This window comes from Malus domestica, chromosome 13 (genome assembly GCF_042453785.1).
Source record: "Malus domestica chromosome 13, GDT2T_hap1".
In the NCBI taxonomy this organism is placed as follows: Eukaryota; Viridiplantae; Streptophyta; class Magnoliopsida; order Rosales; family Rosaceae; genus Malus; species Malus domestica.
Genome location: NC_091673.1, coordinates 12,760,338 through 12,832,426, shown reverse-complemented (window position 1 = coordinate 12,832,426; position 72,089 = coordinate 12,760,338). Strand labels below are relative to the sequence as shown.

The following is a 72,089-nucleotide window of genomic DNA, read 5'->3' as shown; positions in this document are numbered from 1 at the left end:
TCCGTGGACGTAGCCAATCTGGGTGAACCACGTACATCTTGTGTTTGCTTCCCTATCTCTATCCATTTACATACTTATCCATACTAGTGACCGGAGCAATCTAGCGAAGGTCACAAACTTAACACTTTCTGTTGTACCAAAGTCCTCACTGATTTTGTGCATCAACATTTGGCGCCGTCTGTGGGAACGACACTTATTCTCACTCTCTTAAGCTTTGTTAAGCTGGTTTCCACCATTCGTACACTCTCTTTTGACCAGGCATCCCTCTCCAACATGGGGAGCGAAGGAAGCCACAGCACACAGAATGACACCCCTCTTGCACCTAGTGCGAAGCAATGAAAGAAGGAAGGAAAGAGGGTTGCTCTTCAAGCTAAAGTCGATGAGCTAGAATCTCAAAACAACCAGATATCAATGAAGAATGAGGTCCTCCAGGAGCAGTATGAGAAACTCTTTGAGATGTTCCACGAAACTAGGCGTACTCAAACACACGAACTCATTACCCTTGTGGACGTCAACCATCATCTGGATGCCTCCCAATAAGAAGGGTCACCTTCATTCGACATGGGTATCCCTGATGAGGAGCGAGCTAATCATCAAAACATTGATCAACATGAGACTTCTCTCAACCCAGCTGCTTCGACCCGAAGCAGGAGAAGTGGAGGAAGACACCTTATTGTAAAAAGGTTGGAAGGATCGAAAGCCGTTTATCGTGACTGCCGAGACTTCCTAAAGTAACGTCAAGAGAATCCCTTCCACATAAGCTCGAAGATTAATGACCCAAGGGTTTATGAAAAACTCGGTCCCCTCCCACATCCCAGGTTGGCTACCAATTTGGGGAAGGGGCAACAAGTCCTAGAGAAACACAAAGGTATAGGGGACTCAGAGATGTTTCGACAAACATGCTCTTGATCAAACCTTCCTACTTCCAAGAAGAGATGGAGATTTACGAAAGAAAGCTCCATTGGTACATGACTCCACTCAGGACCCTCTTGTCCTACAGCTTCTTAAGGAAGTAAACAAGTTGAAGGTCGAACGACAAGCTGAGATACCTGATTGGAACCAACGTAGGCCTGGCCCTCTTACAAGGAGGATCCTCGACACCCCCCTCCAAGCAAAGACAAAACAGAAGCTTGGCTTGCAACTCTATACTGGAAAAGAGGACCCGATTGAACACTTTAACCTCTTTGAGTCCACCATAGCATACCGGATACACACGGCGAAAAGCGATGTCTTCTCTTCCCCTCCACCCTCTCTGGCGGAGCTCTAAACTAGTATTGCCGTCTTCCACCTGAGACGGTAGACTCATTTGAGGAATTGAGGAAACTGTTTGTTTTTCAACACATTTTCCAGACCGATCGCTTGCATTCTGCAGATGACTTGTACACTATTCGCCAGAAGCCGGATGAGTCACTACGAGAGTATGCCGGTCGCTTCAGCCATGAGTATTCTCGCTGCGCTGAGGTAGATGACAAGATCGCCCTCAAGGCCTTCATGGTAGGCCTACGTGATTGTTTCTTCAAGTACATGATCAATGCCAACACTTGGAAAACTTACTCTGAGGTGATGGCACAGGCTTACAACCATGCCTCCGCCGAGGCAAAGATATATCAAGGGAAACCCCCCACAGCCACCCCTTATCAGCAAGTAGGGAGTGGAACCCAGATCCAACCAAATGAGAAGACCTCGACCTTCCAAACGGCAGTGGTGCCTCCCCCTTCCTTACTTAATACTTTGCCAAGTCAACAAACATATCAATCTCAGGGCAAAAGGAAAGATTTCTATCCTCTCCAGTCTCATTTTAGTAAAAGGAGTAAGGAACACTACCGCGATAACCAAGGGTATCACCACGATAATCCCTGACCCCAGGCAGTCAACACAGTGGGTCAAGCACGTGTCAGGACAGCCCCTACCCCGAGGTATAAGGCATACACACCTTTGAACACCACATGCGTAGCCATTTACCCCAGCATAGCACACTTGATACCAAAGCCAAAACCGAGGCACCCGAATTACAAGCCCATGAAGAACAAGGGCATATTTTGCTGCTACCACGAGCATAACGGCCATGACGGCGAGAAGTGTATCACCCTTCGTGATCATATTAAAGCTTTGGCACGTGAAGGAAAAATTGATCAATTCCTCCTTGACTCTCCAAGGGGTAACCGTAACCAATACCAGGTGAATGTGATATATTCCATAAGTGGTGGCACACCCATATCTAAATCTTCCAACAGGACTATGAAAAATAGTGAATGAGCTTTAAGGTCGGGCCACCAAGTGTTTCATATGGAAGACATCAGGGGAGGTAAGTATCAAAAGCCTAATTGGGATCCAATATGTTTCTACCCTGAGGAAGAAAGATGTATCATCTACCCTCACAACGACCTACTGATCGTGGAAGCTCATATAGCCAACTTTGAAGTACGACGAATCCTGGTAGACATAGGGGCTTCGATCAATATCATGTTTGCTGAAGCTTTCAGGGCACTTAATGTAGCTGAACACTTGCTCGATCACTTAATTTCCCCTTTGATAAGCTTCTCCGGTGATATCGTGCAACCTCTGGGGAGCATACATTTACCTTTCACCATTGGTACATGCCCTTACACAGCTACCATTACCACTGACTTCCTGGTGGTTGATTGCTCAACGGCATACAATGTCATCTTCGGACGCACAGGCATCAATGATCTTAAGGCCATGGTATCACACATATGTTGTTGATGAAATTTCCAACCCCCTATAGCAATGGTTACATCAGAGAAGATCAACTTAGTGCACGATCATGTTACAACACTTCGGTCAAGCAACAACACCTGCCTGTGCCCAAGGAAACCTTTTCTATACATGACTAAGTCATAAAGACCAGCCCAGACAAAGCTAACTTGGATCTTCACGGTGGCAACAGTCAACCCGACGATCCTCGAGATGATTCTTTCACCCAGCAAGCACAACCTGCCGAAAAGTTAAAGAATGTCTCTATCTCAAAAGATTATCCAGATTGCATGGTGAAGATTGGTACCACTTTGTCACCACCCATTCGGTTGGCATTGATATCTTTTTTGCAAGAGAACACTGAGGTCTTCGCCTGGTCATACGAGGACATGCCAGGCATTTCTCCCGATATAATCTGTCATCGCTTAAGTATTGACCCCAAGACCAAGCTAGTGAGACAGAAGAAAAGATTTTATGACGCTGAACGGTACGAGGTAATGAAGGCAGAAGTTGAAAAACTCAAAGGCATATGCTTCGTTCGCGAAGTCAATTATCCAACGTGGTTAGCAAATGTTGTCCTTGTTAAGAAGAATCCGACCAAGGAAAGTCTCCTGCTCCAAAAAGGTCTTGTGGAGAATGTGTGTCGATTACACCGACCTAAACAAAGGATGCCCGAAGGATAGCTTTCCTCTTCCTTTCATAGACAAACTTATAGACTCTACGGCAGGGTGTGAACTCCTGAGCTTTATAAATGCTTACTCAGGATTCAACCAAATCCTCATGAACCCTCCAGACCAAGAACACATAGCCTTCACTACTGACAAGGGACTATATTGCTATAAAGTTATACCCTTCGGCCTAAAGAATGCAGGAGCGACTTATCAGAGATTGGTCAATTTAATGTTCGCCGAACAGATTGGGAAAAGCATGGAAGTTTACGTTGATGATATGCTAGTTAAGAGTAAACATGCTGACCAACACATCATCAACCTATTTGAAACTTTCGCCATTCTGAAAAGGTATCGAATGAGGTTGAACCCCAACAAATGTGCCTTCGGCGTAGGCTCAGGCAAATTCTTAGGCTTCATGATAAGCCAATGAGGCATTGAGGTTAATCCCGAGAAGATCAAAGCAATCCTCGACATGAAGGAACCGATAACTTCAAAAGGCATCTAGAGCCTTGCTGGCAAGGTGGCAGCCTTAACTAGGTTCATCTCTAAGGCCACAGACATATGTGCTATTTTCATGGACTGATGAATGTGCTGAGGCATTCAAGAACTTCAAAGATTACATGAGTAAAGCCCATTTGCTCTCCAAACCTGAGGTTGGTGACACTTTCATTATCTATCTGTGGGTATCGACTTCAGCAGTAAGTTCTGTTCTCATTTGAAAAGATGGTAATGTCGAACAGCTTGTCTACTACGCTAGCAAGGCCTTACAAAATGCGGAGACACGATACTCCAACATTAAGAAATTGGCTCTAGCATTGGTCATGTTTGTTCGAAAACTTCGCCCTTACTTCCAAGCACACTTCATCATCGTGCTTACCAATCATTCTCTTAGACAGATACTCCAAAGTCCTGACATTTCTAGGTGAATGATCAAATGGGCGATAGCATTGGGTGAGTTTGACATCTCCTACCAACCAAAGCCAGCTTAGAAGGGCCAAGCAGTGGCAGACTTCATCACCAACTTAACATATCATGTTGACATTGTTTCTACGCCTAAAGAAGTGGTTTTATTATCCTTGGAAGCACAGAAAATAGAACCAACAGCCCCAGCACATAGTATATATGTTGATAGATCGTCCAACCAACAGGGTTATGAAGCAGGACTAGTCCTTACGACGCTTGACAAAATGGCGATGGAGTATGCCCTTCGTTTCAAATTCAAGGCGTCGAACAATGAGGCCAAATATGAAGCCCTCATAGCAAGCTTACGTTTGGCCAAACACCTTGGGGTTAAACGAATTGACATCTTCAGTGACTCCTAATTGGTGGTTAACCAGGTCACCAATAACTTTGACGCTAAGGATAGCTCCATGGCAGCATATCTGGCACAAACACAATTGTTGCTCAAGCACTTCCACTACTAGATCACCCAAATTCCTCGAACGGCAAACAGTCATGCAGATGCTTTGGCTCGCTTCGCCTCAGCGGTGGAAGACAAGATTGGGAGAAAAATTCAGGTCGAATTGTTGGCAGCACCAAGCACCATGGCTGCGGAAGTGTGCAACTTACAACAGGGGGATAGTTGGATTACCCTGATTTATAGATTCCTTCCTCATGGCACCCTTCCAAATGACAAAGTCTAAGCTAAGCAGATTCGATACAAGGTTACCCGTTACTTGATCATTAATGACCAACTCTACAAGCGGGGTTTTAACCTACCATACCTAAGATGCCTTACGCTCGTAGAGGCGGAAACTGTCATTCGGGAAATACATGAAGGAGTCTGCGGAGATCATGCTGGATCTCGATCCCTAGCACATAAGGCTTTTCACCAAGGATATTACTAGCCAACACTCTACCAAAATGCCATCAGAATATCCCGCTCATGTGATAAGTGTCAACGCTACACAACTATTCCTCACTCCCCTTCTGAGCCGCTCACTCCTATGATCAGCCCTTGGCCCTTTACCCAATAGGGACTTGATTTGATCGGTCCAATGCCTGCAGGGAAGGGCAAGGTTCGCTATGCAATCGTTGTAGTTGACTACTTCACAAAGTGGGCCGAAGTAGAACCCTTCGCAACCATTACTGAGGCAAAAATAGAAGATTTCGTATGGAAGAACATCCTTTGTAGATTCGGCATTCCCAATGCGATAGTCACTGACAATGGGTGACAGTTTAACAACAATAAGTTCAAGATGTTTTGCTTTAAGTTCAACATCAACTTATGTTTTGCCTCCCCATCTCATCCCCAGTCTAATGGACAAGTTGAAGCCATCAACAAAATAATCAAGCGAACTTTGAAAACCAGCTTGGACAAGGCTAAAGGTTGTTAGCCAGAATTTGTACCCCAAGTTCTTTGGTCATACCACACTTCGTATCGGACATCAACAGGAGAAACCCCATTCTCACTTGCTTTTGGTACAGAGGCAGTTGTCCTAGTTGAGCTTGAGCAAACAACGTTTCGAGTCCAGAACTACGTGCAAAGCGAAAATGACAAACAACTTACCCTCAACTTAGATCTAGTCGAGGAACATAGAAACCAGGCTCACTTGAGGAATGTCGCCTACAAGCAACGCATCTCCAACTACTATGACTCAAGGGTCAAACCTCGTTCTTTCAAAGTAGGGAACTGGGTATTGAAGAAAAGATTACTCTGCGACAGAGTCCTGAGTGAAGGAACACTTAGTCCAAACTGGGATGGACCATTTGAAGTTGTTGGCATCAGTCGCTTTGGCTCCTACAAGCTTAGAAGCTCTGATGGCATGACCTTTGGCCATCCATGGAACGCTGATCACTTGAAGTACTATTACAAGTAAACTAACATTGTACAAGTGTTAAGCTTCAGCCGTTCGGCATCTTATGTAACGAAGACTATTTGGCATGAATTCAATAAAGATGTGATTTAGACAACTCGGTCCTAATCCTCTTACATTCATAGCAATGAAACACTCTGGTTCAAAGCTTCAACATGAATGCTTCCAACATGAAACAAAGTCTAAGTATATGTCAACAAGACTATACAACTAAATGATCAGCTTCACAGTACATTCGTTCAATCATACACTCCAACACATTTATACATAAGCCAACTGTGCTTTGAAAGGGTTCAACATACTTTGTGTCATTTGACACTTGCTACAATGTGCCTAGACACCTTGCCTTTATTCTCACTAACCAGGGGATGAAAGGTGAAGAAGGAACTCATCTTTGTGCCACCAACCAGGTGATGAAATATACAACCCGTACTCTCCTTCATGCCACCAACCAGGTGATGAAATGTACAACCCATACTCTAATATCATTTGGCAACTTGCCACTCATGCCACCAACCAGGTGAAGAAGGAACTCATCTTCATACCACCAACCAGGTGATGAAATGTACAACCCGTACTCTCCTTCACACCACCAACCAGGTGATAAAATGTACAACTCGTACTCTCATTCATGCCACCAACCAGGTGATGAAACGTACAACCCTTACACTAATATCATTTGGCAACTTGCCACTCATGCCACCAACCAGGTGAAGAAGGAACTCATCTTTATGCCACCAACCAGGTGATGAAATGTACAACCCATACTCTAATATCATTTGGCAACTTGTCATTCATGCCACCAACCAGGTGATGAAATGTACAACCCGTACTCTTCTTCATGTCACCAACCAGGTGATGAAATGTATAACCCATACTCTAATATCATTTGGCAACTTGCCACTCATGCCACCAACCAGGTGAAGAATGAACTTATCTTCATACCACCAACCAGGTGATGAAATGTACAACCCGTACTCTAATATCATTTGGCAACTTGCCATTCATGCAACCAACCAGAGGAAGAAGGAACTTATCCTCGTGCCACCAACCAGGTGATGAAATGTGATGAAAGGTGATAAAGGAACTCACCTTCCTACCACCAACCAAGTGATGAAAGCAATTCACCATTCATTCCACCTACCAGAAGACGAGTGGTACAACTTGTACATGCGAACTCCTAGCATTCACAAATAATCAAAAACCCTCAAGCTTGACAACTCAACTAGGGGATCATTTATGCCCAACAAGAGTTATAGTCACCAACAAAGTTTTATTGCAAGCCAACAACAACTTTAGTGCATGGCATACGAAGATCAAGCTATTCAGCCATCTTGCATATGCTTCAAAAATTTACCGTCTGTAACAATGCAAACACTACAACTCGTAGAAAGCTTCACACACTCCTGATCAAGACAAGTGTGAAGTAGAACCAATTTATGGTGCCAACAATAGCTTCATCAAAGGAGTTCAACCACAATTCTCAAAAGCTTCACACACTTTTGATCAAGACAGTGTGAAGCAAAACCAATTTATGGTGCCAACAAATGCTTCATCAATAGAGGGCAACCACAATTCTCAAAAGCTTCACAAACTCTTGATCAAGACAATGTGAAGCAAAACCAATTTATGGTGCCAACAAGAGCATCATCAATGGAGGGCAACCACAATTCTCAAAAGCTTCACACACTCTTGAGCAAGACAATGTGAAGCAAAACCAATTTATGGTGCCAACAAGAGCTTCATCAATAGAGGGCAACCACAATTCTTAAAAGCTTCACACACTCTTGATCAAGACAGTGTGAAGCAAAACCAATTTATGGTGCCAACAAAAGCTTCATCAATGGAGGGCAACCATAATTCTTAAAAGCTTCACACACTATTGATCAACACAGTGTGAAGCAACACCAATTTATGGTGCCAACAAGAGCTTCATCAAAGGAGTTTAACCATAATTCTCAAAAGCATCACACACTCTTAATCAAGACAGTGTGAAGCAAAACCAATTTATGGTGCCAACAAGAGCTTCATCAATAGAGGGCAACCACAATTCTCAAAAGCTTCACACTCTTGATCAAAACAGTGTGAAGCAAAACCAATTTATGGTGCCAACAAAAGCTTCATCAAATGAGTTCAACCACAATTCTCAAAAGCTTCACACACTCTTGATCAAGACAATATGAAGCAAAACCAATTTATGGTGCCAACAAAAGCTTCATCAATGGAGGGCAACTACAATTCTTAAACATTCGAAGCAAATTCAAGACTGTTCGAAGCAAATTCAATTTATATGGTTCATCCAAACCTTCGACTACTACAAGGTGTGGCTTGCATCACAATCTCTTGCTCAACAGTATGGAAGCAAAATTTGTATATGTTGTCTCTCCCACATTTTCAAATTTCTAGTTTCCCAAAAAAAGAAAAAAAAGAAAAAAAAAGGGAAATTCAACAAAGCTTCATCAATGGAGGACAACTACAAATTCTCAAAAGCTTCACACTATCTTGATCAAGATAGTGTGAAGCAAAATCAATTCGTGGTACCCAACAAAGCTTCACCACAAAAGCTTCACCAACAAAAGCTTCAACACAAAAGCTTGACCCACAAAAGCTTGACCTAAAAAAGCTTTACCCATAAAAGCTTGACCCACAAAAGCTTGACCCACAAAAGCTTGACCTACAAAAACTTGACCCACAAAAACTTCACCTACAAAAGCTTAACCCACAAAAGCTTAACCCACAAAAGCTTCACCTACAAAGCTTCAACACAAAAGCTTCACCTACAAAAGCTTCACACTATCTTGTTCAAGATAGTGTGAAGCAAAATCAATTCTTGGTGCCCAACAAAGCTTCAACTTCAAAGCTCAAAGCTTCACCTACAAAGCTTCAACACCAAAGCTTCACCTACAAAGCTTAATATATATATATTTTCGGAAATTCAAAAATTCAAAAATTCGAAAATTTGAAAATTCGAAAAGAAAAAAAAAATTGCCTAGGCCTCCTCTTCTTTAGGCCAAACAACTTTCATAACAAATATATATGAAGGAGGAGTTTTGGGCTACCACTTAGAAAGGAAATGCCTCATTCGTCAACTCCCTCTACCGGAGACTTGGGGGACACCTACCATATGCTACTGCACCTTGATACTCAGAAGTCTCACGACCACTCATGGACTTGGATTTTTCAAGTCTCCAACCGAGAAGTTTTCCTCACTCGGGAAATTAAGAAAGCACTACCTCAACATACATGCTTCACTCTCAAAGGTTCAACATACAAGCTTCAATAAAAGAAAAAATTCAAAGAACTTAGTGAAGAAGGTCTTGGTGTATTTAACACAATACGTTGAAATGAAGCAAAGCTTGTTTATTGATATCTCCGATAAGTTACAAATATGTACATATACATGAATCAAAATAAACAAACAAGAGAGAGCCTTCATAAAGGTTGCTCATGAGAAGTCTCAGCAGTCGGCAGATCCCTAGAAAGAGTAGGCACCGAAGGGTGATCATTCGGAGCCTCAGTACTAGGCAGAACCCTAGAAGGAGGAGGCAACGAAGGTTGATCATTTGGAGCTTCATTACGCAGTACAACCCTAGAAGACGAAGGCAATAAATGCCTTTGGAACAAACCCACAAACCTCTGATGATCAAGTAAAATCTGACCATCAGATTCCTGCAGCTGGTCAAGCTTCCTCTTCATGTTTGTAGCATAGTCATGTGCGAGCCTGTGCAACTGCTTATTCTCATGCTTGAGCCCTCTGATCTCCTGTTTGAGACTTATCACTTCAGCCGCCATTGATTCAACTTGGCGGGTTCGAGCAAATAGGCGTTGGGCCATATTAGACACAGAACCTGCACACTGAACACTGAGAGCAAGAGAATCCTTAACAGCCAACTCATCAGACTGTTTGGAAAATAGTCTATTATCTTTGGGAGTGAGAAGGTTCTTGGACACCACCGCAGCGGTCATATCATTCTTCATCACAGAGTCCCCAACGGTAAGAGGACCAGTAGGGGATAAGAAGGATGGGCGTCATATGTTGGCTTGAGAAGGCATGGCTACCTCTTCACCAAAGTTCAAGTTAAAACGACGATCAGATGGGCCAGACATTCTCAGAAATGATGAAGGAGAAATGAGGTGCAATAAATCTCTGAAGTAAGGGGAGAATTCCTACAAGCAATAACTCTCTAAATGTACTTCTTGCACACAATTGGTGCCCTTATAAAAGAAAAGGCAACAGGGCCGTTGGTTCAAAAATCGAAGAGGCACCACTCTCCAGATTCCGAAGAGGCACCACTTTCCACATGTAACATCAACTTCTCGGGTACCACAGATAACTTTGCCAAAGATCTCTGACAAAGTTTAGACACATAAATTTTGAAGGTCCAGCTACCCTACTATTACCCACAAGGGTAAAGGAACAGCACCATTGCTTGATAACTAGAAAGTCCTAATGTGTGTCAACCTCCGTGCTCCGTGGCAAGGCAGACTAGCAAAAATGCCCAACCTTTACTCATATTTGAGAAAACACTCCCAACAAGATTGCTTGCTCAAAAATCGAAGAGGCACCACTCTCCGAATCTCAAGTGCCAGACTCCCAACATGATTATTTTCTCAAAAATCGAAGAGACACTGCTCTCTGAATCTCGAGAGCCAAACTCCCAACAGGATTACGTGCTCAAAAATCGAAGAGGCACCGCCTTCCGAATCTCGAGAGCCAGACTCCCAACAGGATTACTTTCTTAAAAATCGAAGAGACACTGCTCTGCGAATCTCAAGAGTCAGACTCCCAACAGGATTGCTTTCTTAAAAATGAAAGAGGCATCGTTCTCTGAATCCCGAGAGCCAAATCCCCGATAAGATTGCTTGTTCGAAAACCGAAGAGGCATCGCTATCCAAACTTCGAGAGCCAGATTTCCTTGGATAAAGCTTATCTCCCATCTTCACACGCAACATCAGCTTTCCAGATACCACAGACCAATTTTTCAAAGTGCTCTGACAAAGTTAAAACACGTGAAGCTTGCAGCTCCCACTACATTGCTATGACCAAGAAGGGTAAATGAATAGCACTACTACTTGTTGTTAGGGAGACTCCTATATATGTCGACCTTCATCCTCCACAGCCAAGTAGACCTGCAAATAAAAAAAATGCTCAACTTTTCTTCACATCCGAGAGGGCACTCTCAGCAGAGTCTCTCAAAATACTTAGCTTCTTTTCCTCCTGATAATACCTCTGCAAACAAGCTACACCAGAGCAAGAGTATCTCATATCATCAAGGTTAAAAGCAAGAGTATCCCATATCATGCTTTTCACCTGTCTTTTCCTTTGGCCTTGTTCTTACCTGTAAGATAAGAAGAAAGAGAGTAATCAGTCAGCACTTGGAATCAAGCTTCCAGTTAGGAACTGACTGCCTGGAACCCCTTGCCTGATTACTTATCTGACATTGCTCTTGAGTACTCATCTTCAACATCTTATGCTTCCAGAGAAGATACCACGTCTGCCTGAAGAACAGATAGGGTAAGTGAGAAGGATACAAGGAAACATGTGGAGACAAGCGTAATAGAACACGTGCCGATACATCCACTACTTTGTCAACAGCAAAAGTATCACATATCATCAAGGTCAAACATACTCTAGATTTGATGGACTTGTTTTGACCCTCAAATTCTTGAGTCGGCCTTATACTCTGGAGGAAACTAGAAAACCTTCCAACCCAGTTCAAGAATAAGCCTGTGGAAAGTTACTTCTTCAAAAGCAAAAGTATCTCATATCATCTCTTCTCCATTTGCTTCTCCTTATCCTTGTTGTTGTTTACGACACAAGGAGAATGAGAACAATTAACCGGAAACCGAAGTCCAACCTCCGATCCAGGTTGCTTGCTTGGAAGTCTGATTGCTTACCTTGTCTGTTACCTCATTCGGTAAATCTCCTAGCTCGGTGACTTGGGGGACTCCTACTATAGGGTTTGTATCGCACTTGACTAAGCCCGAAACTACAAGTAAGCTTCAAGTGAAATTGATACATTACCTTGTGCATCTTCATCGATTAAAGATACCACCCCTGGATGGAGGAAAAGTACTTCCAGAGAAGATGCCACATCTACATATGAGACAGATAAGGTAAGTGAAAATGATACCACACTTCGGTACTTAGAAGTTTCGTGATTACTCAATGGCTTGGATCTTGCAAGTCCCCAACCGAGAAGCTTCCCTCACTCGGGACCTTAGGGGAGCACTGTTTGTACCATACTTGACCAATCCTGAAACTACTGAGCACGGTCAATGTTATACCATCAAGGACCCAGAAGAGTTTCCCTCCAACCAGGAAGCCAATCATAGCGCGACACGTGTCAACATCAGAAGCCAATCACAACACGACACGTGTCAATATCAGAAAGAAACTAGAAACTCTCTTCTATAAATAGAGATCATTCTCTCACAATATTTGTACTCACTAAATGAGAGCTTGGACCTATGTACTTGTGTAAACCCTTCACAATTAATGAGAACTCCTCTACTCCGTGGATGTAGCCAATCAGGGTGAACCACATACATCTTGTGTTTGCTTCCCTATCTCTATCCATTTACATACTTATCCATACTAGTGACCGGAGCAATCTAGCGAAGGTCACAAACTTAACACTTTTTGTTGTACCAAAGTCCTCACTGATTTTATGCATCAACAAGGTAAATCTGAGGCTATTTAATGTAGATGTTTGCGCAACAAAGAGTTCGTCGCGCAAAGATCCTAACTTTGCTACAAATAGGCGCTTCTACTGTCATTTTCTTCACAATTCTGTTCGTGCTGAGATGGCGGATAAAAACAACAAGAGTGTGCGCAAGGCCGACGCGCATGATATGAGAGAACATTTTGTGTTTGCTCGTGCAATTGCTGTAGCTATGAGGAATAATTGCCCCATTGCTGAGTGGCGTTCTTGGAAAGATGTGTTAGGAAATGTGAAAAAGCTTGTGATGGATGAACTATCAGTATATTGCGCGACGATAATTCGTCACTCAAATACACCTTGCGCGATGAATACATGTGTTTGTCGCGCAGTGCGCTGTCTGAATGCGTTCAAACCTTCCAATTTATTGCTCATTAATGACGCATTTTGCGTGACGGGTTATAGTTTTACGCGACGACTATTTCGTCGCGCAAAGTTGTCCGAGTGCTATATAAACACAGTTTCAGAGTCGAAGTTTTCAAAATTTTTTTGTTTAAAAAAGAATGGCCGATTCCGGGGAAGGTTCTGGGAAAAAGAAAGTTGTAGTGCGAGTAGAGAGGTACCGACGGAAGCAAGTGCCGTACTTTGAAGGCAAAAATTTGGCTGAGGTGTATGCCGAATTCATTTATGACATTGGGAATTTGGTGCAGATGGATTGTTCTGCCGAGTTTGAGTCTTGGAAAAAGATCCCTGAGGAGCTGAAGAAGTCCATGCTGGGAGAGTTATCGGTAAATTTATGGTAAATATTGAAAAATTATTTTTGATAAAACGTAATATTTTTTAAATTACTAATTTATTGTTATTGACATTAATGTAGGTTCATTGGGATATTGATGAAACCGATGAGACACAATGGATTTATGTCATTGGGCTTTTCAAGCAGAGATTTCGGAAGTGGAAGTTTGATGTGTTGTAGGCCAGGGAGGATTGAAGTTGATGAGGGTTTTTATTTTTTATTTTTATTTTTTAAAAATAAGATTTTGTGGACTTTATGTTGAATTTAATGAATAAATATATGTTATGTGGATGAGTATTAATATTTGTACTAATTATAATTTTTATTTGGGATCATAAATTAGTTTTGTTAATTAATTTAAAGTTTAATTAGGTTTGAGTTTTTGATTTATAATAAAATAAAAATTTACAGTACATAGAAATAAAGAAGGAAAACATAAAAAATAAAAAATATATATTTCTAGCACGACGAACGTCTTCTTTCGTCGCACAAATAACATTTGAGCGACGAATACAAACGTTTGTCGTGCAAGAAATATTTGCGCGACGAAAAAGTTTTCTTTGTCGCTCAAAGGTTCTTTGCTCGACTAACATATTATTCGTCACGCAAAATCGTTCATCTTTAAATCAGCCTTGTGCAGAGGCAAACTCCAAAAAATTTGCAGATTGTGCCTCTACACTCATCCCTGCGATTTTGCTGAATCTGGTATCCTTCATTTTGATTTTCTCTCAATTTCATCATCTAAACTACTCCGTCCATCTTCTCTAGGTTGATCGAGCTATCTCGGTGTGTCTGGTAAGCGTTTTTTGTCGTTACGGTAAAAGTATTAATGTAAATTCATACTAACGCCATTAATTTCATTCTCTATAGGGATATTGTGTGTGATTAGCGATTGGTGGATAACGATTGAGAAGGTAATTTCTTTGTTTTATTTTTTAAACATACACCATTAATTAAATTATGTTGAACTTAGTTTGTTATGTTTATATTGTGCTCTGAAATTATATTTATATTATGTTGTTAAATTTGTACTTGACGTACAAATATGTGTTGTGATCTACGGAGTTAATTGAAATTAACTTCGTACTTGTTTTTTATTTTTAGTAAAACTTAGTTTCCCGTTTAAGGATTAGTTGGATTTCGCGCATGGATGCGAAAGCATGACTGCGGTCCAATTAATTCTTGAATTGTCCCATTATTTGGACATTTTGGGAATGCACAGTTATGATGCGTAGTTTATGGTTGAAGGATTAGGTTTCGGTTGTGGAGATTTCAGTATCATCTCTGTACATTCTTCGGGTCGTACACCTGAAAAACTGTATCGAGATGCTGCCGAAATTCATCCACGTCGAAATCTAATCTGATGTAGCCGTAAATTACGTGACATAACTATGCATTCTCGAATGAGATAGGGCCCCTGCCGGAGGCATAAGGTGACATTATCAGTTTGTATGAAGTTGTTGTGATTATTGTATTGTGATTGTTGTATTGTTATTGTGGTTCCAGGAATTATGGACAGGACGTGGATACAGAACCCGAATAGATGCACGGACGAATACTTGGATAGAATCGAGGATTTTATTGACTTTGCAAGTACACACAACTCGGGTGCAACTAAAATCCGGTGTCCTTGTAGGAGGTGTAACAACACGTTAAGGGAGACAATAGAAAATGTTCGATTTCATTTAGTAAGGAATGGAATGATTGAGACATATAATACTTGGAACCATCATGGGGAACAATTAGACAATGCTTCGTCTTCGTATGCCACAAGAGTGGATAATGTTGAACCTATTGTCGATCCTAATGAACAAGTCATGGATATTATAAATGATGTTTTTCCATTTGCATCGACAAACACCAATCACGAAGGGGAAGATGACATGCCTACACTAATGGACAGTGCAGAGTTCGAACAATATAAAAAAACTATTAAAAAATGCCAACCAAGAGTTATACTCGGGGTGCGAAAGCTTTTTCGTTCTCACGGCCATTGTGGAACTAATGCATGGAAAAATAAAGCATCGTATGTCGAACCAGTGTTTCGATTACTTTTTAGGGGTTTTCAAGAGAATGCTTCCGAAGGACAATTGTTTGCCGAAAGACCATAGAGACGCGCAAAAGGTGTTGAAAGGTCTTGGATTAGGTTATGAAAAAAATTCATGCTTGCAAAAACAATTGTATTTTATTCTACGAAGAGTATAAAACATTGGATAAATGCCCTATATGCAATGAGTCAAGGTTCAAAATGACATCTCATAATAGAACCACTAAGATCCCACAAAAAGTCATGCGTTATCTGCCCCTGAAACCTAGGTTGCAGTGATTGTATATGTTGTTGCATGCTGCCACAGACATGAGATGACATAAGAAAAAACGGGTAGACGACGATGTGATACGACATCCTGCAGATGGGGAGGCATGGAAAGAGTTAGATTGAATGTTCCTCGAGTTTGCTGCTGATTCTCGTAACGTTAAATTGAGACTTGCCACTGATGGATTTAATCCGTTTAGGGTTTTAAACCAACACCACAGTACTTGGCCAATTTTCATATTTCCGTATAATTTGCCACCATGGAAATGTATGAAAAAAGAATACATGATGATGACTCTATTGATAACTGAGGATCCTGGTAGGTCAATCGATGTATACTTACGGTCGTTTGTGGATGAGCTAAAAGATTTATGGACACACAGTGTGTGCACATAAGATAAATGTACTGGCAAGATGTTCACTTTACGGGCTGTAGTGATGTGGACTGTGAACAATTTCCCCGCATATGCAATGGTTTCCGGATAGAGCACTAGGGGTTATATGGCATGCTCTGTATGCAAGGAAGACGTAACATCTAGTTGGCACGCTAGAAAAGTTTGTTACCTTGGTCATCGAAGATGGTTGCCTTGGGACCATGAGTGGCGAGAGAAGGATAAAGAGTTTGACGGGGAGAAAGAGCATCACCTTAGACTCAGAGAATGGTTTGGTTCTCATATTTTGGAACAGCTTAACAGTTTGGATTTTGCTCATTTTAGGACCAATGTCACTAGGACAAGACCTGCTACACATATGAACTGGACACACAAGTCTATGTTTTTTGAGCTCTCATATTGGTCTAAACTAAAATTGAGACACAACCTCGATGTTATGCATGTTGAGAAAAATGTATTTGATACATTGGTCGGCACAATTATAGATATTGAAGGCAAGACAAAGGACACAATCAAAGCTCGTCTTGATTTGGAACGAATGGAAATACGACGGGGTTTATGGATGAATAGGGACAATGATAAAGCCAGAAGGGATCTTGCATTTTTTTCAATGAAATCGAATGACAAGAAAGAATTTTTAAAGTTTTTATCGTCTGTAAAGTTTCTCGATGGGTATGCTTTAAATATCGTGCGTTGCGTGAACGTTGACGGGGGTAAATTAGCTGGCTTAAAGAGTCATGACTACCATGTGGTTCTGCAACGCCTACTTCCTATGGGTATTCGACATCTCTTGCCACCTGATGTAGTGAAACCAATCATGTTGTCTAGTTTTTTTTCGCAATTGACGTCAAGAACGTTACGAAGAACGGACATTAATCAGTTGCGCCATGACATTGTGCAAGTTCTATGCAAGTTTGAGATGATATTTCCTCCAGCCTTCTTCACAAGTATGATACACGTGATGGTTCACTTACCAGATGAGGCATTGCTTGCTGGACCAGTCAACTTTCGATGGATGTATCAAATAGAAAGGTATATATTCCTCGTCTTTTTTATTAATCGATATTAAATATATTACGATTAGTAATATGTGTATCGTATCATTTCCTTTTGGCATGCTTCTCGAAGACTTGAAGAAAAGTGTACGAAACAAAGCGAAGCCCGAATGATTCATTATACAAGCTTGGGTGTCATATGAGGCACTTACATTTTCTGGAATGTATTTAAAAGATGTTGAGACAACTTTCAATCATCATCCTCACAATAATGACGGGGGTGTGAGAAAGGAGAAACTTTCAATTTTTGCCTAGGTCGCTCGACCATTCGGAGATCCGATTTGTGGTGAGTCGTTTTCCAAGAAGAACATGGATGTAGCACATTGGTTCGTACTCAACAATTGTGATGAGACACTGTCACACCTAGACGAGCATGAAAATATGATGAAGCAGGCACATCCTTCACATTTGTATGCCAAGAAACACCGTGAATTATTTCCGCAGTGGTTTCTCGAATATGTAAGTTTGAAGTGTTTTGTATTGGACATATATATTGTACCAATTAAGTTGCTTGAACTAACAAATTTAAATGTTTGTTTAATATTAGGTGAATCAACTGACAACATCGAATTCCCCTGCGTACAGTGAAGAGTTATATAACTTAGCGTTCGGACCAATTCGCGTTGAATTGTACTCGGGCTGCCATGTCAATGGCGTCAAGTTCTTAGCGGGTGCACGAAATGACAAGTTGTGTACACAAAACAGCGGTGTTCATGTCCCCGGAGGAGGCGAAAGTACAGACATTGAATTCTATGGCAAATTAATAAGTGTCGTGTAATTACTTTATAAAGACCGGTGCCAGGTGATCTTATTTAAGTGTCGATGGTTTGATACACACCCGAATAGGCATGGAAGTGTGAAAACAAATCATGGATTACTATCAATGAACACTACCAAAACTTGGTACAATGACGACTCTTACATATTAGCAACCATGGCAAAACAAATTGTGTATCTAGATGACCCTAAATCCAGGGTTGGAAAGTTGTTCAGAAGATGGATCATAGGAATGTGTATGCTATACCAGAACAAGACCGTACTGACGACGACATCAACAATGTTGCTGACCAACGTCTTGAATCTTTCATGGAAAGTGATGCGGAAACACTCCGAGATACTAATTTTATCCAAGAACCATTTCAGATAGATGGAGTATCTTCAATCGAAATACTGATTCAGTTCATCACGATTGACCTTGGTAATATTCCACGATACGATGGTCCAGTGCGCACGAACAACGATGGTGACGTACCTATCGATGATAAGGAATGTGACACTCAAAATGATGATAGCGACGAAAGTGAAAGTTATTATAGTTCGGATTAAGATTAAGGCAATTTATTTGTAATTTTTTTGTAAAACACATGAAATGTTTAATGCATTATATAGAGTGATGAAAAAAATGGTATGAATGATTCCCATTTTATATGTGAATTACTTTGTATTTAAAGTTGTTTTGTTTGTATTTTATAATAAATTGTAAACAAAATAATAAAAAAAAAACCAATTTAAAACACAATTGCGTGACGCGTAAAATTTTTTTGGTCGCACAAATATACTTTGCGCGATGAAATATATGTATTCGTCACCCACGTGTCTAAAAATTCAATTAAAGTGCTTTTTCGCGGAAATTTTAAAAACTTGCACTACGAAATATATTGATTCGTCGCACAATTGTCTGAAAATTCAAATAAAGCGTTTTTTTTGCGGAAATTTTAAAAAACTTGCGCGACGATTGTTTAGCCTTGCGAGACGAACACTCCGTCACGTAATATTCTATATTATTAACCCCCGTGCGTCTCGTTCCTCCCTTACTTCCCTCTTCTTCCTTTTTTCCCCGCGCGATACCCTATCTTTCCTTCCTATCTATCTTCGTTTGTCTCTCCTTCACTCACCTCGTCTCTCCATCCCTCTCTCGGTCCATCGCCTCTTTTTCTCCAATAGGTAATTTCCTTTTCAGTTTTTAGTTTCAATTTTGTTTATTGACTGGGGGTTAGAATTAGGGTTTTTATTTTTTTCAAATTAGGGGCGGTGGGGTTAGATTTAGGGTTCGTAAATTGGAGGTTACATTTAGGTTCTTAAATTAGAGTTTTTAGGGTTCTTAATTGGGGTTGGATTTAGGTCTTATCTTAGGGGAACGATTTTGGGCAATGAGGTTAGATTAGGTTTTCTTAAATTGGGGGTTAGATTTAGGGTGCTTCACTGGGGGTTAGATTAAGGTTCTTAAATTAGGGGTTTTTTAATTTCAAATACAGGGTTCGAATTAGGGGTTTTCTAATTTAAGTACAGGGTTCTTAAATTAAGGATTTGCATTGTTGATTGCCACGATTTGTTGATATATAATGGGGTATTACCCTTTGTTGTTGCCTTATTAATATGATAGACTCGATTGTGTTGCTTGTTGAATTCGGCATCCCAATTTTGAAGTTACATTTACATTTTGATATTAATCTTTCTTTTTTGCACAATAATTTGAATTCCTCCATTATAGTTTAGATTATATATATATATATATATATATATATATATATATTAGATTTTCATGAGAGGTATTAACAAACTTCTTTTGCTACGATATATATATATATATATATATATTAGATTTTCATGAGAGGTATTAGCAAACTTCTTTTGCTGCAAATCGCAGAGCACATGAACTTTGTTATGATGGGAATGTTTCAATTATTTTCATATTTCTACATCTCCAAAGTCATTGAATCTGCCCATATGCATTCAGAAAATGCTTTTGACCAGCCAATGGACTGGAATTCCCATATGTTTATTTAAGTTAACAAGTTAATTTGAAATCAAATCAACAATTAGCAATCCTTTTGTAGCCATTGAAGTTGTAAGCATGTGAAAACATAATCAAAATCTTTGTGTACTAAACAAATTGATTGCCAATTTTGTAGATGTCTCACCTCATTAGAACTCGGAGGCCGATGACTTCTACACCTAGTCTGACGACTATACCTACTACTGCTGCCACTGCTCCGACAGAGATGGACCATAGGCCGGTCAATCCGGTTCACTCAGATGGTCCTCCAGTTCCACAGGCATAGACATCGTCAACTTCTTCGGTGGCGTTACCTATTAACGCCAGACGAACTCATCGACGCCCCCGCACTGTGGAACAGATGTCGCCATCGGGATCCCTAACCGATGCCTTCGGTACATGGTCAGGTATACAATCCTAATTCACTCCCTCATTCCCTTGTTTACTAAGTTTTTTTATTTTAGGTTCAATTTGTTATGTCATGTAAGGATTAAAATTTTTTCATCATTCCGAACCTTTTATTAAACTGTTGTGATTATTATGTTGGATATGTATATTGTTTATGTTATTTTCAAGGTTTTGGGAAATGTTTTAATTATAGGGGAGGTTATGCCGAAATTTAAGTAGGATTTGTTATTAGTTATGGGTTAATGATTTTTTTTTTCATCTATTTGCAGCGAAGAAACACACCCGGGGACCTTGTCAGCAATTGAAGACGGGGAAGGTCACCCGGGTGACCAACGGTCGTATCCTAATCGGATACGTTAAGCGACATCGGGCAGCACTAACGGCGAACTAACATAGTGCATTGGCCCATGACATTGGGCATGTTGTGCGGACCTTTTGCCCTATGCTGTGGAAGTCTTGGAAGGCGATGATGGAGGAGACGAAGATTATGGTGCGCAATCAATTGTCCGTAAGTAGCATCGCCTTTTTAATGCTTTTCATGTAAAATTTATATATTTATATGTATTAATGTCTTTTATTACTAATGCTTTCAAAATATTTGTTATATTGCAGACAAACTACAATTTGGAGCACATGGACGAGGACAAGTTCGCATATGTCAATCGGCTCTTCTCCGAACGCTACAAGCAGTGGAAGAGTGACTTGCACCAATGGTTTTAGGAGTTTGATGATCCGTAGGTCGCTCTTGAGGAGGGATGTCCGAAGAAGTTGGAGGACCGACAAGATAGTTGGGTTTGGCTTTGCGGTTATTTTAAGGACCCGACATATGTGGTGCGTTTTTAATGATGACTTCTTTCATTTTACTTTTTTTATTTTTTAACAATGTTTATTATTAATTTTTTTAAATTTTCTTTAACTATTACAACTAATACGTTTATTTTTTGTATAACAGAAGAAGGCGAAGGCGAACAGGATCAATCGAGAGAAAAAGACTCTTCTCCATCATTCGGGTTCGAGGCCTTTCTCCTATAGGATGGAGGTGTGACGGAAGATATATATTACAACTTTCATTTCCAATTTTAAAATGTCGCTAATAATTTTTTTTTTCGTACTAACATTTTCCTTATCTTTTTCGATTTTAGGAGGGTTCAAAATTTCCGAAGATTGATGTCTTTGCTGACGTTTATGTTCGGCCTAGGAATGAGTTAACCCAGTCTCTTCATATAAGTAATTTCTTATGCATTAAACATTTATACTAATTCTTTCAAATTGTTTTCTATTAATAATCCATGTGTTTTTTTCACAGGCAACTATGGTGGAGAAGCGACAAGTGGTGCTTCAGGAGTTTGCCTCCCACCTTCCCTCGGACACGTCGATCGAGTCTATGGATCCCCCTGAGAATGCAGGGTTTCACATCGTCACAGAGACGTTGGACCAAACTTTCGGTCAAAGGCCAGGGACATATTGTCGGGGGATGAGAAATGCCAGGCGTCGGGAAACTGGAGCCTCATCATCCTCGTAGTTAAAGACCAAGGTTACGACTTTGACGCAGGAAGTCGCTGGGCTAAGGAGTGAGCTAGCATCGTTCAAGTCTCAAATGTCAATGCTTGTACAAGCCCTCAGTTCCTCTGGAATACATCTCCCCGGTTTTTCTACACCATCGCCCTCACAGCCCTTCCACACCGAGCAAGCACAACAATCAGGCCCGTTGACCTCCGACCCTGTCCCCAACCAGCAGCAAGATTACCAAGCACCTCTGAATGACATGCCTATAGATTTTGCCTCTTTATTTTTGTAGTTTTGTTCCGTTTTTTTTACTTTATATTTGTACGTACATTTTTATTTATATTATAAATAATAAAAAAATTATTCATTAATTTGCTTTTTTTTTTCTTTCTCATGTCATTAGTATGAAATCTGTTTTTTTTTTCCTTTTATTCTATTTTTTTATTAAAAATTACACGTGTGCGACGACGAAATGTCGTCGCGCAAAATTACGCGCGTCTTACTCTTCATTGTGCATTACCACGCGCCTACTATAGATTTCGTCGCGCAAAAAGTTTTGAGACAAATTACCCACAAACGCACTTGTACTCGTTTAAATCGTACGACGAAAACCTTTGTCCGTATAACTTTCGCGCGACGACTAGTAATGCGCCGCGCAATTGTTAAGACACGCGACAAATTTGAAGATGTTCGTCGCGCAATGTCTTTTTTCATGAGCTTTGCGCGACAAAATATGCGCGATGATTTTCTGGTCGCCATAGTTTATGTGCGACCAAATAATTTTTTGCGCGACAAAATGTCCATAGTCGCGCAAACTGTTTAATTTAGTAGTGATGATATCTCATACTTCATTTTGATCAAGTCAATAACTTATCATATACTCACTTCATACAAAAGTTAAGCTTCATCCCCTTGTATGATGAATTAATAAATAAAATTTTGGTCAGACTCATGTTTATTAATTTTTAAATTCATTCGATTTGAATAAAAATAACAAAAGATAAGTAAGAAACGAGAAAAAAAAAACGCGCATAAATCATAAAAAGTGCATTTGCTAAAGAGATAATGGAGAGTTTTGTATTTGTGCAATAGATTATTAGCGCATATGGAAAAACATTATCTACATGGAAAACCCTTTTGATTCTTGAACATGGAGTGGTGATCACAAATAACAACTCACTATCATGTGATGGTACCACTAATCACCACAACGTGGCGTGGCCACATGCATGGGGTGGGACGTCATTGGTCTAATCAACTTCAACTTTGGAACCAATTGACCTTCAACTTTCGATGTGTGACAATGTGAGCTCATTTTCAGGGATGGTTTGATTGAAGAAGCCTCGATGATCCTAGTTCAAGACCCAATTCAAATCCTTTTCTGGTCCAACTAGTATCTATAGCTCGTATCCAAAATGCACCAGGATGTAACACCAAGTGATCCAACAGGATAATGCAATTCATCATATTTCATTGATTTTGGATATGACATACCATACTGGAAAATTCTTCCATACTGCATGGTATAAAATACTACGAGCACTGGATAAGATGAATTGATTTGGATGATGTGGTTCTTTGCATCCAAATCATTTAATACTCGTAGTAGTCCATGTAAAACATATAATATATATGAATATGAATTCTGAATATTATAACACAGTACCAAATTAACCACTCACCTGAAGATGATGACATGCTTGTTGGGATTAGAGTTCTTGTGCAGCTCTCCTCTTCAGTATGCAAGGCCTCAAGAATGGGGTTCCATTTTTTGTAAGCTTGCGTGATTAAAAAGAGTGCAGGGACCCTAACCATACACAGTGGTAATCAACTAAGATGCTTTCCATTGAGTATTATTGATTGATCTTAACCTCTTATTCATGTAAGCTAGAAAGACTTTTAGTACTATAATGAGTGTTCAAGCTAATGAATCCTAATAAACATGTTCCTTATTAGCACACAAACATTATCAATGTTAATCTCTAATATTCCCATGTGTATAATAACAAGTGCTAACCAAGTGTATACCTATCTTCAGAACTTACAGTCCATACTACGTAGTATGGGAGTTGGACCCTACAATACAAAGTGTTTCTGATTTTGTAAGATAAGAAGGTTTAAAGAAATAATAAAGTTAGCAACCTTTGTACTAACATTTTCATTTGCACATGTTCACTTTATCAAACGCCACGTGTCATTTTTTAACGCAAAATACAAGACATTTAATGCCTTAAAATTATATTTTATGCTTTTCATCTTTAATCCCTAGCTAAAGTCATTAAAATGTTTTTATTTATTTATTTTTTTTGTGTGTGTACAAAATGACACATGACATTTTGATAAAATGAAAAGGTCCAAATGCAAATATTAGTGCAACGGTTGCTAGCACTCCCTTACTAATAAAGTAAAATGACATCAATGTTTTTACGACATTCTTTTTTAATATATTATTGTCATGGCACAAGAAGTTGGGAAAAAAAAACTTTTAGGTTATGTTTGGATGAGAAATTTGTAAGTATTAAGAGATAGCTAGGATAAAAACTTAATTAATTAGAAATCAACTACAAAAATATTACGTAAAATTTGAAAAGGGCTACATAACCATTACAAAAACATAAACAAGTGATTTATAAACAACTCATCTAATATTTGTAGTGCATTTTCAACTAATTTAACATAAATCTCTTGCTACAACATCTTGAAAATAAAGTCTTCCTCCATCTAAGGAGATACAACAAACTCCCACTTTCAAATAAAGAGTTGATACAACTTCGTCAAACTCACAAAAGTCGAACAAAAAACCTAAACCCTAGCCATGAGGCCAAGAACCAAATTACTCCCATGAAGAGCCGTCATTGTTGTCAACAATGAGGTAAAAATAACCATCAAAGTAGAGAAACACTGCCATAGCCAAGCACAATGCATCACAAAATCGCATTGACTGCTATTTAAATGAGAAATCGAACCAAACTAGACTGTACCTACAACTAGACCAACATATAGCTCGTTTGGTTGTGCTTCTAAAAGAGCCAAAACCACTTCCTAATGAGTAAAAACGTTTCAGTTTAAAAAACTTGTTGTTTGGCAAATATTTTAAAAGTGTTTTTAGTTAGAAGTAGAAGTAGAAGTAATAAGAAGCATTTTCTAAAGAAGCACCTAGGAGGTGCTTCCTCTTAAAAGTGATGCGCAGAGAAAACAAGGGAAGCACTTTGCTCTCTTTAATGAAATTTTTTCAATTTCAAAATTATCCCTATTTTTTAATTTGAAAGTCTAAAATGCCATTACACTTCAAAAAAAAAAATATCAAAATTACCATCATCTATTTTTTCTAGGGTTGCACGTCGATAACCCATAAGGTTTTTATTTTCATATTATTTTGGAGGCTGAGCATTCTACTTGGTCTCCATCTCTTCATCTTCATCTTCCCCAAACCTCTCTACATGCATCTCCATCGCCTGAACATTTTGTGGAGGTATGTATGCTATTTCTTATCTTAAATTTGTATGTAGCCACACGCAAATAATTTTGTTTGGTGATCGTTCATTAACCTTCCAAAGGTATATCACGACCTTAAGCCTGGAAATATTTAACAAATTTTGATTTATCATTTATGACATTAAACCCCTGGTACAGAATCACAATCCTCTTATAAAATCATGTTGCTTCTCTCTTTACAGACTTACTCTTCTTATTTGTTAATAAATATAAATTTTTGTTTGGTGATCGTTCATTAACTCTCCAAAGGTATTTCTGAATTATTTGTTTCCTGTATGATTGTTGTTTTTAACTATTGTTATTAGAATTATTTTTAATGTTTTCTATCAATACGATTTATAGCGCTTTTGCTTTTGGTATTCAGAATACTTTTTAGATTAGTAAACTTTGCATAGCAAATTCGATAAAATAAAAAAAATAAAAAAAAACTTTGAAGATCAATAACCTTGCTGCCGTTTGTTCATGATACCGTTTCTCTATGAGATGTTTAATGATGAAACAACTACCAAAAATTATTACCATTGGAAACTTTCTTATAATCACAAAATAATGAAATAATTGCTTCCCAAGTTACGTAACAATTGAACAACCTATTATCACTGCAATAATTGCTTTTCATACTACTGATAGTAAACCAGATGCTTCCATACAATTGAAATATTTAAATTATTCGTGTTGTTAGTTAGGACATAAGCAGTGGTGTATGCTCTTATTTTGTGCTATAGTTTGTTTTTCTTTCTCTTTATAAATATGTCTAAAAATATAGTTAGAGATGCACAAGATGCACGTGAGGAAAGTAATAAAAAAAAGGGTAAGGCAATGTGGGATGATGCAAATGTTGAGACATTTATAAGCATTTGTGTAATTGAGACATTAGCCGGAAATCAAACAGGTGGTCATCGTAATAGGATTGGATGGAAAAATGTTATTAAGAAATTTAATGACCTTACTCAAAGGTTGTATGATCGTAAACAAATCAAGAACAAATGGACTGCACTTAAGAAAGAATGGCAATTGTGGACATCATTAGTTGGTAAAGAGACTGGCTTAGAATGGGATCCTGTGAAGCAAACTATCATTGCAAGTGATGAGTAGTGGGAGAAAAAAGTGAAGGTGAGAAATTATTAACACATTAGGTCATGGGAACACTATTAGGATGGTCCAAGAGAGGTTTCAACGCTCTGGTGAGATTGTCTTTAGGTGGTTTGGGAAACTATTAGATGTTGTTTCTCGCATGGCTATCGATATTATATGCCCACATGATCGGCAATTCAAGAGAGTTTCAAATAAAATTAAGGATGACAATCGATATTGGCCATATTTTAAAGGTTGCATAGGGGCAATTGATGGAACATGTCCCAGTTGTGGTGCCTAGAGAAATGCAAGTACCATATATTGGTAGAAAAGAAAACACAACTCAAAATGTTATGACTGTATGTGATTTCAATATGTGTTTTACATTTGTCTGGGGCTGGATGGGAGGGTGCTACTCATGATTCACGTATATGTTAGATAAATATCAACAATCAATGATAAATTTATATGCTAATAAATAATAAATGCAAATTTATAATTTAACAGAATATGAACAAAACGAAATAATATTCAAACAGATAAACTGAAGATTGAGGCTTCCGTACCGCACTGTCCTTGAAACAGAAATTTCGTCCATACTCAGTGCTTGTATTTCTACGGACGTCTGCCTCACCAGGATTCAATAATCTAAGTCAGGATTTCAGCACTGGAAAACTAGACTTCTTGTGCATTTCTTTGTGGTTCTCTCAGTAAAAAGGTTTGGGATTGTAGAAGAAGAATTTGATTTTTTTTTTTTGTTCTAAATGCCATGCAGATGGATGTATATATAATAGATTTATGTTTGTTTGCAACATGTAAGAGAATGTGATGCATCTGTTGGGAGATATCTTCTTAGAAGGGTGCTTTGCTCTCTAGTGGCGTTCTTTCATTGCTTCAGACATCATTTGAAAAGATGAGTCTTTTGATAAAAAAATTAATTAATTAAAAATAATAATTAATCAAAGAATTTAACTATTAGAGCCCGAGCCCTAAGGTCCAAGGCCCATCTTTTGATAAATATATATTAATTATCCATTAATTAGCACACCTCAAAGCCCAATTATGTATTAATTATATACTAATTATCAATTAATTAGCACACCCTAAAGCCCAAACCCAAGGTTGAGCCTAATTTTATTCTCTATGGTTCATCACTCCAATCACTTTCTAAAAGGGACGAAGCCTTATAAGGTGATGGAACCTTTTGCGGTGACCAACGTGGGACAATGAAATATCTACTCAAAATTTCCAACAATATATTCATGGAGGCCTTGAGAAGACCAGAATTGAAATTTCCTTATCCCTTTCTAGTTAGTAGTCAACTTTAGTCCTATATGAATGTGTTTATTCATTTATGATCTTATAATCTAAAAAATAAATATATTTTTCTTTTCAATTATGGTATAGGTAAATATTATCTAGTTAATGTTGGATATCCACATATGAATGAATATGTTGGACCTTACAGGGGTGAACGATATCATCTTCCTGAGTTTCAATGTGGAAGTTAGCCAAGAGGGAAAAAAGAGATATTTAATCAGAGGCATTCATTCCTAAGATGCACCATAGAAAGACTTTTGTTGTTTGAAAAAATAGGTGGACAATGATTCGTCTCATGCGTAACTTCCCTTTTGAAAAACAAGTACAAATTCTTGTTGCTTCAATGGCTTTACACAATTTTATTACGAATCGTTCCATGATAGATCAAGAATTCCAACCTTGCAAGGATGATGAGGAGCTACTTCTGTTGGACATGAGGAAGATCATAGAGATGAAAAGATTGTTGATGAAAATTTTACTCATAGGTGAGAGTTAGATGTTGAACGAGAAAGAATTGCTAATCTTCTTATATCTAGTTAATAGTTATATCACATTTGATTGCCATGCAACTATAACGTGTTTTTTTTTTTAAGAAAAAAACATATATTTTCAATAAGTATGTATCATTTTGTTAATGATCATTACTATTTTTAATTGAATTTTCATCAGCAATTTTAATCAAGTCGTACGCTAATTATATACAAAAAATATTTATGCAAAAGTTATTGAGAATTATTAATGAAAGCGCTTTTTCATTTGACAACCAAACACTCTATTTAATATCAAAACCGCTTCTATACAATACAAAAGTTACATGCCAAACAACAAACTACTTCCTTATAAAAGCGCTATTGAAAAGTGCTACAATAAAAAAGTGTTAGTGAGTAAAAGCGCTTTATAGCGTAACACATCCAAATGAGCACATAGTATTTTGACATTTATAACAAGCCCATTCACATTGTTGGTGTAGTGTTGGATTGGGCTTCTCTCTCTAGCTCTCTTTTGGGCTTTGTGGTTTCGCCCTGGGTTGATTACGATGAGACGTATTCCCCCGTAACGAACATTATAATGTTTCGCTACCTTATCAGTTTGGTAGTTTTTTAAAAACTGAATATGCAGCTTATGAATGTGATAACTAAAATTTTACTTGGAATCTCTACAAATCAATTAAACTCCATAAAAATTCATGGATTTATAAATCCATTAAAAACTGAATAATCCTCCGTTTATTTTGTTCAGTATGCAAACATCAAAAAAGAAAAACCAAAATATGGAAAACGAATGGGGTGTTTGACAACCACTTTATTTTTAATTGTGATTTTTTTTAAAATTGAAAACTAAAAATTAATGACACACCCGAACCCAAGATGTCCACTTGGACTTCGAATCGAGCTGTGCTGATCGACACTAAGAGGGTGACGAAACCATAAAGTGTAGTGATGTGGAAAATGTGAATAAATTTAAAACCTAAAAATGCCTAAATATAAGAGTGCACTTGTGAGCGGGAATGAACCTATTTCACACGTGATGCCAAAGCATAAGTAAAGTACAACAAAGTAGGATGTGAATTATACCATCAAAGGTAGTCATCTATATCAAAGTTTACCAAGAATTCTCTCGACATGGAAGCTCAGCCACTAAACTTGGAGGGGCGAAAAATAAGGGTGAGTGGGCCTAAAAATAAAGTTTTATAAAAACCTTTTTGAAAACATTATAACCCCTTGTTGTAAAACAAGTATAGTTTCTAGAAAATCATACTATGTATACGTATGAAATCAAAAGTATTTCAATAATAATTCAAGGAACATTTAAATCATAATATCTCAACTACGGCATAAGAAAATCAAGTTCTCATCAGTAAAATCAAGTACTCATCAATCTATGCTAACACATGAGTTCATTCAGAGATATTCTGACGTGAACATGATTGGGTGAAATCACAATATATATGCTCTAGTACTACAATCACGTGAAGATTGATGCTATGCGCATCACATACGAGTCCTAGTTGCCTATTGCAACCTAGGACAAGATTGACACCTACAATGGATCCAAAGTGAGCGAGCGGTGCGATGTGAACATACACGTAAACCCTGGCCCTGGCCTGGGGCGAATACTAACACCGGTGCAACAAGTAATGAAAATATAGTCATGCCACAATGATTTCAACATAATATTTTTCATAGCTATAAATTTAATTAAGGCAGACATATAGAAAATTCATTATTAGATGTATATATGGAAACTAAACAAATATATATATATATATATCAAAGAAAAAACCCATTCACAAATCATGTCGTCTAGTCGAACCCGCCTCACGGGCATAAAAGATCCTTGTCAAGTATTTCACCTAGAAATGAGACCATTTATGTAAATATATAACGTACTAACGTATAAACGCATTTTCGTACAAAGTACAGCTAATAAAAGAAACTATTTTAAAACGGTCGAATTTTGGAAAACGAACGGCGGATTAGGATTTAGCACGTTAAGAAACCTAAGAAGGGACCTCGGGTTCCTCCACACGTTGCCACAGGGTGGCTGCATTAGCAACCACGCGCCGCACGTGCCACTCGCATTGGTTGCCCACGCACCCTCACGCGCCTTCTTCACGAAATCTGCAGTTTTTGCAGATTGTAGGGCTGAATTCCAGAGCTCATTTCGAGCTCAATACTGAACCAAAATCAATGATTCAAAAGTCAATTTGAAGCTAGAAATGTAGGGAACAAAACCATACCAAAGTAGGGCCAATCTAACGTCGGTTTTGGCCGGAAAAATGTTCTAAAGGTGGTCAGATGGTCACAGACACTTGTTGGAAAAACCGTAGAATTATCTTCTTCAAAGTTATTTCAACGTCAACCTTTCACCAAAATGCCTGAACTGAGTCACACATCCATAATTTCTATGAGAGAAGTTAAATCTAGTGTTCTCGAACCTTACCTTAGTCGGAATCGATGAGAACTCGTTGGGGAAGATGATGAATAGTGGCAATGGCCACTGTGCAGTGTAAGCTCCACGTCTGGGTTTGATGTTCACGGTATAAGGTTAACATCGATGGGGAATAACAAGGTGTGGTGGGGTGGTGTGATCTGGCTCGCCAGAATGGCCATCGTTGTAAGTGGCTAGCGACGATTATTGCATACAATTTATTCTCTGCACTTGTAGAGAGAGGTAGACGGGAGGGAGCTTGAAATTAGTAAGTGGGAGTAAGGGGGCAACAAGTCCGTGAGTTTTTAAAAAATGAGAGTTTGAAAGAGAAAGGGACACGGCAATAAGGGAAGAAAGTGGGGAGAAAAGAGACACATGACAGCGATGGAGAGGAAAGCTTGTGATGTGGGGCCCAACGGGCCAAACTAAATTAATAAAATATTGAAAGTATTCCATAAAAAATTAATAAAATTGTAAAATTAGGGATAGGTTGTCATAATTAAAACTAGCATTTGCCTACACACCTTGTGTGTATGAACACATTTTTTTTAGAAAATGAGAAGGAGAGAGGGAGAGAGAGAGAGACAACGTGGGGGGAGTGAGAGGTTTTTTATTTTTTAATATTGAAAGTATTTTAACATCACCTGTAGGTGAGACTTCAATAAAAAACAGTAAAGTTTAGACCTATGAGATTATATTATTGCCCATCATTTTTTTGTGTGATAGAATACTAATTTGTCTTTTCACCCTATTTTAGTTGACAAAGAACATTTCATTAATTAGTAGAGATATAATTTTAATCAAAAATAAAAAATAAAAATTGAAAAATGAAAGTACTGTAATTACTAAATAAGATTTCAATTTTAATTTCTAAATTTAGTAAAAGTAAAAATAAAATTTATAAAACTAAATGAATAATAATGTAGCTATCAAATAAGATTTCAATTTGCAAGTGGCCATTTACCACAGTGGTAAGAAGATGTTAAGCCTTTGCATGACGGCGTTGGTTCAAACTCCTCTAGTGGCTAATCTAACGTCTAATTGATAAATTCTATAGTTTGACAAAAAAAATTCAATTTTAGAAAAAGTGAAAATTCAATCTATACTAAAACTGAAAACACACTCAATCACTGTTCATAAGCACAGTGTTGTTCTGGTTTTACCCCCTGTTTTTTCCCTTTTTTTCAACTTTGCCATTTTGCCTTGCTGTCAAGTGCAGCAGCATTCTTGAACACGTGGGATCCCGTTCCATTGACACTTCCTGCCTATTCCCCCCTCTCACTCTTGCTCACCGCTCCATGCCGCTTTATCTCCTTTGTCGCTCAAAATCATCGCAAAAAACCTAAACCTCAAACCATCAAATCCATTTTCACAATTTCTCTCAGAATCGGCGCTTCTCTCTCGCTCACCGCTTCATCGTCAACAAATCTCAACCGTAGCCGCACTACAAGCCCATCTGGATGGAAAACCCATGAAGAAATCTTGGTCGTCGGTTGACAATCGAACTGCAACATCGTCTTGACTCACCTCAGTATCAGCAGATTCTAGCTTCAAACCCTCTCCGACCCTTCTACCCAAAAGCTTTCTCACCGATTTGTCATCAAGTAAGCTATTGGAGTTTTTATTTGGCATTTGATTCAAGTTTTCTGTTCATAAAATAAGAAAACAAACTCAAACCCCCAAACTAACATATAAAATTCTACAAATTCTCTCACTCTTAATCGAATCGATCTCAAGTGTTAAGGTTTTAGGGTTTCGGTCTTCAAATTCCGGAGAATTATTTCCGTCTGAACACCGATGACAAAATTGTTGTTTGGTTGTCGAGAAAATATGTAAAAAAATGATATTCTTCTCAACATATTTAGATAAATTCGTCCATGCACCTTAAATTTTATGTTTGCTTAGTATATGTTTTCATAATTAGATCATATCAAGCTCCATTCATGTCCACTTCTATTCATAAAAGCCCGCCTTTTGTCAATGGCGACAACGGAGGCTAGGCTTGGAGCTAAACCAGAACCAAAAGAAATTGAAGAGAGTTCTGAACCTCTTCTCAAATACAAGGTAATTAAAACTAAAATATCCTTTTTATGAACACCAATCAGCTTCTTTGCCTGCTAGGTCCATTGTTCTTCATTTTGCATGTCTTTCGAAGGATATTTGAGGATAGAGATTTAATACTTCTCAATTTGGGATTTCTGTGTTGTAGATTTTGCAACAGCAATTGCATGTGAGGCAAGGAAGCCGTTGGTGATAGAGAGGGTGAAGGTTGTTCCACCTAATGCCATGGAAATGAGGGTAAAGGTCAAAATATACCTCAGTTTATCACATTGAACTCTACTTCTGCCGAAGGTCAGCAATAATAGCTATCACATACATATAATATACATAATATATACATATGTGTCTATATATATATGTGATTTTATATGATTAACCTTTGAGAATTGCAGATTTGTAAACTATGAGTAGACTTTTCTAGGCACATTTACTTCGAGTGAATACATTGGTGTTCATTGTGGCCGTCTTTCCAAAATTAAGCCCCTTGCTCAGTTGGACAAAGTTTGCATCCTCAGTTGTGCCATACCGACAAGTTTGATGTCCTACTTCAATGCTTTAGAGCCTTGAATTATGCATCCTAAACTGATACTACATATTGATTCGTTTGCATTATACTGGATATTTTGTTTTTTAGTATCAAGTTTGGGTACCCCTCTGAATGTAGCTAAACGAAAAATTATCCTCAGTTGCTGTTTATTGGCCTTGCTGTAAGTTTGGAGAAACTTTGTTGATCCCAAATTCTTTGTTCTAATAAATTGCGTTTATTTTCTTTTCCGTATTTATACTGATAGATGCATGATCTAGGTCATAACTAAAAAATTTGGAGTAAATGATTTTGTGAATTTGAGTGACAATGACAAACCAGTGCACGAGATGATAAATGATTTGCTATTGTTATTATGTGTTGGACATGAGTCAACATAGGTAGTTAAGTTATAACTTCAACTTATATTTTTATTTTCTTCTGCTTCTCATCTACCCAAGTCTACAATGTACATGCAGCTAAGGAGAAGACCGAGACATCAACCAGTGCATAAGCTTCTGATAAGACTAATTGCAGATAGCACTACAAATGAGCACCACAAATTTAAGCTTGATGTTGGTATGTGATTTCCACTCCATCTCATCTTTTTTTTTAATGTCAGTTTAATTTTCAAACCTTTTGTACGTATCAAGTAATTCTCCACATAATTGAATAATGGCCTTTTTTTTTGTTTCTCTTTTTCGCCCTCCATCAATTCATTGGTTAACTCCATCAATTCATTGGTTAAATAGATGCTTTGTATATATATGAAAACTTGGTTTTGATAGGCACCAAAAGTTTGGCCATAATAATTTGTCGTTACAGTAAGATTAATGATTTAATGGGGTTGTGTTTAATTTTTTTAGAGTTTAAATTAAAGGGTTGAGCTTGATGGCTTTACTCTTTTCTTTTTTGTCTTTCCTTTGCTGCATTATGTGTAAAATTCAAATACATTCTTCAATATTTTTTTTTAGTTTTTTGGAGTTTTCTTGGGTAAAGTTTGGTTTTTTATGGTTGAGTTCTCAACTGGGTTTTGCTTATTTTTCTGTCTCCAAATATAAGTTATTAGATGCTTTTCTTTGTTTCCTCTTAATTTTTAAATTTATTTTTTTGTTATTTAGTGTGAGAAAATGGCTTCAAGATTGGAATTTCCATCATCTGGGAAAAGGAAAACAGGAAGAGAACACCAATTGTGGTGACGATGGAGAATCCCTTCTTTACGGTGGAAATCAACGATCTATGTGCAACATTTAGCCCAGTTTATAAGAGGAAGAACTAATTACATGGGTTTATCAAGTTTTGTACTGAGGTAAAACTCCCCCCATTTAACATAGTTTTAAATGCTGATTAGTATGTGTGTGTTTAGGCCCGATTTTACACTATCGGTTCGTGCGATCAAAACCGTTGATGAACATGGCTCTCAACCGTTGGATGACAGGATAGTTGAGATAATTATTATTGAAAGATACATTGTGGTTTTAATCATGATATTATCTTTTAATGGTGAATTATGTTTTAATTATGCATGCACGACAGTAGAGATTGATGACTTGTGGTGTTGGTGTTGTCAGATTGAGTATAGGATCATAAAAATTGATGATGGGGTTAGTGTCCATGCCCTGTGAAAGACTACCAACTATATATAAAGCGGACTGATGGAGGGCCTGATATCTGATGGCCTAGACCACATACATATTTTATATATATATATATAATGGATGGTTGTTTAGATGAATATTATTTATTCAAAGCCTAGCATGTAGGTTGTCTTGGGAATCTTAATGGGATAAAACATGGCTACGGATAGGTTTATGACAAAGAGATGAGAAGCCTAGGTGGACTAGAAATGTGATGTGATAAGCCTAGATGGACTGTTAATTTTGAAAAGTCTTGGAACAAATCTCACGGCTCAGTTTGAAGGATAGCCCTGGTTTCTGGGTTTTGATACGGATCAATTTCAGGAATTAGAATTGCAATTAAACTCTGCAACATCATCTGACCGTGCAGAGCAAGTACTTCAGTGCTATAAATACAGATGCAGTGGCAACGGAAAGAAGGCCTCCAATTCAACACACAACTGCCCTCCGCAAACTCTCTCAACAACTTTGAGATTTTTTATTTTCTCTTTTCGCTGACACATCTTCCGTTGGCATCAACAGCACTGTGAAAGCAACCGGTGATATCTTAAGTCGGCATAGATAGCTCTGTCACCATAGAATCAGTCGGTCTCGCAGCATCTTCCGTTGGCATCAACAGCACTACGGCGAGGACGGTTGATTACCTATCCAAGTCTCGGTCGAGAAGGATTTCTGAATCCTTATTGGTCGAGGTCATCTCATCAACCTTCTTGGCAAAGTGAGGTGTTACAGTTATTACATTCGGCACATTGAAAGCCAAATTTGATTCGTGAACTTCGTAAGAATAGTAGCCTTGTCTTCAGGCTCGAGAATCCAAGAGGCCAAGACGTGTTCCTTTCTCGGCCGCAATCGCAAGACGCAAAAGTCAGTAGCGCGACCCAACGCAACATCAACAAATTTTACTCCTCGACCGAGTTCGGCCGACGAGTTGGCACGCCCCGCACACAACCGAAGGACGTAGTTAGCTCATAGATTACTCAGCCTGCGCGCCACATAGGCTTGGTAGTTTCTAGGGTCAACAGTGTGTAAATAGGATTGTGAGTATGGTTGTATATATGTAGTAGTAGAATTAGAAACATTGTTATAATTATGTGTAACTAAAGTTGTAAACCCGCGACATCGTGCGGGTTTTTTTGCTTGTAAAATCTAAAAAACGAACGGGTGTGCTATCAATACATCCTTTTTTACTTCTTCCATACCCCTTGTTAATTTAGATCATTTACTATTCTTCAATTCATCCGATTCGACGGCAGCCGGTGGCTTTCTCCGTACACCTCTTCAGCTCCGTCGCCGGCGGCGGTGCATTCTTTCCACAACTCTCCGTTTCGAGTCTCCACTTTCGAGCTCGTTTCATTCTCTACTGCCGCTTCCACCTGGTTCCGCTTCGCCGATCAGATATCCAATGTAAGTCTCTCGCTATTTAATCTTGGTTCTGATTAAATGGTTGGTCAGTAATAAAAGTTGAGAGAATTGTGCAAATTTACATGCACAATTGGTTCTTTTCGATTTTTGTGGTAAATTTGTTAAATTTATTCGTAATCTGTAAGGTTTATTCATTAATTTAGCAATTTGCGAATTTTGTAGTGTGGAATGCGTATAATGTGAATGGGAGGTGGTTTTCAAGTGAGGCAATGGCTGATGTTGCAGCAGGGGGTAATGGTATAGTTGGTGTACCATTGGCTCAAACCGGTGAAGGCATTGCCGAATGAGAGCTCCTCAAATGGTTCGTGCGGGAGGTCTGTAATTCCTCCTATACGTTTTGCATTATCATATCCTATACAATATATATGCACATACATTTGTATCTGTTTATATTGTTGATCCACGTACTTGCGCAAGGTGTGTTAGATTTGTGTGGGAAGTTTTGGCAGGCCTGCACATTGGGCGGTCTCGTTGAAAGAAACTGACTTACTCGTTTTTTTACTCAATTGGAGCGTCAATTAGTACGAGTATCTGAGGTTGTTTTGAAGAGAATATGGAATTAGAGGTTTAATTTGTGATTTTGGCAGGGGGATCAAGTTGACGAATTTCAGCCACTTTGTGAAGTGCAAAGTGACAAAGCAACCATCGAAATAACAAGCCGTTATCTGGGGAAAGTTTCTCAGCTTCTCTATGTTCCAGGTGACATCGTCAAGGTCAGAATATTTTTACACCTTACATCCTAGAGTTTTAGGAATAGTGGAGAGAGGTCTGCAGCGTTATAGTGAAAACAATTGTTCTTTTAGAAATTGAACTTGTTCCAGAAAGTTAGCGACAAAGCATTTCTTTTTGGTGGATTAGCTCATGTTTCTTTGAATCCTAATTTGAAACTCTTATTTATGCCTTAGAGTTTAAATGAAATCTTAGGTTGGAGAAATTCTTTTAAAGATGGCCGTCGAGGAATCTCAGGTTCCAAAGCAGATTTGTGAGAGTTTGGAAAACACTAAGTTGCTAGATTCTGAGCTGAACACACATAACATAGGCGGAGTTTTATCGACACCTCCTGTTCGGAACCTTGCAAAGCAATTTCATATAGACATAAATGAAGTCTGTGGAACTGGTAAAGATGGGAGAGTGTTAAAAGAAGATGTCATTAAATATGCTGCCCAGAAGGGAATCATTGAAGTTCCTTCTGTCTCCTTGAGTGCTAGTCCCGAGAAAGCTTTGGGAGGAGAAGATAGTTACGCACATACTTCAGCTGAATCGCGATGGAATTATGACGATAAGACAGTTACCCTGAGGTAATATAGCATGCAAACATGAACTTGGAACGCCTCCTTTGTTCATTAGTGAATCATTTGTATGATCCACGGCTGAACTTATGTCAGATAATATTGGTTAATGAGTTGTATCTGTTAATGTTTGTGCAGTAGCAGAATATCATAGATAATATTTGTTTTTAGTGGTTTTATTCAAGACAGAGTGAAGTATGCAGCGAGTTAACTGTAGTCTGTTCTTTCAGGGGATTTCAGCGAAGAATGGTTTAATCAATGAGCATGGCTGCAAAAGTTCCACATTTTCATTATGTTGAGGGTATAAAGTGTGATGCACTTGTGGAGCTGAAAAATTCTTTCCAAAGTAATAATACCGATTCAAATGTCAAGCACACTTTCCTTCCATTATTGATGAAGACTCTCTCAATGGCCATGAACAAATATCCCCTGATGAATAGTAGCTTCAATGAAGAGTCACTCGAGGTCACCCTCAAAGGTTTGTACTTTGTACAATCCATAGCAATTATCATCTGTTGGCTGCAGCAATGTTTCTACTTTAGCTTAGCCTTTTATGCGCGTGATGGAAAACTTGCTAGTATTAATTTTATCGTACTTGAAGTGGGTTTTTTACTTTAACTAAATGGAAATTGTTACAGGTTCCCACAATATCGGAATTGCCATGGCTACTCCATATGGTCTAGTTGTACCAATCATAAAGAATGTTCAGTCTCTTTCTATTTTGGAGGTTAGTTCTATGTGACCCCTCAACTGTAGCTTACACTGCGTATCTGGATGTGTATACACTGTTTCGTTTGTTTGCGTTGGAAAACAAGCTCAATGTGTGCTGATAACAACTTCAACTGTAGCTTACACTGCGTATCTGAATGCGCGTCATGGAAAACTTTGCTAGTATTAATTCTATGTTCCATGTGTGCAGATAACAATGGAACTTTCACGGTTACTACAACTTGCATTGGAAAACAAGCTCAAGCGTGAAGATATATCTGACGGAACAATAACTTTAAGTACTATTGGAGCAATTGGTGGGAAATATGGTTCGCCTCTTCTCAACTTACCTGAGGTTGCCATTATTGCAATTGGACGAATGCAGAAGGTTCCACGATTTGCAGATGACGGAACTTTACATCCTGTCTCAGTTATGACGGTGAGTGTTTCTTTTGTTTCTCCATTGCAATCAATTGAAAGGGTAAATCTGCATGACTTCCATACAAATGGTTGGCCGGTCTAAATATAACATTTTTGTTTCTCAGGTCAATATAGGCGCAGATCATAGAGTGCTGGATGGAGCAACTGTTGCCAGGTTCTGCAACGAATGGAAACAATTTATAGAGAATCCAGAGCTGCTGATGTTGCGTATGAGATAGATCACTGTTTGTCGGTCGATGCCTGCTGCCTGAGAATATGCGCTTCTCTACGGACTGAATTCACTGTTGACTTTGTATAGTTCGATTTCAAGGCTGTTTACAAGCAAAACAGCCGGCTCAAGAGTAGGTTTTATTTTAATAAATAATTTAAATGTACACTGTTGACTTTGTCTATTATTTGTTATAAATATATTTATATCACTATTTTTAAGAAGAAAAAAAAGGAAATAAAATTGGGGGTGGAACTTGGAAGAATGGGAGGGGGTTTTGTGAAGTGGGAGACGTGGGGTAAAAAAACAACCTTCTCAATTTGAAGGTAGTTAGACCTCAATTCAAGCTTAGAAAAATAAACTGCACATAATAATTCATCCAGCAAGTCATCAATTAAAGGAATAGGGTATTTGTCCTTGATACTGAGGGAGTTTAATTTCCAGTAATCCATGCATCAACTCTATGTGCCCTCTTTCTTTTTGACAAGAAGCAAGAAAGGACTGTGACTGGGTCTAATGAACCTTGAATCCAAAAGTTCTTTGACTGCCTTCTCAATTTCAGTCTTTTGGAGTGGACCATAATGGTAAGGTCTGATGTTTAGGGGTTTTGCACCAGGCAATAAGGGTATGTGGTGATCATGTGCTCTAGGAGGCGGTGACTTGGTAGGTAAAATGATAAGCTCTTCAAATAACCCTAAGAGAGATTGCAGTTCTTGCAGTTGTGTAGGAGTGAGTTCAGAAGCTTCTAATTTCTGGTTCTCCATAGAATATATACAAGAATAAACCCAAATTTGAGTTGAGGATTTCTTTATCAAGCTGCTGCAGAGAAATCTCTTGAATACAAGGGATGTGAGGATAACCACTAAACTCCCAAAACAACATCACAACCCGCTAATGGAAGAGAGAAGAAATCTACTTGACAGTCATAGCCCCCAACAGACAATGGAGTGGCTTTACAGCACATAGAACTACTAACTTTGTCCTCATCAGCTATCATTATCTCAAAGTGTTTAGTGTGCTGAGATGGCCAACCAAGCTTCTTCAACAATCTGGAGATCACAAAATTATGGGTACTTCTAGAATCAAGCAAGATTTAACCTTGTGGTCATTAATGAAACCATCTACTTTCATGGTTTGCAATGTCTGATTAGCAGTGGTGCCATAAAAGGCACACTCACTGAGTTGCATATGCAATAGCTCAGGTTGAGGCTCCTCAGATACGGGCTCATTAAGATCATCAGAGTATGCACCATATCCAACATGAGTAAGTGTTTATTAGCACACTTATGACGCCTTTCCCATTTTTCCTCAAAAAACCAACACTCTCGCTTCTCTTTTTAACGTTGAATTTCTTTAGGTGAAAGTTTCTTAACATACAAGGAACCATGTCTAGGTACATGGGTAAAACTTGGAGCACTGCTTTGGTTCTGAGGTCTAGAAGGTACTGAAGGTTTAGGATGTGTATTCCTCAGTTCGTAGTGCTTAGTGTCAATTTGTAAAGCCAAATCTATAGCCTCATGGACAGTATTAGGACGCAGCAGTTTAACATCAAATTTCAACTCCTTTTTAAGACACCCAAGGAAGCAACTCTTTCGCAAAATAGGACCAACATTAGTAGTACGAGTTACTAATATATGAAACTCAGTAGTATAGTCTTTGAGGGTACCTGATTGGCGTAATTTAAATAATGCTTCAGTACAATCTTCAAACTCTGAGGGCCCTAACTCCTTACAAAACGCCTTGGTGAATTCCTCCCAACGTGGTGTAGATTGTAAACTATCTAACCAACGGAACCACTGTAATGCCTCCCCCCTCAAGATTAAAAGGTCACTGTCAACACCTTAAGATGATTAGTTGTGTTGTAATAAGTAAAAAATTGCTGGGCCTTTTAGATCCAAGCCAGGGGATATCACTAGGAAGAAATCGGGGAAAATCAATCCGGAGCTGCCAAGGTTACCTAGAGCATGGCCGCCGCCGCCGTCATAGAGCTCGCGACGAGGAGGGCGAATAGGGTCCATTTCCGGTTGCTCAGCCAAGAGAAGAGGAGGTACTGGATTTGTGTTCGAGGAGGACCCAGCGCTGGGTTACAAGCTAGCTCACGACAGAACTGCTCAAAATACAATGGTAATTTGGCATCCAGTGTATTGGACAAGGAAGAGTTTAAGTTAGCCACAAAGGTCTCCAACGCAGCGACACGCACATCCATAGCTGAGAAACGAGTGGTGGTAGTGTGGCGGGGCATACAACAAGGGAACCGGAACCGATATGGGTGATACCCATGATAGAATCTGTTAGAGTAAATGTAGGACTATAGAAAATAATTCGAACGATGACTTTGATGTTCGATTTAAATTGTTTCCTTAAATTGTTATTTGTTCTCATTCGAATGAGTTTGCTAAAGGGTTCTTGGTAAATCACTTTCAAGATACAATAAAGTATGAAATATTCGATTAGCAAAACCGAATTATATTCTCTTAGAAATAACTAGAAAGAAATTGTATGAATGTGATGAAGAAAGAAGAGAGTAAGGAATGTAGAAATAAATTTCTGAAATTGTGTGTGAAACATTATGCCACAATAGGTATTTATAGGCATTAAAGCATCCGTTTATCGAGCCATTTCATTTTAATTGAAGATACAGAACTATTCTTAATAATATTAATCCAAATGACATGTTTTCTATTTAAAATTTTCAAAAAATAAATATTAATTAATTACATCTTTTAATTCGACTTGTAAAATTTGAATAAAAATCATGTTTTTTAATAAAAAAATTATAACTATTCAACAAGATATACAACCGTGAAAAGGTTGAATGAAGCCCAACCTTTCATAACGGTTGCTGCCCGTACAGTTTGTGCGCATCACAGCACCGTTAATAGATTACACACACACATGCTGCAGCACAATGCAGCCAAGTCATATATATATATATATATATATTTTTTTTTTTTTATAATAATAATAATTTATATATTTATTATTGAAATATCTAACAATCCTTTCCAATTTCAACAATATGATAAATAATATAATAACATTTCCCTCTTTATAATTAACCACAAACATACTGATATAATCATGCATATAATAAAGGTGTCTTTCGAATTAAACCTTTAATTAGTGTAAGTAATTCAAAGTTATAATGAATGCGATAGTGACCTAAGTTTAAACCAACTATTCTTATGTTAAAACCATAATCACTACACACATGATTATGTCTTATTTCCTTAAAGAAAATTTTGAACTAATTCAGCATTATTATAGCCTTGTGCTTCATCCTAGTTTCATAAACATTTACAAAAGAAAACCCAACTCTTGGTAGAAGCGGCACCGCTTCTTATGTTCATATAGGTGAGGTTCATTCCCATGTCCCTACTACCATAGACCTAACTACAAATAACCTCATTAAGAAATAAAACTCATCCTCCTAAACGTAACAGTCTTGCACTGATTATCATGCAATGAGCTATATATTAATTTTCAGTGTTTTCACAACCACTTATCAATAACTTGTTATTACCCATTAAACTTTTAAACTAGTGATGTTCTAGACAAAGTCGAGTTACCATTATTGGTGGCTAATTTTCAGTAAAGGGTTTTAGCCCCATTCCACTAAATGTACTAACTACCAAAACTCTTGAAAGCGTTTTCGTTAACGGATACGTCAAGTTATTACTTGATTTAACATAAATAATATTAATAACTCCATCAGTTATTAATTGTTTGACATATTCATGTCTCAAGCTAATATGTCTAGACTTTCCATTATATACCTTATTGTATGCTCTAGACAAAGTAGCCTCACTATCACAGTATAAAGAAATGGATGGCATTGGTTGTGGCCACAACTCTATTTCCGATAACAAATTTCTAATCCATTCCGCTTCTTTACCTGCAGCCGCTAATGCTATAAATTCAGATTCTTTTGATGCACAAAATCAGTGAGGACTTTGGTACAACAGAAAGTGTCAAGTTTGTGACCTTCGCTAGATTGCTCCGGTCACCAGTGTGGATAAGTATGTAAATGGATAGAGACAGGGAAGCAAACACAAGATGTACGTGGTTCACCCAGATTGGCTACGTCTACGGAGTAAAGGAGTTCTCATTAATTGTGAAGGGTTTACACAAGTACATAGGTTCAAGCTATCCTTTAGTGAGTATTAGTGAATTATCTCTTTTTATATAAGGGAGTTTCTAGTTTTGTTCTGACATTGACATGTGTCGTATTGTGATTGGCTTCTGGTGTTGACACGTGTCGTGCTATGATTGACTTCTGATGTCGACACGTGTCGCGCTGTGATTGGCCTCCTGGTTGGAGGGAAACTCTTCTGGGTCCTTGACGGTATAACGTTGACCGGTACTCGGTAGTTTCGGGATTGGTCAAGTATGGTACAAACAGATTCCATGGGTGAATGTACTATACATGTTTGCTTCTTCGAAGCCCAAGATATTGTTCCTTCAGCAATTGTAAGACTTATTATCATTAGCACTTGTTATCCAACTTGCATCTGAATATCCTTCAAGTATTGCTGGAAACTTAGAGTAAGTTAAACTCAGGTTAATAGTTCTTTTAAGATAACCAAAAATTCTATTTATTGTTTTCCAATGAGCAGTACATGGATGACTAGTGTATCTAGAAAGTTTGCTTATTGCAAATGCAATATCTGGCTTGGTACAATGCATGACATACATTAAACTTTCGATTACACTAGCATACTCAAGTTGTGCAACGGACCTACCTGAATTATTAAGCAAAGTTTCACTAGGGTCATAAGGGGTATTTGCTTCTTTTATTTGTAGATGCTTAAACTTAAGAAGCAATTTTTCTATATAATGTGACTGACACAAAGCGTAACCTCTACTATGCTTCTTTACTTTAATTCCCAAGATAGTATCTACTTCATTCAAATCCTTCATCTTAAATTTTGAATTTAGATACTTATTAGTTTTAGATACACCTTTCATGTTTGAACCAAATATTGAAGGCAATGACAGAATCAAAATAGGCAATGGTCAAGGTTTGCCATCAAGTATGTTGGATTTACAATGCTTAATACACCATCTCATTCTCTTAAACTTACCCAAGTGCTTCACGTGCCCAATCTTGCTGAGGATTTATTGTTTGTTAAACAACTCTGCATAGACAATTAATGTTGGTTCATTTATGATGACAATTTATTCTTTGTGTAGGTCAAGGTAAACAAGGAGATTCTTTACCAAGGCAGGTGTAGGCAAAATAAGCTGTTTTAGATTCCTGTTTTCAAGACTATACACTCTTCAGCATATCTTGGGCAATTAATCAAGTCTTCCTTATGACATCAAGGACTAGGGCATCCAAAAAATGAGGTCTTATCTGTTATGTTGAAAAAGTCACAAATAAAAAATGTAGTAGATGATCACAGTACAATGTGTCGCTCATGTATTCAGGGGAAGATGTCAAGATTACTTTTTCCTCAAGAGTCTTCTAGATGTTTAGTACCCTTTGAAATGATCCATTCTGATATTTGGTGTCATTCTCCAGTCAAATCCATTGAAGGATATAGGTATTATGTAACCTTTGTGGATGATTGTACACGTTTTGTACGGATCTTTCCTTTATGCAATAAATCAGATGTATATTTTTTTTTCCATCTTTATGACATTTTATACCTTCATCTCAGTACATTTCAATGCTTTTGTTAAGTATTTGCAATCTGATGGATGGGGTGAATATACTAGTAAATAGTTTGAAGGTTTTTTGAGTTCTAAAAGAATATTAGGATCTCATGCCCTTATACTCCTCAACATAATGGATTTGTTGAGAAGAGAAATAGACATATCATTGAAACTGCTATTACTTTGCTCTGTGTTGTTGGTCTATTTCAGGACTTCTGGTTTCATGCATGTGTTCATGTTGTCTACTTGATTAACAGAATGCCCTATAAATCTTTACATATGGATTCTCCATTTCTTGCATTGTATCATAAGCCTCCAATTTTTCATCATCTTAGGGTTTTTGGTACAACTGTTTCCCTATATCAAGCCATATAATTCCAATAAACTATAGCCTAGATCAATATTATGTGTGTTTTTGGGATACTCAGTTGGTTATAAAGGTACTATCTGCTACAATCTTTAGTCAAAGAAAATGATTTTATCAAGACATGTTGTCCATGATGAAAGTGTATTTCCTGCTAAAATTCATGCTGCTCCATCTCAGTGTGGTCCTATTGCTCAAGACAATAGATTGGTTACTTCATTAGTGGCTACTTTACTTGTGATCAATACTCAGAATGGTCTTGGTGGTGTGTATGGTAGTTCATCTAGTACATCAATTTCTACATCAGAGAGATCTTCATCATGGTCAATGGTTGCTCCTTATGCACATGAATCTAAAACATCAACATCAATAGCTCATACAAATGCCACTCCTCCACACTCTTTGGTACTTGTCCTAGACCCTGCACAGTTGCAGGTGTTACTTCTTGTTGACTCTCCTGATATAGCTTCTCGTATAGCATCTGAGATCACTAATCCATCTCATACATTCAATCATGTTTCTCCAATTCAAACTAGATTGAAAACAAGTGCAATATCTAGACAAGATTATTTAGCTTATTTGGCAACCTCTTTAGAGTCATCTTCATTACAAATTGCTCCAAATGAGTATAGCTTTTCTGGTTATACCTATTTAGCTGATATGATTGATGTAGAGGAACCTAAACACTTTAGGTATGCTTCTTCAAATCCTTTATGGCAACAAGCAATGAAGGAGGAGTTTGATGCTCTAAAATCTCAAGGGACTTGGGTATTGGTTCATATTCCTTCTCAAAGATCAGTAGTAGGATGTAAATGGGTCTATAAGGTTAAAAGAAACTCTTATGGTAGTATCTCTAGATATAAAGCTTGCTTAGTGGCTCAAGGGTTCACTCAAGAATATGAAGTTGACTATTCTGAGACTTTTAATCTAGTGGTGAGACATTCCACTGTTAGACTTATTTAGCTACTTCATGTTAGTGGACTTTAAAACAAATTGACATTAAAAATGCTTTCTTGCATGGTCATTTGCAAGAAAAGGTTTATATGCTCCAACCTCAAGGCTTTGTTGATTCTCAGCATCCAAATTATGTATGTAGATTGGTTAAGCCCTTATATGGATTGAAACAAAGCTCATCGAGTCTGGCATTCAAAATTCATTGGAGTTTTACCTAGTCTTGGTTTTAATGTCTCTTAATCTGATGCTAGTTTTTTTTTTTATCAAATCTAATGGCACACATGTAGTGATTCTCTTATTATATTTTGATGATATAATCATCACTGGATGATCAGATGCCTCTCAGGTTCAAGTTGTTGTTACTACTCTTGGTGACTTGTTTAAGTTAAAAGATATGGGCAAATTGACCTATTTTTTAGGCTTGCACATTAAATATCAAGAGAATGGAGATCGGTTTGTTAACCAAACCAAGTATGCTACTGAGTTGTTAAAGAAGGTAGGCAGAGATACATGTAAACCTGCACCAACTCCAGCTAAACCTCACTCTTATTTGCATATTGCAGAAGGCACACCTCTTCTTGATGCCACTTTATACTGGAGCTTAGTTGGTGCACTACAATACCTCACTTTTATAAGACCCGATATTGCTCATTTAGTTGGTGTAATGTGTCAATACATGAGTCAACCAACTGATGCTCAATTCTTCCTTGTCAAAATGATACTCAGATACATCAAGGGGACTTTACATTGTGGTTTGACTTATAAATCTGGGTTTTTTTCTCTGTTATCAGCCTATTCAAACTCCGGTTGGGCTGCTGATATCAACACATGGAGATCCATTACAGGTTATGTGGTGTTCTTTGGTGATAATCCAGTTTCATGGCAATCCAAAAAGCAATCTTCAGTATCTCGAAGTTCTACTGAGGTAGAATACAAATTCCTTACTCATTGTGTTGTAGATGTGTGTTGGCTTCGATCAATCTTGCGAGACTTACATGTTTATCTTCCCTCACCACCAGTTTTACACCGATAATCTCTTTACTCTTGCACTTAGTACAAATCCTATATTTCATTCTCGCATCAAACATCTTGACACCAATTTCCATTTTGTTCGTGAGAAGGTTCAAAAAGGAGATCTTATGGTCAGGCCCTTGGTTTGTTACCAAGAGGTCTGGGGTTCGACACCTCTCAAGGTACCCACCTAGCAATTGCTAGAGTTTCTTGCCTACCAAATGTTGTGGGGTCAGGCGGGTGGCCTAGTGAGTAGTCGGGTCAAAGACCCGGAGACACTAGATTCAAAAAAAAAAAAAAAAATGGTTCAATACATTCCAACCAAGGAGCAAGTTGCTAACATTTTTACTAAGGGTCTTCATAGTCCTGTGTAGCAATCTTAACCTTGGTACCCTGGTTAAGATTGGGAGGGGGGGGGGTTAATAACAAACTTGGACATGTGTCAACAGTTTATTAGTCCACATGTATTGACTGTACTGGTTATATGGTAGCTTACTTGATACGCTACGTATTAGTAAGCTCTATATAAGCTTGAGTGTAATAACTGTGGTGGTTAATGAGAACTCTGAAACTTCATATTTCTTGCTTCTCTCTCTAAAGCTTTCTTGCACTTTTCTCTTCTTTGCTTAATCATTTGTAAGAATCCAAGATTGTTAATAGCTTCAAGCTTCGGATGAAAGAAAAAAATGGCTTAAAATCCTGAATCCGTTCCTGATCCCAATATAGTGCTCACAGTTCCAGTGTTCAATACAACAGCTTAAAATCGATAATTAAATTAGCACCATCATGCAGTTGCTTCCTTGCGGACAAACCGCATCAACGATGTTGGTGGCTCCACAAATTCAGTCGTTTTCTGCTTCTTTCTAGCTACTTGTTCTTCCTCTTTCATTTGTTGCGCTAAGAAAGGACTCTTTGCTTTTGCAATTAAGTCTTTTTTCTTTATCGTCCTCTTACTCGGCTTACTCCTCCCCTTTGTTTTCTTCTTCAGTTTAATGCCCTTCACAACTTCAACAGCAACTTCAATCTCGGCCATTTTCTCTTGTTTTGTTGGTTTCTCTTTCTTCCTCTCGGGCTTCAATGTGCCGATCTTTGCAGGATCAAGCATAATCGTCTCAGCCGGGAGCTTATCAAGTAAAGAGTGCACTTCACTCTCTCTTCTTTGTTTAGACGTTTCAAATGGATTTGCCACCAAGGTATCAAAATTGGGTTCCCCTGAACCAGGAATCAGGATACTGGACCATCCCATAGAGTGCCCTATGCCTAAAACATCTTCATAAGGTCGAAACAACAGCTTTTCTATTTGGTAACCTTTAACCATTCCATGATTCATGTATGTCTTGTACATCTGATTCCCATCCAAATCTCTCAAGATTTGTACAGATGATCCATTTCCCAGCTGACAAGCTAAAAGACCCTTCTGACTAAAATCCAACGTCTTTGCATTGCCCGGTAAAGTTTGGAGCGGTTCATCCCCAAGTTTCCTCAAGTCCCAAAGCTTAATTTTCCTCTCTTTCCCAGCTGTCGCCATGAGATGGCCATTAGGGTGGAATGCGATTGCCGAGACGGGTCCCTTGTGACACAGAAGTCTAAGTAGAGACGCAGAGCTTGTAGGCTTCCACATGGAAACTGTACCAAGTGATTGACCCAAAGCAACAACCCCATTATAGGGGTTCACCTGCATCGCATCAGTACGGCCTATGCCTGTCCTGTAACTACCTACCATCTCACCCATTGTCACATCCTGATAATGAAGCTGCCCAAAATTGTTTATTGATGCCAAAAGGAAGTGGTTTTTCAAGAATTGAAGCCTTAAAACTGCACCATGTTCCTACATGATAAGAAATGCAGATAACTTTAGTTCCATGTTTATGCATCTCGATTTAGTCAGCACAAGGAACTCTTTCACGTGTGAAGATTTAGAGCAAACAAAAGGAATGAGCTGAACGTATACGAGAAACGACCAACAAGGATTCACAGAGATTGAAATCCTAGAGGATGCGCACACATTAAGTCCAGATAAATGTCATAAAATTCTGCCCAAATTATGGATGTGCCATTTGGTACTGCTTAAGCATGTTTGACCTGCTTAAGGGCTTGTTTGGAAGTGCGTTTAAAATCATTCAACGCACTTTTAGAGAAAATATTTTTGGGTTCCAAAAGCACTTGAAGTGCTTCCTAGAAGAAGCACAAATACTTCGAGTGCTTTTCTAGGAAGCATTTTCACCAAAACTTGTTTCAGTCATTTTAAAAACATTTCTAAACGAGCCCCAAGTGTTTATGGTTTACCTGGATAGCAGTATTTAATGTTCACGCTTCTCATTAACAGGAAGCAATTGACACATAAGCAGATTACAATCTGCTAGTTGTGTGTGGTAACTGGTCTGCCTATACACTTAACCCAAAAGATGATACCCACAACAGCGTAAGTAAAACACGATCTATTTAATGCAAAATGCTAACCTTTAAGCAATGAAGTTCAGTGCCATCCCGGTTATAAATATAGGGATACCTGCCAGTCATGAGAATGTTAGCCATGCTGAATATAATAAAACAAAACAAGAAGTCGTAACACAGTATCATCAAACACAGGGATTTAAGTTAAACAGAAGATAGATTTTATTTAAGTGGCATAGAATCCAAAACGAGATTATTGCTTATAAGCTACCCATTTTCTTTAAGAATATAGATTTTATTAAGAGAGAGAACAACCGCACAAACTACAGACAATGAGCCCATTTGCAGTTTACAAGTGTCATTAAATGAACTCTCTAGACATTTTACATTACACAATAATTACTAAAGAAACAAGACAACAAATTTGAAACCATGAAACATCAACTGCTGCTTTGCAAATAGCAGTCCAGTAATAATGCAGATAAAGAAGACAGCCTGAACTCTATAGTAACTGATGACAAATACGAACCAAAAACTAACTTGATGCAACATCATTTCCATATCCACCCCTAAATAACAACAACAACAACAACAACAAAGCCTTTTCCCACTAAGTGGGGTCGGCTATATGAATCCTAGAACGCCATTGCGCTCGGTTTTGTGTCATGTCCTCCGTTAGATCCAAGTACTCTAAGTCTTTTCTTAGAGTCTCTTCCAAAGTTTTCCTAGGTCTTCCTCTACCCCTTCGGCCCTGAACCTCTGTCCCGTAGTCACATCTTCGAACCGGAGCGTCATTCGGCCTTCTTTGCACATGTCCAAATCACCGGAGCCGATTTTCTCTCATCTTTCCTACAATTTCGGCTACTCCTACTTTACCTCGGGTATCATCATTCCCAATCTTATCATTTCTCGTGTGCCCACACATCCCACGAAGCATCCTCATCTCCGCTACACCCATTTTGTGTACGTGTTGATGCTTCACCGCCCAACATTCTGTGCCATACAACATCGCTGGCCTTATTGCCGTCCTATAAAATTTTCCCTTGAGCTTCAGTGGCCTACGACGGTCACACAACACGCCGGATGCATTCTTACACTTCATCCATCCAGCTCGTATTCTATGGTTGAGATCTCCATCTAATTCTCCGTTCTCTTGCAAGATAGATCCTAGGTAGCGAAAACGGTCGCTTTTTGTGATCTTCGCTAGATTGCTCCGGTCATTAGTGTGGATAAATATATAAATGGATAGAGATAGGAAAGCAAACACAAGATGTACGTGGTTCACCCATATTGGCTACGTCCACGGAATAGAAGAGTTCTCATTAATTGTGAAGGGTTTACACAAGTACATAGGTTCAAGCTCTCCTTTAGTGAGTACAAGTGAATGATTTAGTACAAATGACATTAGGAAATATTGTGGGAGAATGATCTCGTAATCACGAAACTTCTAAGTATCGGAGTGTGAAGTCGTCTTGACTTGCCTTATCTGTCTCATAGGTAGATGTGGCATCTTCTCTGGAAGTACTCTTCCTCCATCCAGGGGTGGTATCTTTAACTGGTGGAGATGCACAAGGTAATGTATCAATTTCACTTGAAGCTTACTTGTAGTTTCAGGCTTGGTCAAGCGCGATACAAACCATGTAGTAGGAGTCCCCCAAGTCGCCGAGCTAGGGGGTCTGCTGAAAGAGGTGACAGACAAGGTAAGCAATCAGAGCTCCGACTGATTGTTCACCTTCTCCCCATCTTGCAGCAGCATGAAGGATAAAGAGAAGAAAAATGAGAAGAGATGATATGAGATACTTTTGCTTTTGAAGAAGTAACTTTCCACAGGCTTATTCTTGAACTGAGCTGGAGGGTTTTCTGGTTTCCTCCAGAGTATAAGGGCGACTGAAGAATTTGAGGGTCAAAACAAGTCCATCAAATCTAGAGTACGTTCCACCCTACTGATATGGGATACTTTTGCTTTTGACAGAGTAATGGATGTATCGGCACGTGTGCTGTTACGCTTGTCTCCACATGCTTCCTTGTATCCTTCGCACTTGCCCTATCTGTTCCTCAAGCAGATGCGGAATCTTCCCTGGAAACATAAGATGTTGAAGATGAGTACTCGAGAGCAATGACAGGTAAGTAATCAGGTAAGGGGTTCCAGGCAGTCAGTTCCTGGCTGGAAGCTTGATTCCAAGTGCTGACTGATTGCTCTCTTTCTCCTTGTCTTGCAGGTAAAAACAAGGCCAAAGGAAAAGACAGGGAAAAAGCATGATATGGGATACTCTTGCTTTTAACCTTGATGATATGAGATATTCTTGCTCTAGTATAGCTTGTTTGCAGAGGTATTATCGGGGGGAAAGAAAGCTGAATATTTCGAAAGGCTTTGTTGGGAGTGCCCTCTCAGATATGATGAAGGGTTGAGCATTTTTGCAAGTCTGCCTGTCCGTTGGGGATGGAGGTCGACATATATAGGAGTCTCCCTAACAAGTAGTAATGCTATTCCTTTACCCTGCTTGGTCATAGCACGGTAGTGGGAGCTGCCAATTTCACATGTTTTAACTCTGTCAGAGCACTTTGAAAAAGTGGTCTGTGGTATCTGGCTCTCGAGATTCGGAGAACGATGCCTCTTCGATTTTTGAGAAAGCAATCATGCTGGGGGTCTGGCTCTCGAGATTCGGAGAGCAATGTCTCTTCGATTTTGAGGAAGTAATCATGTTGGGAGTCTGGCTCTCGAGATTCGGAGGGCGGTGCCTCTTCGATTTTGGAGCAAGCAATCTTGTTGGGAGTGTTGTCTCGAATGTGAGTAAAGGTTGGGCATGTTTGCTAGTCTACCTTGCCACGAAGCACAAAGGTTGATACACAGGGACTTTCCAATTATCCAGCAATGGTACTGTTCCCTTACCCTCCTTCGATTTTGAGAAAGTAGTCATGTTGGGAGTCTGGCTCTCGAGATTCGGGGGACGGTGCCTCTTCGATTTTGGAGCAAGCAATCTTGTTGGGAGCGTTTTCTCAAATGTGAGTAAAGGTTGGGCATGTTTGCGAGTCTACCTTGCCACGAAGCACAGAGGTTGACACACAGGGACTTTCCAATTATCCAGCAGTGGTACTGTTCCTTTACCCTTGTGGGTAATAATATGGTAGCTAGACCTTCAAAATTTATGTGTCTAAACTTTGTTAGTGCTGTTTCTTTGCTATTCTTTGACCTTTCTTGGTCAGAGCGATGTAGTGGGAGCTGCAAGCTTCACGTGCTCAACTTTGGCAGAAAACTTTGGCAAAGTTATCTGTTGTACCCATGAGCTATTGTTGCGTGTGGGAAGTGGGTGATTGACAGTAAGATTCATGTGCTTTCTACTTCACCAGAAGTCTTCGACAGAATGCCCATAATTTCTGCAAAGCTGAGTGTGCGTGTGACAGGTGCTGACAAGGCTAGAAAAGTAGGTGCCTCTTCGATTTCTGAGATCGGCCCTCGTGGTCTCTGAGCAGCCCAGCTTTTGAGAAAGCGAGCGCCTTTTCGATTGATTCGGAGAACGATGCCTCATCGATTTTTGAGAAAGCAGTCATGCTGGGGGTCTGGCTCTCGAAGATTCGGGGAGCAGTGTCTCTTCGATTTTTGAGAAAGTAATCATGTTGGGAGTCTGGCTCTCGAGATTCGGAGGGCGGTGCCTCTTCGATTTTGGAGCAAGCAATCTTGTTGGGAGTGTTTTCTCGAATGTGAGTAAAGGTTGGGCATGTTTGCTAGTCTACCTTGCCACGAAGCACAGAGGTTGACACACAGGGACTTTCCAATTATCCAGCAATGGTACTGTTCCTTTACCCTCTCTTCGATTTTTAAGAAAGTAGTCATGTTGGGAGTCTGGCTCTCGAGATTCGGAGGACGGTGCCTCTTCGATTTTGGAGCAAGCAATCTTATTGGGAGTGTTTTCTCGAATGTGAGTAAAGGTTGGGCATGTTTGCTAGTCTACCTTGCCACGAAGCACAGAGGTTGACACACAGGGACTTTCCAATTATCCAGCAGTGGTACTGTTCCTTTACCCTTGTGGGTAATAATATGGTAGCTAGACCTTCAAAATTTATGGGTCTAAACTTTGTTAGTGCTGTTTCTTTGCTATTCTTTTACCCTTCTTGGTCAGAGCGATGTAGTGGGAGCTGCAAGCTTCACGTGCTCAACTTTGGCAGAGAACTTTGGCAAAGTTTTCTGTGGTACCCATGAGCTATTGTTGCGTGTGGGAAGTGGGTGATTGAACAGTAAGATTCATGTGTTTTCTACTTCCCCAGAAGTCTTCGACAGAATGCCCATAATTTCCGCAAAGCTGAGTGTGCGTGTGACAGGTGCTAACAAGGCTGGAAAAGTAGGTGCCTCTTCGATTTCTGAGATCGGCCCTCGTGGTCTCTGGGGAGCCCAGCTTTTGAGAAAGCAAGCGCCTCTTCGATTTCTGAGATCAGCCTTCGTGGTCTTTGAGCAGCCCAACTTTTGAGAAAGCAAACGCCTCTTCGATTTCTGAGATCAACCTTCATGATCTCTAAGCAGCCCAGCTTTTGAGAAAGCAAACGCCTCTTCGATTTCTGAGCAGGCGCCTCTTCGATTTCTGAAGCTCCGTCGAGTGCAGATTTTTATAAGGGCTGGCATTAAGTTCCAAAGCACACTTGAATCTCCACCAGTAGAAGCTTCATTCTTCATTCTTGCACTTCTCTCTTCAACACCTTTGAAAATGTCTGGCCCCTCCGACCGTCGTTTTGACTTGAACCTTGTTGAAGAGGCAGCCCCGCCTTCTCCAGACAACATATGGCGCCCATCCTTCGTCTCCCCTACTGGTCCTCTTACCGTTGGGGATTCCGTGATGAAGAATGATATGACCGCTGCGGTGGTGGCCAGGAACCTTCTCACTCCCAAAGATAACAGACTACTTTCCAAACGGTCTGATGAGTTAGCTGTTAAGGATTCGCTGGCTCTCAGTGTTCAGTGTGCAGGTTCTGTGTCTAATATGGCCCAACGCCTATTTGCTCGAACCCGCCAAGTTGAATCATTGGCGGCTGAAGTGATGAGTCTCAAACAGGAGATTAGAGGGCTCAAGCATGAGAATAAATAGTTGCACCGGCTCACACATGACTATGCTACAAACATGAAGAGGAAGCTTGACCAGATGAAGGAAACTGATGGTCAGGTTTTACTTGATCATCAGAGATTTGTGGGTTTGTTCCAAAGGCATTTATTGCCTTCGTCTTCTGGGGCTGTACCGCGTAATGAAGCTCCAAATGATCAACCTCTGATGCCTCCTCCTTCTAGGGTTCTGTCCAGTACTGAGGCTCTAAATGATCCCCCTCCGGTGCCTTCTCTTTCTGGGGCTCTACCGACTGCTGAGACTTCTCCTAAGCAACCTTTGTGAAGGCTCCCTCTTGTGTGTTTATTTTGACTCATGTATATGTACATATTTGTAGCTTATCGGGGATATCAATAAATAAGCTTTCCTTCATTTCAACGTATTGTGTTAAATACACCAAAGCCTTCTTCGCTAAGTTCTTTGAATTTTCTTTTGTTGAAGCTTGTATGTTGAAGCTTTCTGAGTGGAGCATGTAGGTTGGGGTAGTGTTCCCTTAATTTTCCGAGTGAGGAAAACTTCTCGGTTGGAGACTTGGAAAATCCAAGTCACTGAGTGGGATCGGCTATATGAATCTTAGAACGCGCTAAAAAATCCATCTATTTTGGTCCATCCTTATAACACAAAACTGTCATTATCTTGCAAATGCAAAGAATTTTGGCTTATCCAGCTGGTTCTTGTAAACACTTAACAAGTGCTGGTCGCATATCAAATAAAAGTAAAATAATTAATAAAAAGCAACAAACGTTAAGTCCACTGGACGCAACGGAGCTATTAATGCTGAGCAATATCAGGGGCATGCAACAGAACGTTTCAACACAAAATAAAATTGCATAATCTGCCCTGTAACTATCAAAATATTGCCAAGCAGACAGCACTAACACAAGCACTGCAAAAGGTTTTATACCTTTTCTGGGCTGCAGCAAAGAATAAATCGTTGTGCAAGAACACCACATCCCGCACTGTTTCTCTAACCTGAACATCAACAGTCAGTTAATCAGCCCAATGTTCCAGTCAAAACCCTGAAGTATGAAAAAGAAGTACCCAGCATTCCACCATATCATTAGAAAAAAAAGAAAACAAAATTGAACTAATACAACCTAAACTTTTAGGCTGTGCACATTTACCACCCCAAAAAAAATTCATAACTAGCACTTTAAAACGTGGTCTCAAAATCCAGTCACAACTGTGTGGCCACCCCTCCACAGTTCATAATTTATATCAAATCAGGTTTTTTTCAAAACATGTGGGCCCATTTTCAAGGATGTTATCATCACATCAGATATTTTAGTGAGCCAATGATTTTTGAGAGAAAAGAGAAAAGGAAAAATAATATCAAATGCCTACTCTATAAATCTTGAGCCATAAAGACATCACTTGAAAAAGTGGCCACATGTTTGCCTTGTGACATAATTTAACTGAAATGTGCACGGAATCAGATGGAGGTGCCACATACAGAGCATAGTCTGGATGGTTGATTTAAACTACTTTTGCAGGTAGTATATAAGTCCCAATTTCGCTTTAAGGAACATAGAAAGAATGCTTCACACCAACGGCCCAAAATGTACATCCAGGACACCGTTTTACAACATTGACTGCAGTAACATTAATCCATCTAAAAGGACTACCCTGAACAGTGGAATCTTACATTCACATGTAAACTTCGAGATTTGCTTAGTTAAATTCTTGCACTAGAAATGGCAAAAGGATACAACACAGCGTAGCAATTGAAAGATAAAACTGTACTTGCATGATTCCTTTCAATTATCTCTTCCATATAACTCAGTAAATTCTTTTCAGCATACAATTAAGACTCATACTTTTAGTTATAAAGCTGGCATCGTATCAAAGGCATTAACTCATTACTAGTATATTCAAACTTCACACATGAAGACTAGTACACGTGAACGTGTCTGCGAGCAGCACGTCCAAATCAATATCGCTACGTCCAAATCAATTTTGGGTAAAACAAGGTCACAGCATCAGACTGAAAACAACAGCTTGGCTACTTTATTTGCACTCATACTGCATGAAATACCTGAAATTCTTTAATCAGCCTCATAGTCTTCATGTCTACAATAGCCAGATGGCCCTTGCGTCCACCAATTGCCATATGGCGACCACTTGAGGTGAAATCCAGCGTGTACGGTCCGAGATCTGCAGATAATAGTTAGGATTCAGGGATAAACATTAGAGCAAGATTAGGCAGGCCAGGAAAGTTAATCTAGACACTTCAATGAATATTGAATACTTAAGAGCTCCGGTGTCAATATGTCCGAACTCTGCTTACACTATTCGGGAAAAGGATTCTGCTTACACTAAATGTTGATAGCATTTCAGGAGGTGCATTGCTAAAAAAATTTATCTACAATGAAATTATATGAAACATCATTACAATCAGTAGACAGAGTGTGTAATAACAAAAGATGCTAGCGCCTATACAGCATGACGCAATGCATTAAATTACTACATATTTGAGGACACATTATAACAAGTGGCATGCAGCCACGTGATGTTACAAATTCCCCATTAATTAAAACATGTGTACCATAAGTAACATATGTGATAATGATTTATCCATCTCTCAGCAACTGAACAACATGAACCGATATTTCGACCTCACTAAGATTTATAGCTAATATACAGTTTTGTTTTTTATTTCACACAATTAAGTTTGGTTAGGCCAGCTAAATCGGCATTTGCATAACTGATATCAGAAGGCAACAAAACCAAGTATATACAACGTCCTTTTAACTACAATAAGCAAAACAGTAAAGCGTCACTTTTAAGTTTCTGAGTGACTTTACAATAAATAAAGGTAGTGTTAGGTGTCAACCTGGTAAGATAATATCAAATTGATTCCTTGAGCTTGATATATCTACTTCACGAGCAATTGATTCTTGTTTGATCCTCCATGTCTTCTCCATGCCTTCAGCCTCCAAATAGCCTCCCTCACTTGGTAGAAGCCACTGATAATTTGATCACAAATGAAAACAACAACAAAAATCACATACTTCATCACATGTACAAAAAAAAAAAAATTAATAAAAAAAACAGGACGATGTTTTTGGTAGCATGTTCAGGTCAAGCAATGGTCAATGAGGACACAAAAACTTATATCGGGGGTTGTCATTGTGCAACCCAAACTGGATATCACACTAAACAAAAATTCACCTTCTCGGCCATGGCAGCAGCTTGTGCAGATTTCCCATATAATTCTTCTCGAATGGTAAGTTGACCCTTCAACTTTTTATCTTGCAAGCCCTGAAGACGTTGGGAATGCAATGATGCAGTGAAAACTAAACAAGTTCAAATGAAAACTCTAATTCTCGATTCCATACCTCCAAATTAGCTTTGCCTCTAAGAAACTTGTTCATTTTTATCTCGAGCTCATCAGTTATATTGTCCTGCAATTTAAGATACTTCCCATTTATGTTTGTAACAAAAAGCAATGCATAAGAGCCCCAGTGTTAAACTTAAACTCTCAGTCTGACGAGTTAGATGTTGGAGACATGCACACAAAAGGCAATATTACAACTCAGATTGCCTGAATGATCATAAAAGACCACAAGAAGATGTCAAGAGACTGCTAGAAAAGTTATCATATGTTCTACACAGAAATTAAAACGTACGGATTTCTCGTTTGGAGGCACATAATTGCCCTCATCTTGTTGCACACCCATCTTGGCCAATCCAGGCTCGTATCCTGAAAACGCAAAATTCCCAGAAGCTTGATCAGTAATGCAATCCAACTTAAACATCATTTTTTGAAGGACATACAGAGACAAAGACACCAAATACAGAGACTGCATTTCAAAAACTGATACGTAAATTTCTGCTGCTGGAGAAGAGGATTGATACGTAAATTACTTGTGATAATATTATATATAACAATAAGCAAAATGTTTCGTTGAGACATATTGTCGAACAGTGGATGTGCAGTTTACCTTTAGAACGAGTGGAAGACAGGATTCCGATTCCGGGAACCAAAAAGCTGACGGAGAACTAAGCAAACCGTAGGCTAGAGTTTAGACACGCAAGTCGTCCTTACCACAGTGCTGGAAAGGAGTTGAGTGTCGTCGTGAGTTTGAATCTCATTGGCAGCTAATCTAACGTGTAATCTAACAAAATTTATATTTGGACAAAAAGGAAAACAAGGCTAGGGTTTAGACGCAACTACACAGTGGCAGGAGAGATGGAAAGGCCATGGGCCCGGTCCAAACTCGCAAACCCCGTGTAAGTTACATGAAGAATATGATCGTAGGATTTGACAGCGGTCCGCCCGATCCATCATTACTATTATAGCGCGTTTACGTAAGGGTAATCGGAATCAAGAAACGGAATTGAATTCCGATTACGGTATACTTCGGTGTTTATTAAATTTGGAGGAATCAAAATTTAGTTGGTTCCACACAAATTTTGGAATCTAATTCCAATATTTGGCTGATTTGGATTCCTAAGATAAAGGAGGTATTTGGATTCCGGATGGCTTGGGAATCAGAATGCTAATTTTTCTTCCTTTATGCCCTCACTTACTTTCATTATTTCCAAGATTATCCTTTTAACCATAGAGTTATTTTTCTTTTCACCCAACTCATTTCTCTCTCAGCCGCAGAACTCTCTCTTCTCTCAACCACAGCTCTCGTCACAATTACGGATAGGTAAATTCCTACTTCTTCTGCGTTTTTATCTTTGTGATCATAGTGCTCGATGAATATCAGCGTTTCGTTGCTCGTTTCTTTCTTCTCCATGATGAATTTTCTTTCCAGGAATTCGTTCAATTTTTTCCCCGATTTTCTTCTCTTTTTTTTTGGTGTGCGAAAAACTTGGACTTTGGACGAGAAAAGCGAAAAAAAAAAGAATTGAAATTAATGATAATGTTGTCTGTGCATGTTCTCGGACGCCTGAGTTGACTTCACTTGTTAGAGAGAGAGAGAGAGAGAGAGAGAGATTTTCAGTAAAAGTTGGAAACTTTGTTGTTGGTTTTTGGATTTGTGAATTGGGTCTGATTTGTTTTGATGTTTTTTGTTTTGTATCTTGTATTGGGGGGAGTGATTGGTTGCTGAGAAAATGTGGGAAAATGGTGGATTGAAGTAGATTGACATCTGTTGTTCTGTTGCATATTCTACATTTATGTAATTTACTTGAGTTATTTGGTTGTTGGGAACTTATGGAGCTGAATGTTGATTTACAAATATTTATTTTACAGAATGGATCTTCTTTTTTTTCATAGTTAGGTGCATAAAGAATCAAAGATGCAAAATTTTCTTTTTATTTGCCGTTTGGATTTGTTTGACCGTACGCTTAGATCAGGGACATCTGGGATTTGTGTGTTTGATGATCTTCTGAATTGGGTTATGCAATTTATTTATCCTATTGGGTTTAGAAAGCTAGGTATTTGAAGAGCATATGATGCAAGGGTAAATTCTAGTTGTATGTCTTAACTTGAAGAAATTAATCTGTTAAATTTAGGCATATGTTGAACAAATTGCAAGTATTTTAGTTTCTTTTGATGGGTTGGTGGGAGTTTGCAACGGGGCCTTCCACCAGGGAAGTAAAGGGTTGAGAGATTGGATAACTTCCATGCCTTTCTGGAGGTATAGTTGTTACTTTTTGGGATATATACATATGCATATATGTGTGTGCACGTAAAAAATTAATTGCAAAATTTACCTCTTCCAGACCTTGCGTAAAGCGGGAGCCTTGTGCACTGGGTATGACTCTTTTTTTTTCTTCATATCAGCGGACATTGAAGTTTCGTTTTTACTGTTGTGCTAGAGGTACATGGTGGTTAATAAGCACCATTCCTTGCATAGTTGCATTTTATATGGCGAACTCGTTTTTACCATACATAACTTGATCTGGGAGGCATTTCTCAGTGCTTTATGGAAAAGGAAAGAGGATTATTGTGTTTTATGTGAAGGGTCTAGTTTCCTAATCAATATAACATTCCTGGGAAGTGTTTTTGAGATCATCTGATACAAGATTATCATTGTTTGGTATGATTTGACTTGTTAAGAAAAAAATTGATATGCAGGATTATGTACCTGTGATCTTTGAAATGTTGTATTGTTTAGGAAGAGTACTTTATCCCCAATTCTTTATGCTCACAAATGTTTATTAATCAAATATTCATCATCTTTATGACATTAGGAAGAGTGAGGACAAGGTTGTGGGTTGAGCTCTCTTCAGTGGTTGCAGGTATACTATGATTTATGTTGTTATTTTTCCATTAATTGTGAGACTAGGTATGGAGGGAAAAAAAATGTAAATTTTTGTGACTGATTGTGTTCTGTAATGTTAATTTATTTCAGTTTGCAGATTTGTTTATTAACTTGTTAATTGAAGTCCTTCATGACATTTTTTTTCTTTATTATTTTCTGTAGACTAATGGCTCGTCTAAGTTTGTCCACAAAGAAGAAATTACATGCTATGTTGAATGTGTTGATTGTCTATCTTCGAACTATATTTGTTGCATGTGCTACTTCTTGTTTCTATTCTTGGTATCGTTTCCAAAAACGCCTTAGAAGTCCCTCACCTTGTTAAACAGTTATAAGAGTTTACAAGCAATTAGAATACTTACATGGTTTAATTTATGAGAGTGATGTGACATGTATTGCTGAACTACGAATGGATAGACGATCCTTTCATAGATTATGTCAAGTTCTTGTGACTAGAGGACATCTACGAGCTACTCGAAATATGTCTATATAGGAGATGGTTGCATTTTTTCTATACATTCTTGCACACCATCTTAAGAATCGCACAATTAACCACCACTTTAGAAAGTCTGGTCGAACAATTAGTAAGTATTTTCATGAGTGTATTAAAGTAATGATTCGATGCCAAAAGGATTTTTGGCAAACACCTGAGCCTATCCTTGAGAACTCAACCGACACGAAAAGGAAATGGTTTAAGGTATGTAGTATCTACATGCCTACACTACTCAGTAATTACTAGCTTTTTATTTCATAGTTTAGTTTGTTAATTTAATGTCCTATATACTGTAGAATTGCTTAGGTGCACTAGATGGAACACCTGTTAAGGTGCATGTACCAGAATGTGATAAACCAAAGTACAGAACAAGGAAAAATGAAATAGCAGTGAAGGTTTTGGAAGTCTGCACTCCGGACATGCAGTTTATATATGTTTTACCTGGATGGGAAGGGTCCGCACATGATGGTCGAGTTCTTAGAGATGTTGTGACTAGGAGAAATTGATTGAAAGTCCCTAATGGTAACACTTACAATTTTTTTAGTAATTAAAATTCTTAGCTTTTGAATTGCAAGTGATAGAGTTGTAAGTTTGACAATTTAATTCTTTATCAACAATAGGTTGTTACTATTTAGTTGATGGTGGCTACACAAACGGAAAAGGTTTTCTTGCACCTTATAGACGAACCCGTTATCATCTGAATGAGTGGAGATGATGAATGCTAGTTTTTTGCTATGACGTGCTTGCTGCCATGATGATATATCAGGGGAAATTGTGAATGTTTTGTAAATCTAATGACTGATTAGATGGCACCATGATGGTGAAGAACTACTTTTTGTTGATATTATGATGTTTAGGCAGGTTAGGAATATTTTGTTGACAATCTGATGTGTAGGCAAGTTATGAATATTTTGTTGATAATATGATGCCTAGGCAGGGTATGACTAGTTTGCTTAGGTTGGTTATGATGGTTGGATATATGTACTTTGATGTAAAATATTAACTTTAATGAAGTTATTTCCTTCTCTTTATTTGTTCCTAATGTTTTTTCTTCATTTATTTACTATTATACAAAATCCACCTCGTGAAGATCTCTTTAGTTTAAGAAGAATCAAGTTTTTTTATTTGAAATGGTAAAAGTCATTTATTCTACTCCTTGACATTATGTAACAAAATACATCTTTAAAGAGTTAAGACTGAAAATGCTCCTAACAATTTCTTTCCATGTCATTCTAGCTCATTACGCATAATTATATGCTCATTCACATTATGCACAACTCCATACATATGCCGAAGAGAAAAAATTACAATTTGAGTGAGAAAATTTAGATATTAAAGCCAATACTTAAATTTATAAAAAAATAAACAAAATCATTTTAGTATGTCTATGAAATAAAAAAGCAATCTTACTATTATATACTATGTCAAATTTTATTAAAAAAAGTATATAAAATATTTGATTTGAGACAAGGGCACTTTAGTAATCATATTGGTTTATATTCCGATTCTACTGAATTAGTAAACAGTTTTATGGAATTGTATTCCGATTCCGGACAGTTTTAGTAAACAACTTCAACAGGAATCTGATTCTGATTCCATCTCATTTCAATTCCTCCTCAATTCAATTCCTCTCAATTTGATTACGGATTAGTAAACGCGCTATTAGTGTTTATTATGATCTGCATTGTTCATGTTACAAAATATTGTATACAAATTATTTTGTGAAAAAAATTAATTAAAATTAGGATCGTTTAGTTAATTAGACTATAGCAAATATATAAATGGTTTGTAATATTTTTGCCGATTTAGACACTTTGTTTTGTACAATTAGATAGCTAAATAATCTCAAATTTTATTGACTTTTTGAAGCAATGATGTTTACATAATGATTTATATATTAATAATTATAATTATAAGCATGAAGTTTTGTGAATGAGTCACAAACTGTTTTTGTGGCGCCGAGTATATCTAAAAATAATGTAAAATAAGTGTGTATTTATCTCCCAACGATCATTGAGTTTGAACTATTTGTCTGATGTGTTTTTATTAAGGATTTATATGTAGAAAACTCTTATATTAATGTGTTTATTAGTCATTTTCATATTCAATATGTCCGATGCATGCTTTTAGAACCAAATACATTTTTGCACCATCAGTTTTAAAATAATTCACAAGATTTCAATTTGTCATATTCAATTTACACGTTTTGTCATGTTAGTGAGAAAGTGGAAGAGTGGTGCAAAAAACTACCTCTATTTATATCTATTTACATCCCCCACCCCCTGATTCCCGGATCAATGAATATATCTATTTACATCAAACTAATTATGCTTTGTACTGTTTTTGCAGGCACTCCCAGAGGTGCCGGTCCAGTTAAAACAGGTCAGAAGATAACTGCTGGCATAACGAACCTCGTGGATGTTCAATTCAATATTGAAAAAAGGCAGAAGCAAGGAAGTTCTTGAGCTTCGATTATCGACTTGGTGTTATCGCATTTGAGATGTTCCAGCATGAAAAAATAATAATTGTTAATGCAAACCATAGAACTTATTACTGAAACAAGAACCATGACCTCGACTTGGCATGAAAAAGTCTGAAAATTTCTACGCTTGGTCAATTCCCTCTCTCAAAGAACGCACGGAGAAGAAGAAGATGCTAGGAATAGAGCCGGCCAAGCTTATTTAACCTAGTAAAAATTAAATCCTCCTAATAAAAGGCCTTCCAATCCAACTAAGAAACTAAATACCAAAATAAATAGAAAACACAACCTCAAACTACTCCAAAACCGGCCCAATATAGCTGGATTTAAGGTTTGGAATATTCTGAACACTTTTCCAGAAAGTTACAAACCCATAAGAGGTCATCTTAGGCTCCAAAAACCCAATTTAAGTCCAGAAACGTCATTTTCCAGCACTGTACATTGCTCATTTATTCCATTGCCAGAAAATAACCACTTGGTAAAAAAATTCCAAATTTTGACACGAACACGCCAAGAGACACATGAACGTCCTCTAATTTGAATCACTCCAAAAGTCATCTGCTTGATCATGTTTTGCTCCAAAGGAAGTCGGATGTCCTATCACGTCCAGGTAACTCCTATCATCCAATCAAATTCTCCTCAACGCCATATTGCTAATGGCTGTAATTATCCTTACGATGCCAAGGGCGAAGTCGGTTATGTGGGATGCATAATACCTAGCCCTTCGTTCCTTATTTTAAGAAATTCGATCAGCAAGGAGATCAATCAGTCCTAACATGGCCAGCCCTCTCATTAGTCCCCAGAGAAAGAATTGCGGAACTAGCCACATGATGCTCATAGAGTAGCCTTAGGTGTGTCATTGCTAACTAAATTATTCAACCTTTTTCTCTCAACCTGCCAAGCAGCAACACAACATAGCATGGAACAAACCAATCCTGAGCCAATTCTCGCCAGCGTAGCATTTTGCCAGTACTGCTTCCGATCCAGTAACTCATCACACAGAAACGATACCAAGAAACACGAGAAGGAACCAATTAGTTTGAAATAAAGTGGCTTTACCGTTCCAACTTTGTGATCCAAGTAACTCATTTGTTCGAAAAAGAACGTACTCCCTGTTGCCTCCACCATAGTGTATGCTAAGAAGACTGACCGCATAGCTATCGCTTCTATGAAAAACGACTTTTCCCCCTTGATTTTTTTGAGTGGCCAGTACTTTTTTCTTTGTTGTTCTACTAGACGAGATTCCCCTGCAGATTCGTCAATTCTACTTCGTACGAAGTAGCAGGAGTAGCCAAGCAAGAACACTAGATAAGAAGCTCCCACTAAAGTTGCTGAAACCCAAAACGTACGTGTCCAAGACATGGTTGTAAGGAACATAGATAGGAATGCACCTAAAATCCAGGGATGGCTCCACAAAGCTTCTCTACGAGTATCTCTACGGTTTTCATCTGAGAGTGGTGTTTGTTTTTGTTCATCAAAATATTGATCGTCCAGAAATTCCGGAAGAGTAGTCGATCGGCCAGCTTCGCCTAATACTACCAGTACGGCTACTCCATAGTATGCCTTAGCCGAAGTTTGTGCTCTCATGAACTTAGAAGGGACCTATAATAGAAGAAGTTCCTACGTATATGTGCAACAAATTAACACATATAGCAATCCAAGAATTAAGCACATATGTACATGCGTCTATTATCAATTTGTGAGCTAATGCGACACCAATCACTCTCCACTGTAATTTATGATCTCAACCATTAAATTTTTAGGTCATTATCAAAGAATTGTTTATATGGAAAAATAATTGTGATTTTGAAGGATTATCCTAAAATATTGAGTGAGGATATATATGGGCTTTAGATGTAGGATATGGTAATTTTATTGGTTGGAGAAACTGAGCTTAAGCCTAGTTTGGTCCCGCCCTTGTTTATATAATCACAATTACAAAAATAAACGGTTTTTTATTTGTTTATTTTTTTAATGGATGATCCTTCAATACTGACCTAAAAAATTATCCGTTCATTCGGAAAGTGAAACTAAATAAATGGTCAGACCTATATTAATTTTTGCAAGAAGACTTACAAGAATATAAGCAGCATTTGTGGAGACAATCATTTTAAAACGACTCATGTATGAGTTTGATATATGAGCAAGCACAATAACCATGACGGATGTTATCCCCTCTTGTAAATTTGTAACTATGGCAGCCATTTCAAATTGTTCAGTATTCCAACTCTCCGTCAGGTACACTATCAAGATACCCACGATTGCTTGATTTACGAAGCTGTGGCTAAAAACCAAACCTATTTATATATATGTCATCACAAAGAAACAGAAGAAATCAGAAAGATGGTTTGAATTAATTCTCGAATCCGCTCTAATAAAGTTCTGTTTCTCTGAGTCCGAGAGAAATAATATCTAGTAAATCAGAAAAATTACGTTGACGATTATAATTTTTATAGAAAAACATTTCAAGTGCTAAATTAATTGGAGGAAGAAACAACCCCGGATCTATTCACTTATCATACTCTAATTGATTTTTAGATGTAAAATTCTTTTGGTTTTACTTAGCAAATTCAATTTTGCTCTAAAATATGAAGTTTGAAGAGTGTGTGTCTGTTTTAAAGTATAATGTTATCAAGATTTACATGTGAAAAGTTGGCGAGAAAAACTAAAAAGTCAGCCGACTTTTTTTTTTTTTTCATGTTAATTAATTCAATAGAGATTGATCAGTGACCCTCACTTCGAATGCATGTAGTAGCCTTGGAGAAGTAGAGGTGGTTTCCGAGCCACTTTCGCACCATATGGAAGCATTTGCCGAGAAAAACGTTGTAATGACCCCGCTTAATTCCTATTTGAATGAGGGTCCGCCTCGTTCCTTCTAAGAATGTAGTGACAGTTCCGAAAAATCTTCCCATGGCAAGCGAAACCTGCAACCATAGCTTCCAAAAGAAATTATAATTGAGAGTGTAATATATATATTGCATACTCACTACTAAAAGAAAAATGCAATAGCCATGGTTGCTGTTGTCACAGTTCAGTAACTGTGACTTTTCTTGCGCAGAACCTTATCTGTTGGAAATATGTGGCCCCATACAACATCTATGGTAATTAGTAAAGTGTTAGCCACATATCAACCTCTATGAATGTACCACAATTAAAGATAAAATTAAAGCTCGATAAGGTTATCGAACAGAAAAAGAAAAAGAAAATATTGGATTGCACCAATGATTACAGAGTGAGTTAGCAATTTGATCAAATTTGTCGCAATCTATATTAGAAAGTGTCTCATCCAAGATATTCACGATTCATTGAGTCCCTCCAAACCCTCAAAACTTATGAATATGGATTCTAATCACAAATCCTTTGAAAATAATGCAAATTAAGATCGGAAACAATAAATAATATATATATATATATATATATATATGTTATAAACTTTCCTAGTTTAAGTGTGATTGTGTAAATCCTAGATTATATTTGATTCTAGTTATTCTTTTATATTACAACTTATATTCCTTGGGGATGAAGGAATTTCTTCTCTTCTTTTACTACTATAAATAAAGGCACTATGTAGAAGGGATAACTCACACATTCCCCTACAATTCTACGAACACATTTCTCTCAATCTCTCTTCTCCAAGCTCCCGATCGCTGTGGGGCCATGCAATATTGCACGCAGCAAAGTTGGTCCGCCCGAGGCTTGTTTCTTGAGGCCATTTAGTGCCCTTCAGTTGGTTACCGGATACGAACTTGACATATTGCATTTGCACGTTTTTGGTTGTGCAGTATATGTGTCGATCTCGCCACCCTTACGTACAAAATTAGGGCCTCAGTGAAGGATGAGAATCTATGTCGAATATGATTCTCCTTCGATTATTTGTTACTTAGAACCTTTGACAGGCGATCTGTTTACAGCTCGTTTGGAAATATTATCTCTTATTCTTTAAGTTTTAGGTCTTAGGTGCCAAGGGTCACACTTCGGGCATGATGTCATACCTTGGCAGGCCCTGATTCTACCATATGTTGTAAGACAAACTCGAAATTGGATCGTGAAAGAGATATACCCAAACTTAGGTTGGGTAGGCTCCAGCTAAAGCTAGAGAGGTCTGTTCGGTAGGCCACTATTGAAGTAGAGCAGTACCGTGCAGTGCATCTTTGTCGAAGCAGGGCAAAACTATTCGTAGGCTTTAATCGAACTAGGCTGAGCTATTCAGTAGACTACAGCCGAACTAGGTCTATACCGTTCGGTAGACTCCAGCTGAAGCTGGGTCTATACTTTTCCTTCATGTTTATGGTAGTAATCAGATTCGAGAATTTGGTAAACTTCTGTTCTCTACATTGCTGCTTCGAGAGCCAGTTACTAACTTGGAAGGACGACAAAAGTATTCTCCAGTCAAAATTTGATCAAATTTATAAACTTCAAAATGGTACTCATTCATGGACGTAATCATGGTGTGCTTCAGGTAATATATCTTTCATAATTATATAGTTCATAGGAGTGAGCCAAAGAACCATGGAATCCTCGTTTAGGATGTATTTCTATTTGTAATGCTTTGGGTATAAGTCTTCGAATGAAGATCATGGTGAAGGCTTTTTCAACTCTTCAATGCCATTGTTAGCTTTAATGGTTACTCAACTTCTTGATAGTCAAGTGGAGATTCTCGTCTTGTACCCACATAAAGTGGTTTCTGTAAAGAAACATCCAAATCGGTGAAATCAAACTTGTTATGGTTCGACAATCCATTGAATGGAGGGAACAAGATTGTGATTAGTGTCATAGAAAATAAGATATCCATAAGCATCAAAGTTAGAACATTTCAAGTTCTAAGACATGGTTTACATGAAAAATTCAAGTTTTCATGGGCGTATTGTTTTATGAAAATTTCAGGTTCCAAAAGCACTAAATTTGAAACTACAGGTTCAAGTTTAGTTATGAACTTCCAGTTCATAAAATGAGGTACTTGTAAAAACACATAATATAATATACAACTAAGTGTAGTGGATTTGAGTTGCTTCGGGAACTCAAGTGTGAGTGGACTACGAAAAGATGTCAACGGTTCAAAGAAGAAAAATAAATTATTAAATCGTTAATGTCCAAAAGTGATATTCGGGCCAATAATTTCGGATGTCTTGTCAGATTAATGGACTGCTGGTTACTTTTAATTAATTCAATAGATCGAGACCATACAACGTCGATCATGGAAGCAAAATAATGACATGCGGGTCGTATTAGCTTCAATTGGCAGCGGGCTAAGTGACAAGTGAATTATAGCTTAATTAGCGTTAACTAAAATATCCCAAAAATTAAATGGATTGGTTATGAAGCGGGAATGCCAAAAATTGACATTGGGTCGAAAAAATAACATAGCCCAGCTTAATTAGGTTGGTCGTAATGCATAGGCAAGGCCCTGTAGCACGGTTGCAGGCCTTTAGGGACCACATGAAGGCATCAAGCCTTTAGGCTGTAGATTGGGATGGTAGCTCAAAACTGCTGGAATTTGGCCAAAAACAGGCGCATGAAAGCGCTAGCTTAGGTTGGTGTGGGACAAAGCCCAGCATGAGCTGGCTTTAGTTTTAGGCCAGAGCGATGCGAGCCTAGCTGGTCAGAGGTTGCTAGCGAGGGGCCGAGACTCAAAGGCTAGCCCAACAACACATGGGCTGCTGTAAGCGGGCCGTGTGTGTATGGACAAGGCTCAGCTAGCATCAGGCTTATTAGGAGTAAGCCAGGGTGCAACTACAAACCCATCAAGGATGCAGGCCTGCTGGAATGGGATGCAGGCTTTAGGCCCATTGGAACCTAACCCAAGCCAAAAGGGCTGGTTGTCGATGTGTGCATAGCAAGCCTAAAGGGCTGCTATTGTCGATCCAGACATCAAAATAACATCCAGTCAATGCTACTCAACAGGCTAGGTTGCAAGCCAGCTAACGTGACTTGGAGTATGGTGGCAACGTGGTGTGGAGCCGCAAAAAATCCCAATATTTTTTTTCTTTTTTTCGACTCTAGGGTTTGAAAAACTCTAATTGCTTCTAATTTATTTCAATGCTTTGACTCACAAATTCCACACATCAAAAATTGCGTAATGCATGAAACGTGTATATATATATATATATATATATATTGACAAATATATGTACAACATATATATCAGAAATTAAATGTAACTGTAAAGGGTTCATGCATCATGAAGAATGTTTTCATGCTTCATGGTTGTTTCAAATATCTTACTTTATTTTAAGAGAACCTGATTGGCAGAAAATAATTGAGCCTTTGAATTTGTAGAAGATCCTTATTTGAAAGCCGTGCATCTCCAATGCATTGTATCACGTTCAACAAAGAAAATTAAATTGAATCAACATGTATATCAATTCAAAAAAATAATAAAATAATAATAAAAAGAATGATTAAAACGTATTACTCCCCTAATTGAAGATTAAACTCTCTTTAGCGTAGCATCAAGAGCATGTTGATAACATGTTGTAAGCATAATTTACTGAACAATTATGGAGGTCAGAGAGAGGGATGCGATACATATAGAGAGAGAAGATAGGGATATGTAATTTGTGAGGTGTGTTCTATTCCGCCCCATTGTGCCTTTATTTATAGCAGTAAGGAAGGTAAATTCCTTACCCTAATAGAATTACAACTCTAATAGGATAATATCTAGTCTAAGAGATATGGTAGAATCCCATAAGAGCATCCTAGATATGTTAAGATTTACACAATCACATTCCTAATCTAATAGGACTACAATACATATATATATATATATATATATGCGGCTGTTTGACAAAAGATGGGAAGTTGGATTATTGATCCATCAATCACACTCTTTGAAATTAAACACTACACCTTTTCTATTTGCCGAAAAGACATGATGCATTTTGAACATATGCATGCCTTTATGAACAGACGTGATCATTGGTAATTGGTCTCTTGTATTAGGCATACCCATTAGAAATACTGCTGTAATGTTCAGTTGTATCTCATCGTGAGAGGGCACACCCAAAACCAAAGGATATGTCTAAAATGTACAATTCTCTCTATATATATTGGTAACATTAGTAGAAGAGAAATCATTCAAAGATTTATTGTCTACACAATTTCTTTGCTCTCTCTCTTCTCTCCATCACACTCATACAATTTTTTTCTAGCTATTTCTAAGGAAATACAATTCGGTTTTGCTAATCTTACAATTCGGCTTTGCTAATTGAATATTCCATACTTTGTTGTATCCTGGAAGTGATTTGCCAAAAACCCTTTAACAAACTCATTCGAGTGGGGGGCAAATAACACTTTAAGGAAACAATTCAAGTCATACCTCAAAGTCATCGTTCAATTTATTCTCTATGTTTCTACCAAGGAAGAAAATATCGATAATATCGGCAAAATATCACCGATATTATCGTTTTTTTGGAGGTCCAAAATTTTTTTAACTATCCAAATGATTTTCGTCAAAATATCGCGATATTATCAATAATATCAATAATATCGCGATATTTTCGATATTATCGATAATATCGCGATATTTTCAATATTATCAATAATATCGCGATATAATACTAAAATATACTTAAATATGTTGAGAAAATTCAACACATACTTCACTTGATCATAGCCCAAAGGCCGAACAAGCTTGGATTTTCTCAGCAGGGGGATGTGGGTTTTATAGGAAAATTTGCTTGCTCACTGCCCTCACATGGGCGATGTGGGACTCGCCCAATGGGGGAGAAAATCAGAATTTTCGGTCGAAAATTTATACCCATTTTAAACAGCCATAACTTTGTCAAAACTCAACGCAATCAAGCAAGACAAAAACGAAAGTTGTAGCCCTCGAAGAGACGAAGAGAATGGTACCTCACACGACGTCTGAATCGTCGTGGTTTGGCCGGAAAATTCCTCGAAAGTCACTGAGGTCGCCGGAAACTGGGTAAGATTCAAATGAGTATAACTTTTTCAATACTCAACGAAATTGAGTGAAACAAAAAGGAAAGTTGTACTACTCGACGAGAGGAAGAGATTGATACCTTGAACGCCGGCCAACTCGCCGTGGTTTGGCCGGAAATTGTCTCGAAAGACACTGAGGTCGCCGGAAACTGGGTAAGATTCAAATGAGTATAACTTTTTCAATAAGCAACGAAATTGAGTGAAACAAAAAGGAAAGTTGTAGCCCTCGAAGAGACGAAGAGAATAGTACCTTACACGACGTCTGACTCG

The 72,089-nt window shown here is 38.3% G+C and overlaps 1 protein-coding gene, 3 long non-coding RNA genes and 1 pseudogene across 5 annotated transcripts; 3 read left to right on the top strand and 2 right to left on the bottom strand.

Annotated features, from left to right (window-relative positions):
• The first annotated feature begins 19,985 nt into the window (after nucleotides 1–19,985).
• On the top strand, nucleotides 19,986–22,482 carry LOC114820615 (uncharacterized). Its single transcript, XR_003768042.2, has 6 exons — nucleotides 19,986–20,604; nucleotides 20,875–21,113; nucleotides 21,218–21,436; nucleotides 21,558–21,644; nucleotides 21,748–21,832; nucleotides 21,912–22,482. It is a non-coding gene; the product is annotated as an uncharacterized lncRNA (long non-coding RNA).
• A 9,702-nt stretch (nucleotides 22,483–32,184) lies between these two features.
• LOC103423976 (lipoamide acyltransferase component of branched-chain alpha-keto acid dehydrogenase complex, mitochondrial-like) lies at nucleotides 32,185–39,434 on the top strand (annotated as a pseudogene).
• Nucleotides 39,435–40,070: 636 nt separating this feature from the next.
• Nucleotides 40,071–41,487, bottom strand: LOC114820497 (uncharacterized). The gene is made up of 2 exons (XR_003767895.2): nucleotides 41,178–41,487; nucleotides 40,071–41,050 (listed from the first exon to the last, which is right to left on the bottom strand). It is a non-coding gene; the product is annotated as an uncharacterized lncRNA (long non-coding RNA).
• Nucleotides 41,488–47,881: 6,394 nt separating this feature from the next.
• On the bottom strand, nucleotides 47,882–58,929 carry LOC103408488 (probable U3 small nucleolar RNA-associated protein 7). The gene is made up of 9 exons (XM_029091426.2): nucleotides 58,633–58,929; nucleotides 58,318–58,391; nucleotides 58,027–58,092; nucleotides 57,860–57,949; nucleotides 57,522–57,654; nucleotides 56,724–56,842; nucleotides 55,593–55,660; nucleotides 49,668–49,716; nucleotides 47,882–49,035 (listed from the first exon to the last, which is right to left on the bottom strand). Exons 2-9 carry the CDS (start codon nucleotides 58,366–58,368, stop codon nucleotides 47,992–47,994), a joined length of 1,620 nt encoding a protein of 539 aa, XP_028947259.1. The 5' UTR covers nucleotides 58,369–58,391; nucleotides 58,633–58,929; the 3' UTR covers nucleotides 47,882–47,991.
• A 281-nt stretch (nucleotides 58,930–59,210) lies between these two features.
• LOC114820524 (uncharacterized) lies at nucleotides 59,211–62,430 on the top strand. Of its 2 annotated transcripts, XR_003767957.2 has the most exons (4): nucleotides 59,211–59,346; nucleotides 60,839–61,603; nucleotides 61,696–61,921; nucleotides 62,020–62,430. It is a non-coding gene; the product is annotated as an uncharacterized lncRNA (long non-coding RNA). The 2 variants fall into 2 exon arrangements; XR_003767956.2 differs by having other exon boundaries at nucleotides 60,839–61,921.
• The last annotated feature ends 9,659 nt before the right edge of the window (nucleotides 62,431–72,089 follow it).

Bases quoted from the DNA above. Each gene is read 5' to 3' on its own strand.
- LOC103408488 (XM_029091426.2), bottom strand. From the start codon at position 58,368: ATGGGTGTGCAACAAGATGAGGGCAATTATGTGCCTCCAAACGAGAAA. The intron at 58,093-58,317 runs GTACGTTTTAAT...CTTAAATTGCAG, and splicing joins TGCCTCCAAACGAGAAATCC to GACAATATAACTGATGAGCT. The intron at 55,661-56,723 runs GTATTTCATGCA...GTTGATGTTCAG, and splicing joins GGCTGATTAAAGAATTTCAG to GTTAGAGAAACAGTGCGGGA.